This window comes from Brachionichthys hirsutus, unplaced genomic scaffold, assembly GCF_040956055.1.
Source record: "Brachionichthys hirsutus isolate HB-005 unplaced genomic scaffold, CSIRO-AGI_Bhir_v1 contig_330, whole genome shotgun sequence".
Classification (NCBI taxonomy): Eukaryota; Metazoa; Chordata; class Actinopteri; order Lophiiformes; family Brachionichthyidae; genus Brachionichthys; species Brachionichthys hirsutus.
Genome location: NW_027180340.1, coordinates 124266 through 196354, shown reverse-complemented (window position 1 = coordinate 196354; position 72089 = coordinate 124266). Strand labels below are relative to the sequence as shown.

The 72089-nt window shown below is 41.3% G+C and overlaps 3 protein-coding genes across 3 annotated transcripts in view; 2 read left to right on the top strand and 1 right to left on the bottom strand.

Moving 5' to 3' along the window:
* The window catches only part of LOC137913708 (mitochondrial basic amino acids transporter-like), a 5890-nt gene extending 3364 nt beyond the window's left edge, over nucleotides 1-2526 (top strand). The window contains exon 4 of the mRNA XM_068757340.1: nucleotides 601-2526. Coding sequence (XP_068613441.1) covers nucleotides 601-1365 — 765 coding nt within the window. The 3' untranslated portion in view covers nucleotides 1366-2526. The remainder of the gene's footprint in view (nucleotides 1-600) is intronic.
* A 3521-nt stretch (nucleotides 2527-6047) lies between these two features.
* LOC137913720 (vertnin-like) lies at nucleotides 6048-8230 on the top strand. Its single transcript, XM_068757352.1, has 2 exons — nucleotides 6048-6362; nucleotides 6479-8230. The coding sequence occupies exons 1-2, from the start codon at nucleotides 6051-6053 to the stop codon at nucleotides 8228-8230; spliced, it is 2064 nt and encodes a 687-aa protein (XP_068613453.1). The 5' UTR covers nucleotides 6048-6050.
* A 25842-nt stretch (nucleotides 8231-34072) lies between these two features.
* LOC137913718 (synapse differentiation-inducing gene protein 1-like) lies at nucleotides 34073-57645 on the bottom strand. The gene is made up of 3 exons (XM_068757350.1): nucleotides 57151-57645; nucleotides 42632-42769; nucleotides 34073-34231 (listed from the first exon to the last, which is right to left on the bottom strand). The coding sequence occupies exons 1-3, from the start codon at nucleotides 57643-57645 to the stop codon at nucleotides 34073-34075; spliced, it is 792 nt and encodes a 263-aa protein (XP_068613451.1).
* Nucleotides 57646-72089: the final 14444 nt, after the last annotated feature.

The following is a 72089-nucleotide window of genomic DNA, read 5'->3' as shown; positions in this document are numbered from 1 at the left end:
CCCTTTCGGGCCATAGGACTGCACGTGACGGCCCGCGACAGCCGCTTGCCGTAGCTATCTTTTATGAAGGCCACACAATCGGCGCTGTACAGAGATGGCCATTGTGGTCTATGAAGTCAGAGTTGCCTCATGACTTCGCTCTCGGTTGAATAAGGAACCTTCAGTTGTTGTAGTTGAGTTTTGTTTACACCTTTGCTGTAGTTTTTCCTCAATGAGTAGCATGGGATCATGTTCTGATGTGATGCCTTCACAGACTTCAGGTCAAAGCGATACTAAATGCAGACAATCAGACCGGTTTTCAATCATCAAATACCAGAACAACAAGTCAAGTTCAACCCGTAAAACTAAGATAAATATCTCAGCCCTATTGTTAACTAATCTCTGAGTTCCGCCACGTGTTGAAGTGAACTGTTGGGTGGGACAAAACACTATCACTGTGGCTGTGTGGAGTAATATAACCCTACAAGTAAAGCACTCTAGGCTTTTACCTGTTTTACTTGTAAGAATGAAAGTTGCTATATATAATTTTTAAGCTAAATTATTGTAGAGTGGGAAGTTAACTGACTTTGTCTCATGACATATCTCTGAACCTCCCCACAGCTACTGGGCTTGTATTCAGGCATTGGATCCCCGATGATGGGCCTTACATTCATCAATGCTTTAGTGTTCGGCGCGCAAGGAAACGCGATGCGACTGCTGGGAGGGGACACCCCCAAGAACCAGTTCCTTGCCGGCATGGCGGCAGGAACCATCCAGTGCGTCGTCTGCTGCCCCATGGAGCTGGTGAAGACCCGCATGCAACTGCTAGGCACGGAGAAGTCCTCGAGGAAGCTGTACAAGAACTCCTGGGACTGCTTGGCACACATCTACAAAGAAGAAGGCCTGAGGGGTATAAACAGAGGCATGGTGACCACGCTTTTGCGCGAAGCGCCAAGCTTTGGCATGTACTTCCTGGCATTCGATGTGCTGATGCGCAACCTCGGTTGTGAGCCAGGTGACAGCTACATGGTCCCCAAACTACTGTTCGCCGGGGGCATGGCTGGCATTGCCTCCTGGCTCTCTACGTATCCTGTGGATGTGATCAAGTCGAGGATGCAGGCCGACGGGGTGGGCGGAGTTCACCAGTACAGCGGCATTGCCGATTGCGTGCGACAGAGCATCAGGAAAGAGGGCTACATGGTGTTCACTAAAGGCCTCACCTCCACATTGGTTCGGGCCTTCCCCGTGAACGCAGCCACCTTTGCCACGGTCACGCTCGTCCTCATGTACGCCCGGGGATTCGAGGAACATTCTGAAGACTGCGAGGCGGCTCAGCAAAGCCGCCATGTACCGAGGCAACCGCGGGAAGAGTCTTCCAGCCTGTGACATCGCAGATGGCTTTGTTTGTCGGCCCGGGGCACTTTTACAAGAGCATAGGCAGATGAAAGCTACCTATAAAACCTCTTTTACCGTCAGACCAGTCATTCCCAAATGCGTCGGACAATAGCTGGTGCACTTAGCTTTCGTTTTAAAAAGGAATATTGTATATTATTTATGGCAATAATTTAACTTTCAACTGTAAAGGTGGAGACTTGTGAATGCGATGGTGTTCAGGATGTTGGAGACGGAGCTCTGAGGTCTGTGAAACTTTCAGACAATATCAATACAAAGCCGCAGTGTTAACGTACAGATGGAAATTTGTACCCGACATTGCAACAATTTGGTTTTATTGTGCGCTGACAAAAAGCATGTTTTAAATAAAGTGCAAAGAAATAAAAATGGATGCCTTAGCACGTACATCGCCTCTAAAATTCAAATTAAAGGTTACAAAAAGATTTCTTATTTACTGGCATTTGCAAATGCCTCTTGTTATGTACCACATACTGTAACATATCTGGACCGGGGGGGCTTCATTTTATTTTCTGAACTTACCATATCAGCTGATTGTGCTAGCATCTCTAACGAGTGGGTCTTGGCTGCGTTTCGCATGTGTGTGGCCGTTTATCACCTTGTTTAATCTGTATTTTGTTCTGACTGTTGAAATTCAACCCTGTAGAACAAGTTTCTGCTGTATGTGTCATCTTTTGTTGTCATTGGTACAGGAAGACCATTTAGAGAGTTTTAGAGAGGGAGAAGTCTCAGATGCACTAAGACCTTCACGGTGTCACACCTGTGGGTCACCTCAGGCGTTTAGACTGAGATGCGAAACATACTGTATTTAAAAATGTGAATGTTGCCTGTTAAATGGCCATAAGACATGCTATGTATGTAACTGTCTACTCTATGGACAGTACCTCTCCAGCTGATGTTAAACTTGCAACAAATACTTGCTGTATTAATGAGATTGTTTTAAAGTAGAAATGTAAATATTTGCATCTATTTTTCATTATAAACAACTTGTTTGGACCTCTATGCATTTTGACAGTCTCTCCCTGACCAGTTAGTTTGCTGTTACACTAAAGATTATATTTTTGCAACACAGTCGTGCATTGGCCTGAAATTGTCAATAATCATTTGTACATGTGAGCAAATAAAAATGAATTCAGCAGCAGTTTGGACTCCAAACTTCTACTGTGCGTGGAAAGAACATGTATTTGCTAAACTCAGAATGAATAGTAAACACAATTTACAAATGGCAAAAAAACCCAAATGTATTCATTATTCAGATTCAGAACAATTACACACAAAAATGAAGAAGCAGTTGGACGGTCTAAAACATCCTACATTTCTTCACTGAAGTTTTTAAAGACCACAGCGCCATCTGCTGGAAGGGAAATGGAACGTAATCTAGTCGCATGTGGAAGCAGTCAGACCAGTTTTCCACATCTGATGCGTGATACTGCCGTCAAACGCAGGAAGTGACATTACTGTTGTCCAAAATTGAGGTTGACAGGAGACCTTCAAATTTTACCACAACAGAACCTATAAGTATTCTCCAGTTTGATTAAAAAAAGAAGGAGGGGTCGCCGCAGCGAGTCATCCTTCTCCTCTTCACCCTGTCCTTTGCATCGTCCTCCCCAAAACCAGCCACTCTCATGTCCTCCCTCACTACGTCCATGTATCTTCTCCTGGGTCGACCTCTAGCCCTGTTCCCTGACAGTTCCATCCTCAGCATCCTTCTACAGATATAGTCCCTGTCTCTCCTGACATGACATGTCCAAACCATTGAAGTCTGTCCTCTCTGACCTTATCTCCAAAACTTCCATGTGTCAGATCTGACATTTCACCGTCTCATAAACTAGAAATATGCAGCACAGTTAATGAACATTCTGTGAAGCGTCCTCTTGTGGGATTAATTTACTGAACTGTCCACCACAATAGGACCCGGCATGCTGGCGACCCTTATAACATCACTATAGCACACGCACACGCACACGCACACGCACACGCACACACACATACACAACAGCAACATTTAATATCAAACAAGCAGCATCCTCTGGTGGCAGTGTTAGAATGTTGAAACCACCACCCTGTGAGTTTGTCTGTGGAAGTGTGCCGAGTTAAATTAAATACGTGTTCATGTCTTTTCTACCTGACCCTCAGCAGACACACAGTCACACCCGAACATATGCATATCCTCAGATACGCTCAGCCACAGCAGGTGAGAGACTGCCGGAGCCGGTCCCAGTGTTGCCCTATTTGCATTTTAAATGCTTGCAAGCCAACCCACTACTGTGTTCACAGTGCAGCACAGCACATCTAATCTACACACCTAAGGCGTGTGATTGGCTCCAGCCAACACTCTAAAAAGGGGGTTGAAGACATCGACAGCAAAATGTGACTGGAAATCAAGCCAGGAAGCCTTGCCACGGTCATTTATAGGCCTCTGTTTCGTATCATGTTAAATGGAAGGGAATAGGAGGATCCAATTTATTAGCATTTTCGTGAGATAGAAGTGAAGGTAATGTAAGAGAACAACATTCAAGTATAAATTGTAAATAAATAAAAAAAACACAAAAATCACCCGGCTCATAAGATCAGTGAGAGCGTATGTAAATAAGGAGGATACATTTTCGGACTCCCTCGGGGATCTGTTAGGAGGCATATTTAGGATGTTGATATTAACCTTGAAAGGAGAACGGATGTTTTTGCTGCAGCCTTTCAAAACAGGCCATGTAAATGCTGCAAATTCGAGGAAACGGTAAACTTGCATTTCAAAAAACTTCAACCAGGCGAGGAGTGAACAATTTGAAGCCTCTGTATTAAGAGAAGGAACTTAACGCCACACCTCTTAACAAGTGGGTGTCTACATTAACTCAGCTTGTGGTGTCAGAAATACAAATCAGTATGATGAATTGTGGAAATTCCTCTCCCCCCCCCCCCCACACACACACACACACTCACACACACGCTCATTGTCAGTGCGGCTGATAAGATTTGGGTCAAAGCCCTAACCCCGATGCACTCAGGCACCAGTTTGTCTGCAAAGCGCTTGGAGTGCACGGATCCACGAGGACCAAATGCTGCTGTCCCCTGATGTGTGAGAGTGTGGGTAAAAGACTGGGGCTACAGTAGAGGTGGTGGGGGTTGGGGACAGTGGCTGAGATTGTTGTGGGTGTGTGTGGAACAAAAGGCATTGATTACTGAAATCCTCCAAAAGGCAAAGAGGAGGTGTTAAGAGTGATACGGTGGAGAAACAGGCCGACCCTCCTCTACCATGTCCACACCCTGTCTGCACGTATCCACTCTAATCCACAAACAAGCTTCTGCCACTGTATCTGGAGCGCAGACTGAAGAAAAAGTACATTCCTCGTATGTAGAAAAAAATAAAAATAAAATGCATTTGCTCACTGCTGCAAATCTGTTTCTTACGTCTGTGCAGGTTCCGGGTTGAGGTAAATCACGAAGAGCAAAAACGAAGAATCAACGAGACTTCAAGTTTAGTTCAAGACCTTAAACTTAAACAGGTTGATTCTTCGTCTTTGCTCTTGGTGTTTTTTTTGAGCAGGCAACCCCCCCCCCCCCGCCATGGCTGACAATGGATGGATGGATACAAAAAAAAAAAAAAACATCATGCAAAATATATCAGTGGACATGAGAAAAGTTCATTTATGTTGCCAAAACAGTTTTAACTCATCAGGATCACTTTAACAAATAACCTTGAGAGTGAACTGTTGGCATTAAAATGTGTTTTAGATATAAAAGCAAATCAATGAATGACGTCATTGGCTAAGTGAAAAAGAAATAAAACCTGAAAGCACCGATACTGATCGAGTGAAGCTACAAGCCGTGTTCTAATGGACCATGACGCGTCGGCTTTTGTTAACACTTCACATTGAAATTGACCCTGGATGTACCATCCTGAAGGAGGCGGAGGAGGAGGAGGAGGAGGAGGGGGGAGGCGTCTGCCGACGCAGAGACAACAACGCGAATCGACCATTAACAATTTCCTGAAGGGAGGTGCTGCTTGTCGCTCCCCCAAATCACGCGTGGTCACTGGAGGACAAACTCTGGAAGCTCCACGCACACAATGGAGTGAAACTCCGGGGCAGCAGATCAACAGCATCAGCTGTGAAACCGACCCCGCGGACGCGCCGGTAGGAAAATGACGCGTTGCAATCTTTCCGTGAAATGTGTTGTTATTTATTTCATTTCATTTTTGTATCCGGATTTGCGTTTCGTGTTGTGTTTTAAGCGCAGATCGAAACTTAATTCGAACTGAGTTCAACGCCACAAGTTCAGGTAAAAGTCGGAACTGAAATGAAGCGTTGGAATCGTTTTAATTAAATTATATTTGTCGTGTTGAAATATTGTCTTTTGGTTAAACAGTGGTTTGTAGGAGAAAAGCATTACCAGGAAAACGGATGTTATTTTTATTTCTTTGCTTTGAACGAAAGTTATTTGTATTTAAATTGTGCCTTACTAAATTAAATTAGATTCTTCATTTTGCTGGAAGTAGATGCGTTTTATTGCAGGCTCCAGTTAAGAAGCAGCTGTTTGATTTTACACCGAATCCTCTATTGTTGACAAAGGCATGAAATGTAAAGAACTGCTGACTGGGAGTTCCCACTCCTTCATTACCTTGGCGCTGCGTCCTCCTTTGCCCCAGCTCTCATCAGATACCAGATATGATTCAGAGGAAGGAGGCTTTGCTGTCTGTCCTGGGGGAGCTCCAAGAGGCCACAGAGAGCTCTGGCCTGGAAGCTCTGACCAGAGCGGCCCGGGAGGTGCACCAGGTCCTCGCTCAGTTCCAGCTGCCAGTGACTCCCTGTCGCGATTTCCCTGAGTGGGCAGGTGTGGACGACGCCGCCCGCGGCCTCTACCCGATGGATGCACCCTTGGGCCTTCTGCCATTAAACTGCAAGGGGACGGGCAACCGACTGTTTGACGCTGTAAGCTTGCTGTTAGTGGGCGACACTGAGCTGAGCTTGGAGCTGCAGGTGAGCAGTGGTTCATTTTTAATGTTTTCCTTCAACCATCAATGCAGGCCTATCTTACTTCCTTTCACGTCGACTTCTTGATTGCAGTATTGATTGCTGCATATTGTTCTTTGCAGGTCAGGACAGTAGTGGACATGGTACTGTGGAAGCAATATTACCTTTCTGGGATGATTGATTCAAAAATGATGCTTCAGGCTGTGCGCTTCAGCCTCTGTGCTGAGGAGTCTGAGGACATGCTCAACCTACCGGTGACAGTCCTGGAGGCCATCTTTGATGCAGATGTCAAGGCCTCCTGCTTCCCTGGCTCCTATGCCAACATGTGGCATTTGTACGCCCTGGCGTCTGTATTGCAGTTCAACATTTACTCCATCTACCCCATGTTTAACCTGAAGATCCGACCTTATTTCAACCGTGTCATTCGTCCAAGAACCTGGCCTAATGACTTGGAGCGAATAACCATCCATGTCATGTGGTCAGGCGAGCTGCAGTCTGAGTCCTTGTTTAGACAAAAGCATTTTGTGGCCGTAGTCCAGGCAAGAGAAAACACAATTGGTAGCCCCGATGTTGAGGAGAGGGAGTTGCCAATCATCCCAGAGGAGCTGCTGAACCAGGAGTCGCAGTTGTCTTACCCGAGTCTGAAAGACAAGTACAACATCACCAAGAGGACCTTCTATCGCTGGAAGAGGCAGACGCAGGAGCGCTGCAAAAAGTCGGCAGCAAGGTACGAGGCAAAGTATTTCCTGCAAGCTTGCTACTTGGAGGGTAAGCTCATCCCTCTGCATCAGTTCAAGGAGTTTTTCCCGGAAATCTCGAGGTCATCTTACTACAACTGGAAACAGGAGCTTCTGAAAACTGGAGGAAACTTATCCAACTCATCAACAGGGGAGATAAGCCCCGGAGAGAGCACCGAACAGGAGAGCTGGTCGTCACCTGAAGCAAAGCAGGGCGAGCCCGACAACCACGACAGTGTAGCCAGCATGTTTGGCCTGCGGCTCAGAAAGCTGGAACTGGAGCGGGCCCAAAATGTCACCCAGATGAAGGAAGCTAAGCGCTGTCTGCAAAATTGCATTGCGATGAACGCCGCGCTTCCCTTTAGGGTCTTTAAAAGGAATTTCCCGGGGATATCGAGATCAACTTACTACAACTGGAGAAGAGAAGCCATGCTGTTTAACGGAGGTTACAAAGGCAGCACTGGCAGCAGCGAGGAGAGTTCAGATGCTGACAAAAGCCAAAGCCCTACAAGTCTGTCACCGATCACCAACCAGCCCATCCTGCCCAGAACAAAGATCTGGCGGCGAAGACACAGAAGCTTCACGGTGGCGTACATGAGTAAGAAGCAGCTCAGGGATGTCGCCAAGCAGCATGTGCAAAAGTCAAAATGGTCCCTGACAAAGTTCAAGCTCAAGTTCCCATCCATGTCCCCTTGTTTCTACTGGCTGTGGCGTAGCGCTGAAAACCGCAGAAAGAAGGCATTCAATCAGAGCGCATTGATCCGTCTTCCCGAGGGTCCAGAGAGAGCCGTGCCCGAAGCCAAGATCACCGAGCGGGTGATGGCGAGTCAGCAAGTGCATCCATTCGTTGAGATGCGTAACTCTCTAGAGAAGCCCCCCATGCCCACCTGTGATGCCCCACACTCGAAGCACACCGTCCAGGCTCAGGCACCCATAGAGGAGCAGACGTTTGCAATGGATGTTGTGGCTCTGGCCAATTTCAAGGCCAAAGCCAAACTGTTCCTGCAGCAACGCTTTGAGCAGAAGTCCTTCCCCACGTTTAAGGAGTTCAGGTCCTACTTCCCCTTCACACCACGCTCAACATACTACATGTGGAAGCGAGCTCTGTATCATGGGGTGTCACTGGTTCACGGGTAAATCTGCATGGCTTTAATCCTGTAAAAATGGGGGTTTTGTCTGGAAAAACTTCTTGGCCGTGAAAAACCTCAAAATGATGTGCGTCAGCTTCTGCGTTTTCTTTGTAACCTTACTACCTGCAACTTGTTGTCATGTTCTTAAAGACTACAAACTACACTGGTTTAGCATCTAAATGCAATGTGTCTTTCCTCTGCCTGCCCCCCCCCCCCCCCCCCCCACCCACTACCACCGCAGCTCATTCCTTCCTCCCAGACATTTGCACATGTGTGAAAAGAAACTAGCTGTGTTTAAACCTCGCATGTTGCCTGTAGGGCAACAGGCATTTCAAAGATGTTGATGGTGGCAGTTTTTTTTTTTAAAAGGCTGTTTTTCCACGCTTGTTTCTTTTGAACCTCTTTTTATGCTTTTACTGTACCTTAAATGTAATTTTTCTTTTTGTGATGATTCATGCCTGCCTGTATAGGCACACTTTTTCTTTTTATAAACCTTTTTGATTATTGAATGTAATGTCATCTTTTCATTTGATGCACACAGCTGAGAAAATACCTCTTTGGACTTTGAACATTTAACACACTTGATTTGCACTAATGTGGCACACACTGTTGTGTCATGTGCCTTTTGTTCAAGCTTGGATTTCCCAGCAAATCTGTTTCTAATGTTTACATGCTACATGAATATAGATAAGTATTTTTGGTGCAATTATTCCTTCAATCCAATTATCTCCAATAACTTTTAAAGTTCAATTTCTTATTTCATACAAAGTGTTTTACAGATCATGCACTGCATTATAGTCTTTCTGTAGGAACCAAAATCTCTGCTGTTTGGCTGTATATCAATAAACTGGACCGTCATGCACCTTTGGTTTTGTTCTTGCTTGAACAGTTCATCATATTGGACTCTACTGGGGCTGAATGTAATATCTGAGTTCTGCTCTAGTTCATGACAAAAGACATGTCGGGCCTTGTACGGTGAATTTATATCAATATATCACGTCGGTTGTATAAAAGACGAAACAAAATCATGAACCACGTTCAAATGTTTAAACCAGTCAGTCGGATCGAGCCAGTTAAAGACTGAAACTTCTGAACTTAACTATTGTGCTGATGCTAATTAAGGTGTATGTTGGGGGGGGGGGGATAAAGCACAGAGCTAGGGGGGAGGGGTAATTGTATGCATGGTGATAGAGATAAGGCCAAGAACAAGCAGGAGTTGGGAGGGGGGGGAGGCTTGTGGCAGAGAAAGATGGAGGTTTGACCCTCTTAATCATGACAGTGTTTTTTTTTTTACCTGGATTGTGTTTGTGTGTTTTCATGCGTATTAAATGGACAAAATATAAGAGTTGAGTATTTCTTATAGAATTCAATTAATGTCATCAATTGAACAAGTGGTATTTATCCCTACAGTGCTTGTTGGGCAAAAGATGAGTTGCACACTTTTCTAATCATTTTCTAATTCCAATGCAATCTTTTTTTTATATTCTCTGGGTTCCCATTTTTGAGTTAATCTTCCAATGTGCCCAAATGTACATGAAACGAGTTACTGGCAGATGTAATCATTCCTCCTGTCCTGTTTGTGAAGAGATTATTTCTAAAGAGATCTCATTGAAAGACGGGGGGGCACAAACATTTGGCACGTAAACTTGACAAAAATCAAAATGTTCTCTGGATTTGAGTGACAGAAGTCACACATTGTTAAACTTCTAACCTGGGTGACCACACATTGTTCTTTTTTTTTTGAGGGGGGGGGACGACCCCCTGCTGTGTTGTCAGACTGGCTCCATTCAAATGAGAGGCTGCAATTTGTCACACTGGCCTTAAGTCTTAAAGGTGACCTGGCAGCGTATCCGGCAGGTATACGGAGTAAAAAAATGATCAGTAAAACAAATACCTCACATTCCGTTGTTAAATCTAGAGCTATCTGGATATTTGACAGAAGGTTGACTTTTTCAAATTTTAAAAACATTTCTATTTTTAATCAGCAACCCAAACTCTAAAGGTGAATTAACTGTGCAAGAAAATTATTTGGCAAAGCCTTTGCTTCTTTACCTGAGGGTCTGTTTGGCATCTCCATCTTTATTCCTGTATGATAAGAGGAACCCTTCCTGGCACAGAGCTGCTCTGCATTGTTTATCTCAAAATAGCATGAAAAATAATGAGCCTTGGCAGGTTGGAGTGGAAGTCTTCAAGGATTTGCATTCTGCAGTTGGTTCAGAAAGACAACGCGATAAAGCAGAGAGGCATCCTGATGCCAAGTCTTCTCAGTAAACAAACAGCCCTGTGGGACCCAAGCCCAACGCGTTCTGTCAATTACCCTCTGATGGCTGCAGGGAGGAAGCTTCAACTTAGTGTGGACAAAGTGAAGAGGGCAAGGAGGAGAACAAGTAGCTTCCATTGAAAAGTTTGAAATTATTTGCAAACTCTTAATGATTGGAACTCAAAGATCTGGAAAAAATATCACATGTTCTCATATTTAGACAAATTCACATATTTCAGAATAACAATTATAGGATGCATCTTTAAAGACAGCCTGAAGTGTCCATATCCCATTTCATAAGATCATATGCAGACAGAGATATATTTGAAAGAGATAGTGTCCGCTAGGTGGCAGTAGTAAACCTTTATTAAACCTTTTTCTTGGCGTTTGGCTCACTTCAGAGGCACACCCTTTGGATTGGACGTAAAAATCAATGTGATGCTGTATGTCTCAGGGTGTGCAGTGCAGATTCCTCAAGTCATAGCTCCATTAACATAATCCAACACTGCAGCAGGATTGAAGACAGATATGAGTTCTACATGACAAATATTTGCATGGAAAATGTAGATGCATGTGCCTGATTGTTTTTTGGGGTTTTCTTTTTTTTTTCAAATCAAATTTATGAAAATCCTGAAAGGCCAAGTGTATCAAATACAATACTCTCGGCTTTAAAGGGTTAAACTCTTTCTCTTAACCTGTTCACTCTGCTGCACACTCTGGATTACTAGTTGTGTGAGATGCTTAATACTCCGGTTCCTGCACTGACAAGTAAAACAATCCCAGACTTGAGTGTCCTGTGTCAACTGTTTACTCTGTTTACAATCAATAACCCTGTGATGCCTTGTTGCTGATGAAAGTGTTGAAGAAAATGTGTGTGTGGTGTGTGTGTGCGTGCGTGCGCGCGCTTGTGCGTCTTTGTCAGTGCATTCACGGATTGTCAGGTATTAACACAAGTGCTTGTTACAGCTCTGACCCCAGATGCTTCCACGGCATCAGTTCACAAGTCGACAAATCAAGCTGAAGAGTAATCCGTGTTTACGCAATCCTTTATCTGTGTCATAAATCATACATTTCAATGAATTTTGGCTGTTGAGTGAAAGATGTTTTCTGATCTCTGTTTTCATGGTTACATACAGTGAAACAGATCAAACATTGTATTTGCTGCAGTTGCCCTCGGCCTCCTGCAGGGCTCAGTGTTGCTCCATTCTCCTGGGTGAAGGCAGGAGGCCAAATAACCCTGGACTGACAGAGTGAAGGGAAGTTACCCCACATATCACCTGCTAATGCCCTCTTTTGATTTCCGATGCTAATAAGACAGCCGTATTAGTATCCTCAACCCCAGCTAATGAACCTTGTCTAATGGCCGTGCGGCTCTATTGTGAGCTGGGTGGGTGTAAGCACAGCTGTTAGCTCAGTTAACAGCCAATGTCCGCTTCTGTGATTAAAAAAACTCTGTGACCATGAGCCATGAACTCATTTCAGCTCATGCTATTGTTTGCAGAATGAGAAGATGAGAGCTAATTGTGGGATTTTGTTTCAACCCACGAAAAGAGGAGTGACGTACTGGGAAATAATATGAAAAATGGGCTGGTAATTATAGCATGGGTAATATATGGCTGCCCGCATGAGTAACTCCCAGCAAACACTTGAAACGAGAGCCCTTGTATTTGCGATGGCAGAATTTTGAATAGCCAGTGTCTATATAATTTTAGACATTAATTTTACTTTCCCTGTGTTCTTTTAATGGAAAGTAGAGAACATGAAATAACCCTGAGTAATACATTTTCTTTTTCTTTTATGAAAGGTGAGAATAAGCCAGGTGAGGAGGAATCTAATTGTTCTGAGCAGTCCCTGTAGTTTCTCCTGCTCTTCACTGCCAGGCAGTAACAGTAAGTGCTGCTCTGAGCTCAGCCATTTCCACCAGAATGCAGTTAAATTATAGGTTTAGCCCTGACTGCACTAAAATCCAGTTGCAAAGTCATAGATGGTATGAGAGTCTTTCTACATTCACTATGATTGAAATTAATCAAGTGAGCTCAGGATTTTGAATTTCCGCAAGTATTTTAATCATACAGTGTTTCTAGCTTCAGACAGGTCATCCAGGGATTCTCATAATTAAAGGAAATGTCATAAAAAAATCAGATCTGAGATGTATACTCGGGGAAATAGATTAAATTGAGCTATAGCGAAGTACAGTAGTCAGCTTGAATGGATGGTTTCTTCTATATGGTCTGCATTATAGGGCTGATACCAATGAAGAAGCCATATTTGGAGCGAATATTTATTTCCAGTAAAATGAAAATATGGGTGTCAAAATTTCGAATAATACAAAATCCAACACTGAACTTTGTTTAATTGCCTTTAAGCATATGTTTATGAAACAGCTTTTTATATTTGCAAAATGTGAAGGTTTTTTTTTACATGCTGTCATGTGCTCAACTCAGTCCCTCTCTCCAACTGAATTATAGCTGTGTCACTTCCAATCAAGCCTGTAATATTTCACACAAAGGCAGAGGAGTCCCAAATCCCTCTGTCTGACTTGTATTTGTTCACCCACCCGCTCTAAAAGCAGAACCATTTGAAACCATTTGATTGTATCTGGAGACCTGGAGCGGATTGTTTTTTTTTTTTAAATCACCAAAGAAGAAGAAAGACTAACACTTGTTTTATGTAGTACAAGTAGATTTCACCCTTAGGAGGTCCTCTGAGCCTTCTGATGTATTAAAGATGTCCTTTTGGGATGAAGAGCTCCCCCCTGAGCAGATAGGATTTGGGCGGGTGTAAGCCGACAGTTTGACATATTAATAGATAAATTCAGAATTTCTGTCGTGAGGACATGCAGTGTGCTGCCGAGACAGACAATCAATGTAAGGCGAATTCATCACGGTTTGTAATAGGTGCAAAGAGGGTGACTATACGGAAGGAAATGATGATGTAGGAGGCTGATACAGACATGAGAGCTACCTTGGGCTTGCTGAGTCAGGATTAGTACGGAACTCAAATGGCTTGCACACATTGAGATTAAAATGAGATAATAGTTGCTTGAGTCAAAACATTTGTTTTTCTTTTCTAGTGTCAGATTCTCTTATTTTCATTTCGTATTTCAACTGTTAATCTCCCTTGGCACAAATGCTGATGCATAGTTTATATTCAGTATCATGTGTGAAGTATTCCTGTATTAATAATTGTAATGTTAGCAGTGTCGTGCTGGTTAGGCCCAGCTAACTGCTAGCCAGCTACACCTTATTGCTAACTGATGAAAACTATACCATCCATGCCATAGGTAAAGCAAGAGCTGAGGGGCAACCTCATCTCTGCATCATTATCAATCATTTTAATGACCCTTGTCACACAGGACGACTGAACACCATCGATATGATGCGACACCTCATCACCTCATATCATATCACTACGCCAATCTAACTGCAGGCTTGGGAGAATTACGCCATATTATGTAGGTCCTAATCAAAACTGAGTAGCAGAATACAAATTAATGAGGTTATCATTAGTTGAATAATTGAATGTCAACCTACAGAATCTCCTTTTTTAACTGAATATACCCATGCAACTGCAAAAAATATTCAAAACTTGAATATTTAGCAGGAGGTGCAGTTTCAAAAACCAAGTTATCACAGGAAGAAAAATAATCAACGCAACTTATGCATTTGCATAAAATGGATTGAGTAATGCCTTCGACTAACATTGCTGCATCTATATGTTACAAGAGTTGCCTTCTTCCACCCATACAACTAGAATTATAACTCAATATTTGAATTAAGAACAAATAAAAGGAGGGACACTCAAGTTCTTGTAAACAGAAGTATTGTCTTTGGTGCCGATGCCCTGGCAGGAAGTAGACAAACATGGGACGTCTTCCCCCCGAGCCTCGAGAGAGAGAGATCTATGCCATATAGGTGGATTTGGTTACAATTAAACAGATACCTGTCTCTCCATCTTTTTACAGTCTGTACTTAGGACTCGGTAGTCACCACATAAATAGGGTATCCAGCCCTCTTTAACGCTAGATGTAGCAGCATTCACCATTATGCTGTTTTACTGTTGCAGTGGTGAAACTTTCTCTCCAGCCTTCCACGGACGCAACCTTTCAAATTCATCTGCCTTACGTTTGAATCAGGTCCTCAGTGAGATGTGACATGTCTGCTGCTTGTATTTATAATTTATTTCCCTGAAAGTTTATCTTGTCTCGTTCTTCACGCGTTTAACTTAATAAAGCATCAACGTCTGGGAAGTGTGCCATGAAGTGCTCACAGGAGTTTCACAAACACGAAAGCAGGCTGGCTTTCTTTTATCCAGTTTGTTTTCTGTTCCATGACTATGCCTATAATGTCTTTGGCTACACAAAGAGAGTTGTCTTATTTGTGCAGCATAGCCACCACAGCGAGGAAGACCATAAGAATGGCTTTTGATGCACAAATACGAACGGGAAAGGCAATAATTACATTTGCTGTCAAATGAGTGTTAAAATAGATTCTTTCTCCGTTTAAAAATCTTATCTTCACAGCCTCTATACTACGAGATACAAAATCAATGTAAATTGAATCCTCCAAATAGGATGAGAAAACAGTCGAAGTTTCAGAGAGCATCAAAAGAGAAGTGGATCACTTGAATGGTCACGGAGTCTATTGTTAGATTTGGAGCTATTATACAGGCCGTCACAATGGATCCTCATGAGCAAAGCAAACCGCCAATTGAAGAACATGAAAAATAAGAAGGAGAATCCTTGCTTCATCTGTCTCACGGCAAAACATGAGGAAGAAAGGGGATTGAAAATGTTCCCATCTTTCTCCATTTAAATAGATGCTGTGCCAAATTGAAGAACTGGCTTAAAATGACAGGGACAGTTCCATTAACTTTAGTTGTAGGTCTGGATCAGGGACCTTTAGTTGCAAAGTAATTTTCCTTTCATAATGAAAGACGCTTTTAAGTTAGTGACTAACGATCTGCTTTAAACGAACAATTCCAGCATCATTACCCCTGGGCCCAATGCTAACATCTTTTAGCAATAAATGGGTTCAAAAAGGTTCATGGCTGTATAACAAGCTGCAACGGCTGGACTGTCAGTCCACATAGAGTGAGTTCTTTTTGCCGCTGACAATTTTATACAGTTATTCAAAATGTCTGATAATATTTTGGGAAGGATCCTACAAGGAGAGTCCTTTTTTTTTTGCTAAAGAGATAAATCCCTTTTTTAAGCAGAAAAAGCCACAGACTCCATTGAAGAAGTGTAGTTTAAAAGTGGAGCCAGAAAATTAAATCAAGAGTTCCTCTTTTGGACCAAAGATACATCCTTGTATCATCCCTCAAAGGCACATTTGCATATTGCTGAGCATCAGCAGTTTTCTCCCTCAAATATTTGTGTTTCTTCCGTTTTCCCTCCCAGCAGTGTTTCATGTCTGTCATTTCTCTGAGTATGTGTCTGTCCTGCAGCAGGAAGAGCCTAACATCCCTCCATCTCCTGCTCATGTCTGCCATCTTCTCATTAATAAGCATCATCCCTCCTCTCAGTATTTAGACATCGGATTCAATTCCAAGATTCATTGAATCACCCTTTTCCCATTGTGGGAACCAATTTGACTTTGCTTCCTGTTTTACCAGGTTTCTGTTTTTTATTTAATTTTTTTAAAACGTTGGTCTCTTGTGCTCCAGGTTGTGGGTGAGCATTCAGCTTCTTCATGCTTTCACCTTTGTCTGTTGGTTTGAAGCTGGTGGTATTCTGTCCAAGTCTTTCATATGGACCACCTCTTCCTGTGATGAATAATTTAGCTTGGACTTGTCTCAGCATCTGCCTGTCTTGTTCTCACTCTTTTTTGTTCCTCCCAGAAATTGTTTGATCCCCCCTCCACCGCCTTGATATTTAAGAGAGACATTAAAGATTAATGTTTTCATCCAATTCTTATTTAGAATTTTCTTCCCCAAATATTAGATATTTCTTTGATGAAAGTTTGGGCTCTATATGTCTCCGGGTTAAGCTGATATTTTTCAATTATAGCTCATGCCTAATTAATGTTAAGAGTTAGAAAAAGTAAGTTAATGCATGGAACATTGCCTCAATAGGTGACACTACTTGCTTATTTAAAGTTGCCTGGGTGCATTCACTTTCAGGAGGTGGAAACTTGGCGGGGCACAGAGGCAAATTGATCCAAGATTTGATTTGAAAGTCGTGTGTCGCTCAAGGGGATCAATTCAGTGTTGGCTTTTGAAGATATAGCAGCACTGTTTAGCATTCAAAGTGTGGCTCCCACTGACAGAACAGAAGAGTGGCGGTAAGATAACAGTTCATTTCACTGCCCCATTGGTAACACAAAAAATGCTGGAAAAAAGCACAGCAAAAAATGCCTGGGGCATCAATACATGCCCCAAACCCTGAACAAAAAGGATACCGTCTGTGCCTAATTGACAATCAATCTGCCAGCACACATAACAAATGTTGAAAATTTAAGATCTACATTTCCTTCATTCCTTACGCCTCTATTTGATTTTATTTGGATGCCTGAAGAACAAAAGTAAAATCAAAATGGACATTTAAACAGCCATGCCCTAAATAATATCCATGCCACTGCTTTGACCTAAACAAGTCATTATCTCGTGCCATAATATACTTTGTCAGCCTCTTAAATAGTAAATAGTAAAAGCTGTAAAAAAAAACAACTACTAAATTGACATTTGCCACATTTGACTCCATGAAGATAAGATATTTAAGAACTGCTAAAGCCGGATCCTTTGTCTCAGCAGTGAATGTGAATTTCAAATGTGAGGCTCAAAACACAACTTTGATTATATGAAATTGGAAACACACACACACAGACACACACACACACATTCTCCATTACCAGCACTAAAAGTATTGTGCCAGGTCTCTATCACGGCTCTCTGGATGTGGTCCAGCTTAGCCGAGTCAAACACCTGGAGAGGAGCGAGGGGCCCCAGAAGCGGGGCTTATGAGCAGCATGTCGCCCCTGGTCTAAAGCTGGGGCGGCATTGATGCTAATTGGTCTGGGGCAGCCCCGCAGCCCTCCACCTGTATAATCTGCTCTAATACCCTGACCACCTGCGGCTGTTTACTTTTCCATTTGCCTGATTTATTCTTCCACGGATTCATTGTGTTCATGAGGTGATGCACTTTGAAGCAAGTGAAGCAAAGTTTCATAATGGATTGATGTCAGGGCCAAAGCGGCTACATTATCTTTATGCTGAGAGTAAATGCCCTTAATATTTGTGTGAGAAACGAGTCACTCTTATCGAAAAACCTTAAAGAGCTAAATATTTACTTGAGGCCATTTTAACTGACAGTACTTAGAAATTTTAATGGATACGGGATGAGGACAATAGGTGAATATATATACATTCAATTTTTTTCCGTTTGGCTGAGAAAATTGACGGTTTTGAACGTAGCTTTCACATCCAAATGTTGTCTTACTGCTCTAGCAGCTACAAGAGCTAGGAGAACGATGTGAGGACGGAAATGAGCCAGATACTCTTTATTACTAAATGGGAAGTTTCCAACTTCGAGGTCCACTGTTATTGTGGTCAGTTCAACAGAGCAGGTAAATGGTAGCGACATGATGTGGCGAGAGCCATGTGTAATCGCATTTGAGCAACACAAAAACCTAATATCGGCCACACACTACTACACACTCCCCACTGAGTTTGTGTCGGTTCACTCTTGTGGCAGTTACTCTGATAAAAATGAGCTCACAGCTGAGTTGAAAGGATTAATCTCTGCAATAAGTCAAGGCGTATCTGTTGACACTAAATCCTGCTGAGTGGCCAAAAAGTTCATAATTGCATCGAGAACACTAAATGGTCTATTCCTAGCATTTCTGCTGTAAAAAAAAAGTCACATAGCTGTTTGCTTTTGACCAGCTGGAACACATGTAGGGCTTATTTTGAGAATTGAACCTGTCCTGAAAGAGTGAATGGAGAGTGGCTGGCGTAGAATTCTAATGCTGTCAAAAAGCTAAATCTTTATGACTCATATTGGTGGCGCAGTGGTAAGCGCTGTTGCCTCACAGCAAGAAGGTTCCGGGTTGATTCCTTTCTGCGCAGCGTTTGCATGACCCCCCCCATGTCCGCGTGGGATCTCTCCGGGTTCTTCATCTTCCTCCCACTCCCCAAAAACATGCAATTTAGGTGAATTGGACACACCAAATTGTCCTGCTAGTTTGTCTTTCATGTGGCCCCGCCGCAATGAGCTGGCGCCACAGCCGGGGTGCGCCCCGCCTCTCGGCCGTAGCCAACTGATATAGGCTTCAGCAGAACCGTGACCCACAAGGTGGATAAGCAGGTGTAGACGAGGCGATTGACATCATCTAATCCACAATAAAATGGATGGATGGCTATTGCTGCTTTCAGACATGATATTCTGCGTTTATCAGCCGATGCCTGAGCTGAGCATTATAGGTTTTGTATAATTTCACTCAAAAAAAGAAGCCCCCACCGCTTCCACACCTACGCAACTCTGTTTTCATCAAGCTTTCAAACCGCTGAAGGACGGACAGTGTGAGAAAAGCCTTGGAGGGAGAATAGCCTACTCTCTGGATGAAATGGGTTTCTCTCATCTTCATCAAAGCAGCAGTGGATGGCTGGAGTTCTGCAACAATTCAAATGGACCTGTTGTACTTAAGAAGCTTGCTAGCAAATGGAAATTCTGTGTATGCGGAAAGGGCTGGCCTTCTATTGCCATTTCGATATCTGCGGCAGTGTGTGAAGTGATTGTCTCATAGGTTGGATGATCAGAATCTACAGACATCAGATGAGCTCGTATAGGAATACAATGACATTTTCTTCGGTAACAAAAAACACAAAAACAAATGCTGGATAAATGCATGACTGTAGAAGAAGAATGACCTCATCTTTGCATAATGCTTTACAGAGAGTTGAGAAAAGTGCTCAGTATGTCACCAGGATGAACGTGGCCTTCTTCAACCTCTATACCCAGCGGTGCTTGAGGAAGGCCAGCAGGATTATCAGAGATGCCAATCACTCCTATCGCAAACTGTTCTGCCTCCTGCCATCCTGCAGATGGCAACGCAGCATCCAGTCCCACTGCCTGGCTGAAGGAAAGCTCCCTCTGATAGGCCAGAGCCAGGCCTCTTGAGCTGTCAGCATCTACTCGGCTACGGTTAAATATTACCGAAATCATACATGGGTGTGACCCAATGCATTTTATACTTTATTTATTTATTAGTATTTCATATAAATTCAGACAATGAATCACTTTGGAGACAATCCAAACCCTTTATTTCCAAACGTATCATTTTTGATACACATGGCCTTTCAGGATTTTGAGACTTCTACTGCAGAATCTTTTAAGATTTATGATTTTTATTTTTTGGACAAATTTGTCACAAGGTTCCATTAAGACCATATTTTCAAAAAATGAGTGTTCTGACGTTGTTGCTTCATGGTGCAGGCTTTAAAGGGTTAAGTGCTTGTAAAGAAGGAAACCTGGAGCCTTCATTCAACAAATGATTAGCTGTGAAAGTGGTCGAGAATGAATGCTGAAATGTCCCTGTGAATGCGCGGATGCGTCTCTGCATGGGGTTCTTATATCTTGTGAAGGAAATCACTCATTTAGAAATGGCAGCTCTCACTGCCTGCACGAGCCTCGCAGGTCCTCTCCATCTCCGAGGCCGCTGTGCTGATGGCGGATGTGCAGGTAGGAGCCCCACTGGGATCACGATGACCGGGATTCAATTATCATTTAATGACATTATAATTACATTTTTGTGTCAAAGTGTTCCAGTAATTGTCCCGGTGGCTTTCAAATATATTATATTATATTGCTGAAAGAGGGTTCGGAGGCGGGAGAGATGAGCTGAATAATCACAATGTGGAAGAAGATCGAGCTGAATGCAGAAACTTATTTACACCCTGTTCTCTTCATTTCCATTAGGATCAATGAGATTTAAAAGAAGTCCCTCAAAAATATAATTGTGGTGATTATCCAAGAACTCTCCGGTTAGCGCTGTCGCCTCACAGCAAGAAGGTACTGGATTGGAATCCAATCTGTTCGGAGTTTGCATGTTCTCCCCGTGTCTGAGTGGGGGTTTTCCGGTTTCCCCCCACCTCCAAAAACATACAATATATGTGAAATGGTTACTCCAAATCGTCCGTAGTGTGTGAGAGTGTGCGTGAGTGGTTGTCTGTCTATATGTGGCCCCGCAATGCGCTGGCGACACATCCGAGGTGTACCCCTCCTCTCACCCATAGCATGCTGAGATGGCAGACTCCGGTAGCCCTCGTGACCCGCAAAGCAGAACAGTGGAAAGGAAATGGATGGATGGATGCATCTCCAACTTGGGTTATGTAACCTAAATTATTCTCCAAAAATCAAGGCCACACATTGAGTGAGATGTTCTAACATTCTGATATAGCTTTTGTCATCAATTATTGTGCTATAACCGAATATGATGATTACATTTATTTATTGGCTCTCTTCGCTGACAAGTGCAGCATGAATGGCTTTTTGTTCTGGTACACATGATCTCCGTTATACATTTTGAGAGGTCTGTATGGATGGAGAGAGCGCTGACCTCTCAACTCGGGTCCTAAATCCTCCGCTGAGATTACTGGCTTTCAATAACAGACCAGCTGAGCCACAGTGGAAGATTGCACATAAATCTCTGCGAGAAAATAATAAAGGGATTGTTCCTTCCATCTCAAAGCTTTTCATCATAGCGCTGAAAAACTCCTACACAATCACACAGCTCCACTGGCACACACACATACTACAGAATCGAGCATCGCAATCGCACATGCACACAGACAAGCATGTAGTCGCATGAAATTGCTGCTCTGAGAAAAGCTGTTTGTTGAGCATTTAATAAGCCAAGAAAAAGAGGAACAACACATCCTTGTTGAGATTAGTTTGCTCAACTTCCTGAAAAGTTGTCATACTGTTCACACAAAAAGGGCTCCATCGGCGTCATGTCCTTGTCGCCGAGTGCTCCGATGAGAAGTGGCTCTGAAGATGAGCTGGTTACCAAAACACATCCTCACAAATGGCTGTAGGATCCTCCAACTGTGGGGACGATGTATGAATAGCCTGAGATCAACGTGCTGCTGAGTAGACAGCCATAACGCAGCTGTGCTGCAGAGCACAGACCGCCACGCATACTTAGACGCAAGCGAAGTCGGTCATTATGTGCCACCTGCAGCCGCATGGATCACACAGCACTGCAGCTGTACCCATCACACACACACTCCCATGTGTGCTGTTCACACGGGGCTGCTCTCTAACACAAACACAGACTTCTATGTAAATTGAGTTTGGCTATAGGCAGATAACCAGCAGCGAAATGTCATTGCTACTTTTTTTTCTTTGTTTGCATCTGATTCACTTTCAAAGCTTGAAAAGATGTAGTACATGTGAAAATTAAAATGTCAACTCGTATCCATATATTATTATTATTATTATTATTATTTTTATTTTGTTTAATGCATTTATTATCTTAACCAGTAAGATGAGCTTTTGTGATTGTCCATGTTTGTCCGCAAGATTTTTGCAAAGTTGAAACTAGTTTTTTATGAAAGTGTTTTCCGGTGTGAATAGTGTGACAAGGAATGCATTTTGAGCATGGACGAGTTTTTCCTTCTTTGACATTGTTTTTTTCGCCCCTCAACATTTAGTCAATATCATAAGAAATAACAGCGGCAGGCCAATTAGGCCCAGATATAAGCCATTTTCAGACAGGCATTGTGCAACAGTGCCAAAATGAATTCCCTTCTCTGTGTGTGACACAGACACACATTATTCCTTCCCAGCATAACCACCATTTCCATGCTTGTTTTTCAAAGAAGACTTCCTGTTGGTAACTCAGTGGTGAGCCTTCCTTAACATATTACTACAACATCACACTCGATGACAAAGAGGGAGGGGCTCTCAGTCGTGTTAATGGTTGTCTCAGCATTAGTATTCTATCGGCGTCAGGCTTGGTCCACTATCGACTCAGTTTTAATCACCATTAATTCCTAAGGTAAATATTTAACCTGCTAAAGGCTTCGCTACATTCAGCTGCTAGTCACTAACTGGTTTTTTTTTCTGCCATCTGCTGCTGTGTACAGAGGCTTTTTACAGTTTTTTGTTTTTTTCTCGGATTGTGTTTGGGTTTGTCACTACGAGCTACAGCTTTCATGTTTTACATCTCTCATTTGAGTCGTTGTTATTTTTAGCCACATATATTTGTGATGCTTTTCAATTTTTGTGATGCTACCCTCCTAATATGCATTGCAGAAAGGGTTTCAAACATACACCATGATATGAATAGACATGCAATCAAATAAAATAATTTCATTACAATATGAATGAATGTATTGATATATTCTGAAACACCTGTGTCGGGACGGATATGTTCTAATCCCACACATGCATTGATAAATATGTTAATATTTACAACATATGAATGTTTCCAACCATCAAAGGTTAGTTCTTTATTTTGTATGCCTGGATCTACTGGGATTATACGGAGTCAGCAGGGAGCGACAGACCTCCTTCCTGTGTGTCTGTCTGCTTGCCTGCTAATCCTCACACTTCCCATCCCTCCTTCCGAGTTAGAGATCAAGCAAATGAAATGAACACCCATCCCCAGTCGGTGGGACTTCGTTGGAAAGCAGGAGGCATTAATGCGACGCCCTTCAGCACTCCTCCCACACTTCAAGGCCGAGGAGAGAAACAGGGGTTAAAATGACAAGGCGGAACTCCCGCGGGCTGCTAGTCAAATGATTTGCAGAGAAAGCACTTCATGCTCGGCGGAACCATAAGGATATATTTCATCACCAAAGAAACACGTCAAAGTGCTTTTTACCCCAAAGAGGCTCCCTGCTGTTTCTTAAATAATAGAAGACTTCCACGAGGCATCCCAATCTGCGTCAAAATGAAACACGAAAGAATACAAAATGCAATTATTGTGAAAGATATAACATGGCAATGGAATTGCACACTTTAGTTCCCTTTTATCTGCAATCCATCTGGAAGAAATGCATCACTCCTGTCTGGGATGTTCACTGCAGCTGTTTATCTCTACCTGGGGTCCCACCCGGCTGCTTACCTGTTTGAAACGTGGAATCACCAGCCTGGGCTTTTTTTTAAAATTTTTACTTACTTAATAACCTTTACCAGGGAAATGGATGAGCCCGCCCCAACAAGTTCCCCTCACAGGTATTTAATAAACAGCAAACAATCAAACAAACTATTAGTGAGAGTCGCATCTGTTTCTTGACGACAAAGCACCATTGATGACTTCATCTACCCCATTTCTAGAATGACTGGTACAACACGGTGCAATATCTTAAAAAAATCAAAATAAGTTATTTTACATTCAAATGAGCGTGAGATGCTGCGGGGCTGTCGGTCATCACATATTGTAAGCAGCAAAAATGAAAGAACAGCCCTGTTAGACACAAACATATAATTATGCATAAGCAAAGCCTTTTGGGAAGTTTGTTCTGCTTTCTATCACTTTTCTGAGTGCCTGTCTGTCTTTTCCTAAAGGATTTATAGACCAAGACAAGGTTTGAATGAAAATAAGAAGAAAATGAAAGAGAGGACGAGAGAGGCAAATCTCATTCCTTCATCTATACCCGATTAATTTGTTCCAAGTTATCCATGAAAGTAATACACTGGTAAGGCCAGGAGAAACATAATCCAATTACTAGTGTTTCCTTGTAGCTCTGGGCGCCTATACACAAGCAGCTTTACCAGAAAACATTTCAGGCCTGTGGGGTCACTGGGGTGAGTCAGGTGTTGGAGGCTATTTGCAACTGCAGGCTTTACCTAGTAGCATACAGCATTTTTATTACCTAATCGAGTGTACAATTCTTGCCTCCGCCGAGGCGGGGCTTATGAAATCACTGGCATTGGTTTGTCTGTCTGTCTGTTAGCAACATAACTCAAAAAGTTACAGATGGATCTTGATGACATTTTCAGGAAATGTTGGGAATGTTACCAGGAACAGGTGATTTGGTGATGATCCAGAAGAGATCCTGGATTCTCGATTACTTTGAAATGTTTGTTAACATTGTATTCAATGGAGCTTCAAAATGTGTTCCTCCATATCTCGGTTGATTATTGACCGATGTTTATGAAATTTAACACAGTCATGTAGGGTGGAGATCTCTATCGCACCACTGAATTTCATCTGGATCGGGTCCGGATTGTGGATTTCTCAAAAAAAAAAATCTAATTCAATTACGAGGGGAATAAGCTGCTTGGCGGAGGTCTACGCCTACCGGGTGCTTTTCTAGTTTTCAAAATGTTTTCATCAGTGATGGGAGATGAGACCTGCAGTGAAAAAGCCATCAGCTATGCCCATCATTAATAAAGAAAACTTTGGGATGTGATCTGTGTCCCAAGAACTACAAGCAAAATTAATAATCAATATCTATTGCCACCATGCACAGGCTTTCTTTGACCTGGGATAAGCGTTTTTCTACAACCCTTACATCTGGATTCCTTTCCTGGATCTTTTAGCACCTGTGTCTCAGAGTCAAAGAAGTCTCATAGTATTTAATAAAACAGAAATACTGGAGATTTGTTAACATCCATTATGTCCAACCTCAAGAGTCAGAACACAGCGTGACCAGACATCTTTTAAAAAGCAGCGTGACCAGACATCTTTTAAAAAGCAGTCATTGTTACGCTTTCTTTTAAACAATCATAAACTGTTTCATTCTTCTCCTTTACTCATTTCAAAGCATCCAGTTTCTCTTCTTCCTGCACTGCGGGTGTCTGCGTTCTCCTGGGTGATGCGGACATTTGTCTACCATCTTTTTCAGGATACCTGAGGAGAAAGAAGACAAGCAGGATTTATTTGTTGCTGGAGTCGAGACGCTTCTCGACTCGGCCGTGTTCTCTGGGATATCAACAAAGCCTTCACGCAGACTTGCTTGGAATTGGATGGGGGGGGGGCTGTCACCGGGAAATAATTGACTGTCAATTAGGAACAGCGACAACAATGTGAGTCAGCGGGAGGGTAGTAAATCACCACCTGTCTGTCAGACGGCCTCTGCTTCATCCGCTCTCGTCTTCATTATCCTCGCTCTCTGCCTCGCTTTTCCTGTTTCAGATGACTTCTTCTGACGTATCCCGGCTTTTAACATTGTCGCTCGCTCGTACTGTCCCCCCCGGTATTTAGCATTTGTGCAACACTGTTTTGTTTCTCCTCGCAACCTTTCCGAGAAGTAGTCTCTCCGTTCGCTGTGTTGACGTGTCCCTGTTGAGAAGGTCTTCTTTGTCGCTCACATTTTGCTTTGGTTCACGGCCGAGCAGTCGCAGTAACATCCCCCCCCAGGTAGCACACACTGTGACACGTGGATGTTGTTAACCCCCTTTTTGTTGGATTGTGACGTCTGAGCGTGCTCGTGGCGCTTAAGTAGAATTTATCCTGGCAAGCGCTATTGAGTCTCTGGCTTTCGCGTTTTGTTGACAAGGACAAACACACTGCTGTGAGGCCGTCAACATGTTAGAGCTCTCCAAATAAACCAGTTTACTTGGTCCAGTAATAAATACATCCTGGATTATGTCTGTCAGACAAGTTTCATTAAAAGTAAGTTTGCTTTTGCACACACATGCTGACAAATTCCTCAATGTTGTGTGCTGTTGGAGTTCTCATTTGTTTAGGATGAAGCTCTGCTGCTAATCAAAGAGGCTCTTGTGCTAAAGTAATTAGTCAGGCTCATAATCTGGCTGCCGACGCCAGCTGGAAAAATTGTGCGTTAAGTGTCGCCTCATGCCAGCAATCGCTTATTACTTGAGCTATAAGATAGAACAACCACATCACTACCCGATTCAAAATTAAATGCCATCTACATTTAAAAAAGCATAACTTAATCATTTGTAAATTAACTGTTTTCCCACAATAGCTTTACATATCTGTCCATCTGTATTTTAGAGCATTCCACAACGTTCCTAAAGTTTCACCGCTGCTCTTCGAATTGCTTGAAAGATGTTGCAGATATTCAATTCAGACTAAGCACATACATTAAAAAAAAGGTATGTGACACTAAAATTAAATTGTATTCATTATTACATATACGTTTTGTATTCAAAATGAATTAGGTTTCTAAAAATTATCTGCCCCTTATTGTATCCTGTTCCAGGCAGAAATATTTTGAGCTGATTCCATCGCAATGTTAAATGCAATGAATGTCATGAAGAACTGAGATCTGGACCCACAATGCAGACAAAAGACGGAATGGCTTGTAGTAAAAAACAAAAGGGTTTATTAATTGAAAGTTGGAGTGGCTGGGTCTTGGGAGGTGTCCAGAGGTTATCCAGGCGAGTCGGCACAACGGAGTGAGGCTGGGTCAGGTGGAGTGGAGTGACGGTATTAAGAATGAGCCGTTCCCTTGCACTGAATCGAACCTTGCTGCAAATGTGAGGTAGAAATGGAGGACAGAGGCGTGACATTTTGATAATGTAGCCTCGTGTTCTGGAGCTCACAATGGGGAAAATGAAAAAGCAGCTACTTGCGGTAGCATTAAGCAGCTAACTCATAAAAAGATTTTTTTTAAATCAGCCGAAAATATATTCAGCTTCCCTTTAGGTACGTGACAATATCAGCCTTTATTTAATTGTAAAGGTAACTGGTTATTCTTTGGATTGTTAATCCGAGTTTTGCAAGACACTGCTCAAAGTATAAATTAGACATTGGCATTGTGATTGCGGTACGCTAGGCCAATGTTTAAATCACACAATGGCGTGGTGTTGTTCTGTAGTCGTGTTGTCATTGCGGCGCTGTAATGCGTTTCATTTGTAAAAAAGGGCTTATGTGGCATCAGTGACAATGTTCCTGAGGCGGCTTCACTGCTTGAAATATTGACAGTGGTGAGTGTCTGATGGGGGATTAGTGCTTTATCAACATTTCATATTGCCAATAGCTACATGCGACTTTAGTCCTCATTCAGTCTGCAGAGAGAAACTAGCGAAACTCCCGGCGATGCTGTTAACTCAGTCAAGCAGAAGCACGCTGAAGACGAGGATGGTCCAGGCGCCTTCCGTCTGAAATGCTGTCATCTTTAAGAAAACGTTAATGTCACAGTTGAAAGACTGGAATTAAAGGATGTGGAAAGATGTATCACTTGAGCATTTTACATGTCATCATTGTTACTTTACTATAGAAATGAGTCAGTCGAGCATGACGCTTGTCTCATTGGCTCACACCGACAGTGGCTTTTAATGACTACATGGCTACTGGTATGTGCAGATAAAGATAATTGACTCATTCTGACCTTGTTGGAGTCACATTCTTGCAGGCTCGGCATTCACAAGTCACTTTAACCCAATAGACATTCAACTGCTCTCGATTAGCATGCTCCAAATTGGCACCATACGAGCATAAAATCAATGGATGTCCATATTTCCCCTGCAGTCATTGCTCGAGGCAAACTGCTGGCTTTGATTTGCAGGAACTCTGCAAAGCCTCTGCTGGTGTGAAAGGTTTAAGAACTTAAACTGCTGTGCTTATTTCTTCTTGATATTTCATCTAATAAAATAGCTATTTAGTTTGTGCTACATTGGGGCTGGTGAATGAGTCAGTCACCAATCCTGGCATTAAAAACATTGATTTTGTGGACAGAAGAAGAAAGCCTAAATTCTAAAGCCATTTTTTTTATCACCATTGTAAGGAAAACAGACAAAAATGGGAGCTTTTGAAAGCAGTTCCTCGGGGCAAACATCTGTCAACAGGCGCCTGCAGCACGACTTTGAGCAAGTCGCTTTGAGCCGTTAATTTTATTACGTTTCATCCACATCCTGCTCCTCTTTGTCCAGGGGAACAGAGCTTTTGAATTTCTCAGATGGTTGGGGCTGTTTGGAAATTTTTAGGCAGTCAACCATGAATGCTCACAAATGCCAATATTGAGGGGAAAATAAATGAGTTTTCAGTTCTCTACAACACACACTGACGGGCTTTTGCCACTGGCAACAGATTTTAATGGCTGTGTGAGTTTCTTTCCCAGCGCTGTGTGGGCACTGCAGTGTCAGAATGGTAATCAGCTATATTTGAGCATACATAACAGACGATGTTTGAGTCTGTACTATTAAAGCCTGCATAGATGTATATTCAGCATTGATTTGAAAGCATTGCGTTTTGAGCTAGCAATCTCTATGATTATTAGTTCAAAGTACTTTGTAAAAAAGTGGTCAGAGGTTTCTTTTTTTAAGGCTCGTAAAGTAGAGTTTAAGCATTAGAATTGTTGAAGAGAATACACAGCCACAGTGGCAGCCGTTCATTATTATTATTATTATTAGCAGATAAGCAAATCTTTACAGGAGGTGTCTGACTGTCTTCCAAGGGCACCGGAAATCCCCCCAAAAATATAAAATACGAAAGCCTTTCCGCCTTGGCCTCCGTTTCCTTCTGATGAACCAACAAGTGCAGAAGCGAGATAAAAGCGGAATACTTTATAATGTGCTTTCATTCCATTTGAAAGGGTTTCCTGAAAACACACCGCCTATACTCTTTGTACGCGCAGTCATGGATGGGAGTTGGTTTTCCTCTGTTTGAGATATTCTCAGTCAGACCTTCATCATTCAACGGCCGGTATGCTGTCTGCATAAGGAAACAGTTTTCAAGGTAAAACACAGAGCACATTTTAATAAAAATGCAAATATACTTATGCTTCTTTGATTCAGAAATTGCCATACGTTTATTCCTTCACTGGAACTATGATAATAATAATTGTATTTGTCTTTGTAAGTTGCATCCCATTAAACAAAATTTTTCAATGGTTCTTTGTTTGTTTTCTATGAAAGGAAAAGAAAAAACTAGCAGAATCACAAGCCAGCCCAAATTTAATAGGTTAATTATGTAAAGATATTTGGGAAGTGATTTGCATTTCATTAGAATTTTAAATCTGAACTAAGACGGAGGATTGACCTCACTGGAGGAGGATACTCACTCACTAATTTTTGATTTTCCACAGCTTCCTCTTTCTTCAGCATGAAATTGTTACAGAGCATGCCTTAAAGGCTCTTTATCTCCTTACACAAAGCTAAAAAAATTAACCTCTGGATTACGAGTACAACCAGTCTTTGTGCAGACTTAAAAAAAAACCAATAAAGTTTCCAGCAAAATGGTTCTGTGACATCTGCAATAAATGTTTTATTCATTCATTGCTATTTCTCCTAGATTCATCGAGTTGCCATCTCTTCCTCTGTAGGATAAGAAACAAAGTGAATGTTTCCTGCAAAAGAAGTTGTTAAAATGAGCAGATTTAATCAGTGAGATTTTTTACAATCACACATAGAAAATGTAACTGAAGCTGTAAAACTCCACTGACTTCTTCTTGTGTCGGCAAGAGGAAGTTTCCAGGATATTAATAGCTACTTGTTTTTTTTTTTTTAGCTTCGAGATAGATTGTCATGACTCTGTCATGCATTATACATTCGTATATATATTTTTGGAACATTTCTTTTTTAAATTAACGTTAAATCTCTCTCGCACCAATCTGACAGAACATCAGAGGGTGAGCAAATGGTTTTCCTGCTGACTGTCTCTTTGCTCAGGCAAACGCATTGAAACACGACAGAATTATTTTGATCTACGGTGCTTATTAATTCAATATGCCTGTGAATATCTGTTGAGCATCTCCTGTTTATCCTGGTGGAAAAAGTGGAGCATGCCTGTTGCATTGTATTCGCCATCCCCTGTGACTGCAAGTAGCCTGTTTTTTTTTCTTTCTGTGCTGTAGTGTATTCAGTGAAAAAGACTTACCTCTGGTAATAAAAGCTCTTCCCCAGCTGGTAGACTTGTAATACCTCAGAATGACAGGAAGAATGAGGCTGTGTGAAGGGATTCTTATATCTATACAAGAGACATTTTGTTATTTCGCTGTCTGTCTGTCGAGGCTATGACTAAAAAAAGAAATTAATAACCGCCTGTCTTTATAAAGGGAGAAAAATAAAAGTTAACATTCAGGATTACAAATGAATGTAATTAATATTTTAAGCAGTTTTACATGACCAATTAACTGCTCATCAGTCTCAGATTTGCCATGATTGAAGGAAGCATGAAAACTGCAACCAAGGCAAAAACCTTTAAATGTTAAGCCAGAATAGATGAATGATTCAAACATAGAGTAGCTGTAGCTGAAAGAAATGCATTAAATATTTAACTAAGTAATATTCGCTATGATACTGTAGTTCAATAGCTATAAAGTTATATGGCTAAAAACTACATTGTAAAGTAGTTGCACTATTCACATCTACAAGAGACTGGAGTTAACATGTGATGATTGTTTCTGAACCCAGAGGTAAAACCTCCTGACACAGTTAACCGAAAGTAGGCTAGCCTGGATGAAACACAAAATGGGTTAGCTAATAATCATAATAATAATCATAATTATTAATGCTAGCTAATATTAAGTAGCAACAATTATAAGAAAAAACAAGTTGAAGCAGTCAGCATGTATTGAAGGAACGGTTAAGTAAAAAAAACGAAGTACAAAGAAAAAGAAAAGTAATTTAAAATTTTAAATCACTGGTTAAAAATGCATAATTTTGTGTAATTGGTTTTATTTTATTTAAAAAAGTGAGCATTTGAAACTATCAGCCTAAAATAAACAGCTGAAAGTGTTTATTCATTTCACAGTCCATTAGACATTAATTTGGTTGAATCAGAGAAGGAGGATTTGAGCTCAGATAGAGCTGCTGTAATATCATCGTCATGCCTACCTGAAAACACTGCTAAAATGTGATCTCTGCTCTGCCTGCGACTGTGAAAACACCTCTGAGTCCCTGTGACCTGCATCGCACCTGAGCTCCGCTCGGTGTTCGTGTCCAATAACCATGGCGATGACAGCACAAAGAAATGCTTTCTGTCCTGAACGCAGCAGCGACAAATTACCACAAGCTGATGCTCCACCTCTCTCTGGCAACACCAGCTACATGACCCCATGACTCAGGCTGTGCTTGCTTTTGCTTTAAGGACAATGTGAATTTCTCAACTGCTTTGCCCATTCCCTGGGTTGTTGAGTTTGTAGGATGCGACTCTGACTAAACCTGATATAAACAACAGCTGAGAAGAATCTTTAGCATTTCAGAAAGGCTATCCTTCCTCTCTGTTTTTATTTGTCATTACATTTTAACATTTCTTTATTTGTAATTTGTACATGTTGCCTTTACACAAAAATAAGGAAAAAAAAAAAGTCCCAGATCATAATAAAAAAAAAAACTCGCTATTTTCTTTAAATCGGCTTGAGAGCGTGACATGTGGGTGGTATCACCCTGGCATAGAGGAATGCATTCAGCAAATGTCTTTGTTGCTTGGATGTGTACATCACCTCATCACGATGAGAAGAAACATATCAACAGCATTGAAATCCACATACTGCTGTAACACATTGCACGATACCAGACTGCTGCAGAAGCCAGAAAAAGACACATCAGTTGAATGGTACGCTACAAAAACACAAAAGCATGTTCATCACTATCATCAAACAAATGCTCTCCAAGGGATGAAAGCAAACACAGAGTCTTTACAGATACAGTGATGACGACGTTGATGATGTACGCTCACATCATCATGTTGTGGAATCAGTAGCTCATTAATTACCTCTGGGACGTGTGTAAAGAAGGGGTCAGAGGTTATAAGGCCAAACAGACACAGCTTAATGACCAGCTATTCAGGGGATCAGGTAATCAATCGGATTAATCTCCCAACAAGCACTTTGAAATGATTGGAAATGTAAATTCTACTTACAAAGGGAGCAAAAAATAAACCTATTTTTTTGAGTGAAGCACAGCGGAAAATACGAGCGACGCTGCTCTTCATTAGCACAAGCGAAGCGACTCGAACGTTTGTTCTAAAAATGTTCGCTGAGCCAAGGATGTCTAAATGGATTGTTTACTTGCAGGGTTGGACACAACAACCAAAAGTGGCTTATTAGTGAAATGAATGTGGTTGCGCTATTTTAGGGCTATGCTCCAGAGAATGCACACCTCCTCAGAAAAAAAAGTTGTTACGGGGGGAGCTAATTGTGCGCCGTAAATGTCAGGTATGACTAATGTAGGACCCGTGCAGAGAAATGTGTTTCATGTCACCTTTTGGGGCTTTACCGCTTTAAATAGCGTCTACCTGTCTACCATAGAAAAATGATAACTGGTAATAAGCCCTTCATCCAAATAGAATCAGCGTTGCTGTCTCGTAAAGTGTGTGTCTTTCCAAATTCTGAAATGAAATTCTGCTGGAACAAATTGAAATATCTCAACGGTTTATCATCAAGTGTCCTGCTTTAATAGTTGGAGTCACTTAAGTGTGTAAAAAAATAAAAACCCATGTAAACCCAATCAATCATGCGTAGCAGTACGCCGCTGGCATCTCTAGTCATGCAAAGAATAAATGATCACAGCTAAAGTCAAAGCTGTCTGTCTACGTGCAGCCCTGAAGGAGAAGCGATGGCTGCATTTTAATGACATTATCAACCTGAATTATGACTTTTTCTTCTTTTTTTGCCCATTGTTGCCCATTTTTAAATCTGATGGTTAATTTAACAATGTTTTCCACATGCAGCGTTTTGTTTGTCTTTCGGGAGTCACTGCACGCAGATTCCCCCTGAATGTCTGACCATCTGTGCTTCTGTGCTTTACTTCAAAGGCCATTAAAGTGAGATAATTCAAGGCGCCTTGAGACAGCGAGGGACATAAAAAACAGGCAGACAGGAAAATAAAGAACATTTGCATGGACCTAAAGCAAGCCCCTATCTGGCATGAACAGATTTAGCAGATTTCAGGGCACGTCTTTGATGGGTGGACACCTGCTCCGAGATAAAACACAGGCCTCAGGCTCTATTCAGACTCTTACAATTCATGCCAATGCAAATTGTTCAATGAGAAAGAAATGTCCCGTGATCACGTCTGATCTGATCTTCTCAAAGCTTTATTCTCCGTTGTGTTTTGGTTGCTCTGTATTTTCTTTCTGACGTTTATCCAGCAATGAATGTCGCCTTCTGTTTGTGGTATTTGGAGTTGTTGAGGGAAGCTCCGTGGCCTTTTGAAAGACAGTCATGGGTGGCAAACTGCGATGACACGAGACGGGAAGAGACGCGGCTCCACAGAGAGAGACCCCAGTTTTAGCTACAGCTCGACTAACAACAAAATAAGGTTTGTTAAAGAGAATTTGTGTGTTGATTTCCAATCCTCCTTTGTCTCTGCTCTTTAATCAATTCTAATTCCAAGACATCATAATCTGAGTTGTTTCTTCTTAATGTTTCTGTCAGTAAATTAAAAATCTGGTCATGGAACAAAGAAGCCAGCAGGGGTTTCAGTAAAGATTGACGACCGGACTCCAACATGGAATGCATCCATTACTCAAACTCTCTTCGTATCGACAAAAAGAAAAGTCTCCGATTGCCTCTGTTCTCACCCTCCAGCTTGACCTCTCTCCAGTCACTCGGCTGACAGAGGGTCTGTTGGGAGAGAAAGCTGAAAAAGAAAAGAAGGTGGAGGCAGAAACTGTACATCCGGCCAATTTTGTTTTCTTCCAAAGTCTCCAGGAGAAATGCCATTCCCCAGAGGGAGCTGCTCTCCTCCTGGGCTCCCACGGAGCGGGTAGAGGGGAGCTACAGCTGCTATATGTGCCCTGGTTTAGAGAGGTAAGCAATGAGAGCCACCACTACCCCCACGTACACGCCAGTGCCTATAGTGATAGAGAGGGCAGCGAGGAATAACGCCCGTCGGGAAGCGACATTGGCCAGTGGGAAGTCACCTTTGTTCACGGCCTTGGTGGTCTGGAAAGGAGAGAAGAGGAAAGAAGAAGAAGAGAAGAAAGTCAGTCACATTTTGAGGAACCTCGAGAGAAAAAGTGGCCTATTTTTCAGAGCTATAATTGGAAAAGCTATTGTGTATTTTGAAAAAAAATCTAAATAAAAACAGAGTCGGAGGATGGTCCCATTGGCTGATTGACTCCACAAACCCAGCAGAGCTCAGCACGCATCGCACTGAGGAGTGAAAATGGAAGTGGGAACATGTCACGGTTGTGCTCGTATCAGCTGCTAGCGCTGCGTGATAAATGACACACAGACGGAGCAAATTAATCATAATTTAACATTCATTAAAAAAAAAGACACTGAACAAAGTGCTGCAATGATTGAATTATTATAAAACATCCTTCAAGACTCAAGAGAAGCAAAAATAAGATTTGATTTTATATAAATGTGACTTTCTATATACAGTTCACGGGAAAGCTGATTTTTCATGAGCCCGAATTCCTTTTGCAGTTCTTATGTGTAAACCTGCCACTTAGGTGAATTGGTGAATCGTCCGTAGGCATAACTGTGAGTTTGAGTGGCCCTGCGACTAATCCAGGGTGTACACTTCCTCTCTTCCGATGTCAGCTGGGATAGGTTCCAGCTGACACGACACAGTCAAGAAAATGAATGAATGAATCTCCATCAGCATCACCCAAATTCCTGGTATCTGAGGCTATAATGCACGTTTACAACCCACTGCTGTGTTAACCAGCCTGCCTAAAGTATGGCTGCCTTTGAACAATTTTCCACTCTGAGCAAATAAATACAGAATACGAAAGGAACTTTTGTTGCAACTGTTATATAAAAATGTAACAAAATTAAATGCACTACACTCAATCATATGTGCCGTCTTTCTTAATCAAAAGAAAGCGCAGCAGCATCTTGGTTCATTATATTTGTTGCGCTCTGCTGCGCGTCTCTCTTCTCTGAGGACTCTCTTTTAGTTCATCGGAAATGCCGAGCTACACCTGCGTGCACAACAGTAGAAGAATCACAAACATGCACTGCATAAAGACTCGCTTCATGCCTTATTTAATCATTGTATACACAAAATGTAGCGCAATACCTCGCATGCTTGACGCATTGGCCAGGGGGATTTCCTCGTTTTGAGGTAAAAGCATCAGCAGCTTATGAAGGAAAAGCAACGACACTGCACTGGTGAACAAATACCTTTTTAACTTCCACACTTTTTCAACAAATACCTTTTTTGGAGAATATATTAGGTATTTAATGGTCGATTTTTATTTAGTATTTTTATTTTTGTTTAATTGTTTGATAAAACTCTCTCTAATAAAACAAAAACTGCTCATTGGATTGGGCAGGTTTCAGCTAATTAAGAGACTATTAGCATTTTCCTGCTACAGACTGTCACTATTGTCTCGGCCTTGGACAATCTTGAACAGAATATGTAAATCATTTTCATCTTTGCAGCAAGTTCAGCTTTCTTTTAGAAAATGTTTGCAACCGAGTCAAACAAAGCTTCATTCTGCTCTTCCTCACCAACACCTTTGTGTGACTTTGTTGATATCCTACAGAGTTTTTACATTTTTAAAGCCAACATCTGAATTCTATTCCTGAATGTGATTCTGCAATTGACCTGAAACACATTCTACAAGCTTATGAAACATAGTAAATGACCTATAAAGCCATTTATAGCTCAATAAAGTTGAGGGGAACTGGTCTTATGATGCTGATACAGGCAGAGCTGCACAATAGGTTTTAAATCTGGTTGGTTGTTGCTTCTAAATTCTTCATTTAGATGCACCAACTAACAGGTGTGAACTATTCCCATTTTATCAGGTCCCATGCACTTGGATGATTATTTAAGATATAATTTAAATGTTTGTAAATAGGTTTAACGGTGCAGAGAAATGTCTTATTTGTTTAGATAAAATAAAGTGGTGCGGTGTTAGAATAAATAACCTAAATTAAACTCGAACAAGCCTGGCATTGTCAGGTCACAGACAGGAGAAAGGAATCCAGAAACACAACTTTAATGTTCCAGCACAGGTGGTCAGTCCAAACCAGCAGAAAAATCAAGATAGTGGCGTGCAAAATGGCAAGTTCCAGGAAACGGGCAGCGTTCACAAACCAGGTAATCAGACCAATCAGGCAGACAAATCCAGAGGAGCAGGCATACAGACAAAAATCCAGGAAACAAGCAGGGCAGGTACACACGAATTAGAATCAGGATCAGAGCAGAAGACTGAGGAGACTATAAATGCAGTGGTGCTGATGACGAGGTGAGCAGCAGGTGTGCAGAGCAGCACAGGTGATGTGGATGAGCTGATGACGGGTGTGGCAGGCAGTGGAACGAGAGTCGAGCAGGAGGCTCAGGCATGTTCAATTACATTTAATGAAAGACAGATAATAAGAAAATAGTAATATATGTTGTCCCTGTAATTCTTATTCACTACAACTTTAGTCAATGCATACATAAATGCATTCATGGAAAATATGAAACAGTTTTTGAGTTATGGTCCTAAAAGGAAACATAATTGGCAGACAGATGTATGCTAGTCCTTTATCTCCAACCTTACTTTGCTCTTGATGAGGATAAAAACACAATTATTTGTGGATCTGCTTTGTTTTAATGCAGAACTTGACTATCGCACTAACCCATCCAGAGGCATCAGCATCAGAAGAGCTGGGGAGGTTGAATAAGGTGACAGCTGTACTGCTGTGCATTAGTGATGATTGTGGGCAATTTAGGCTCTATGATGTGATTTAATCTCTTCATCATGAAACAGATCTGACAGCTAGCACTAAATCTGCATTGTAGAAGGTGCTGCCGAGAAATAGGAGCCGGCACAGACAGATGTCTGTTGATACAACTTCTGATGTCAGCGTCACGCTACACATTTTTTCACTTGTTTGCCCTGGTTCCCCCCCAATTATTCCAGTGTCACCATTACTTGGGTGCAAAGGTGCAGAACAGAATAGTTCCAGAATGTGGAATCCTGAAAAATGATCTCACTCATTGACTGTGAGAAAGACTTTATCATATGAATGAACTGCTCAGGATGCTCAGGGACGAGAGGTGGCTGTTTCGTTTATAGAGAGGTGAGTGAAGGTCAGGGCAGAAGCATGAAGACACACTCAGACAAAGCAGTAAAAGTGCAACGTTGACAGTGTTCAAACCCTGAATGGCTCTTAAATGGTTGCCTCCATTTCATTTGTTGTTGCAATATGTTTTGCTCTGTTTTATTCCAAATGCTGTCCCATGTTTATTGATCCATTTGCTTGTTACCAGTTGTGTGAACCTTTGAAGATCCTGGTGAATAACAGCTACACTTTATTGGAACAACGCTATATTCAAATTCATTGTGTTCACTAGTGTACAGCCAGGAATGTAGCGTGGGAGTGTGTGAAATGACTTTGATCAGTCCAGTGAATCGTTTCTGAAGATAATGAAGCTGACGAGGGATCATGTGAGTGAATGTGGAAAAGCTGGCATAAGAGAAGGCTTGGCTTCAAGCAGACAAGGTTACAATATAAAAGTGCTTCAGGATGTTTAACCTTCATCGCAGCGGAATGAAAAGGATGGCGTCTGACAGCAGCCATTACTTTTCCTCCACGAGAGGAGCCTGCTGGTTCAGGGAGCTGGGCCTCGGTTCCACACACCTTACTACTGTACTGTAGGACAGCATGCGGTAAATAGAGCATATATCCGGATGGTTCCTATGAATATTTAATATTTGCAACTGCCTGTTTATCCATAGATTACTCCTAGAATGATAATAAAGCATATTGTATTATTCAAAATTTCTCCCTATTTCCAAACAGCAGCTGCCAAAAAAAATGGGCACCCATCTAAACTCGGATATGTTCTCCTCATCACTGTTCAATTCAAGAGGTTAACATCTTTGAAAGACTATCTGCTGTGCTTAATGCATTTACAAATAGGAGAAGAATCACAGTTGCAGTGATGAAGTAGCTGCAGACATCTTTTGAAATTCAACAAATTGACATACACGACACACAAACACAACAATGATGGTGATGCGCCCAACGTTTAGGTAATAGTTCATTAAAGGGGATACATTTGAGAAAAACATGGCGGTTTGCAAGATGAAAGTGAAATTCAAAAGAGGAAGATAATTATCTCATCGCCATGGGGAGATCTTAATGAATAAAGTTGTAGCATTGATAACATCTTCAGCTTTACAGGATCATTGACTCTTGGATTTCCAGATTTTATCTAGACTCTTGGAGCCGAGATACATAAAACACTTCATTAAATTAACACCACGTATGTATGATGATGCCAGCCTAGAAGTTGCTGTTGAGATGATTTAAATTTTTCATTTTTTTATTAACTTGTTCATTAACTTAATTTCAAATGCAATTCAAGAATGTTTTTTCGATGATTTATTTTAATTTTTGGCATTTTTTCTTCACACTGAAACATATGCAATCTGAGCACAGGATTAAAAAATATTTTAAATTCAGTACAACCCTAATATAAAATAACATAGAAAAAATAGTGAGATTTTCATCACACAATCCAGGAATGGACAGGATATTTGATGGGGTTTTTTTTTTTGGTAAACTTTATTGACCTTTTCCAGAAAATGTGTTCACTGCATCGACCCATCCCTGAGGAGCAGCGGGCAGCCTTTATGGGATCTGGGGAGCAGGCTCGGGTTGAGCATGCTGCTCCAGGATACATCGGCATTTAGACTGGGAAAACTGGGGCTTGAATCCCCAGCCTTCTGATAAGTTAATAATACACTTAAAAACAGCAGTCGACTCAGTATTAACAGTTAGCTTTCCATCTCACAGCATCGTTGTCTAGTAATAATAAAAAGCCAACCCCCAATCAAGGAGCCTGCTGCAGATGCAGCCCGTCTCCCTGATGAACACCTCAAGCATGAATCAGATCGTAAAGTAAAAATGTCTGCCAAATTTGTTGATAATACAAAAATGGATATAATAAAATTGTAGAAATTACTCTTACTGCCAAACAAAACCTACACTTGGGACTTTTACACTGGGCACTGTGTTCTTCATAAGTATTTGCAATGGATCAATAAAATGAGAAGCAGGTGAGCATTAGAGAGACAGAAACACTCCACATGCAACCTCCTCGGGGGGTCAGTTGCATTCAGGGCTAAGTATGGAGGCTAAATAAGAGTCAAGTCTCCTTTGGAGGAAGTACAGTCTTACGTTTCCCAACAAGGTCTCTAGGAAAAGCAAAATCTCAAAGGTTCATCTCTACATACGTCATAAATAATTGAATCAAGCATGTTGTGACTTTTCCTAATGAGCTAAAGGACATCAAGACTCTATAATATCTCCACTACCTTGACAAAATGATTGAAACGTGGTGTCACGGAAATTAAGATAGCATCTCAGATGTCGCTGAATAGTTGGAGACTTTTAACACAAGGAACACTTTGAGAGTCGGCTCAGCGCCGAAACTCCGAAATATCTCCATTTCTCTCCCCCTCTCTGTCTCTCCCTCTCTTGACAGCCCCCATACAGGCAAATATGCAAATACACAAACTGTTTCGCAATAATTAGTTCATTCATTTTCATCTATTATGATTACTTGTGTGCTGTAAGACTTCAGGGGAGCCTTACATGCATAATCAGGAAAGGAATCAATGCAGTTTCTCAACTACACTGTTTCACAGATGTCTCAGGACTGAGAGAAACGTTTTTCACATCTCCCAGACAAAACAGTCAGCCTGTTAGTGGCCATCATTGAAACGCTTTCCAGTCAAACGCTCCAAGCTAATTCGCACCAGATTTTCATGGTGTTTTAGTCGTTATCTATTCGCCTTCCGGAGGTTGATACGGAATCCTGAAATTGGAAAGCACTATTTTTGCATTAAAACGCTGCACAGAAAATTGGACACCCATCAATTTCAAGCAGCAGATGAATTCACGTCGGTCTCTGTGAGTGTGTGGGTGTGTGTTAGCTGATGCCTTCACTCAGTCACTCACTTTGGTAGGCCATGCGGCAGCTGTCGCTGTTTGACTACGCATGACCTTCCAGTGGGACAAAACCTCTATCGATCTGCAGCCCACGGGCTCCATTACAGCCACTGCGTGTTTGGAAATGTCTTCAAAGTAAGTGACAAAGCTGATGTGCTGTCATTCCTAGACTTCTCTCCTCCACTCACTCTGCTGCCCTTGTGTAATCCCATAATCCGTGAACCCACTTTGCCTACAAAGGCAGAGAGCAATCATGAGAGAAGCAGTAAATGTTTAAAACTCATTAGATCGTCTACAGATAAGCACAATGCCGTAATGTTCCTGGCAGCTGAAAAAGCTGCTTGTATTTCCTTCTGTTAGTGCTAATTACATTTAATGTAATATAAAAAAAAAAGTACTTTAATAAGACTTAAATGCCCAGACAAGATGTAGCTTTAAAACACATTAAAACTAAACAAATACAGATACTTGAGACAAGACTAAGATTAAGGTTAAATTTAGATATCCATCCATCCATCCATTTTCTTGCCGCTTTTCCGCTTTGCGTGTCACGGGTGTCGCTGGAGTCTAGCCCAGCTTGATGAAGGTACATGGTCGCAAAAAAGAAGGGGACATGGGTGATACGAGCATCGTGAGTTTTCCTTTTGTGTCCGATGATGTGTTTAGAAGGATTTGCAGTTCTTGATATTATGTGTCCTACATGTGAATGAATGAATGAATATATTTATTAGATAGAATGTTAGAGTACAAGTACAGTCACACAGTAGCATGTATTACAGTACAAATAAAGTCAAACATCCTGTCTAAGAGGAGCATTTCAAAAAGCCCTTGCATGTTGACCAAAGGAGTCGTCTGATGTGTTTCAACTTTGTAGCTCCATCAGTGCAGACGCATGGAGCTTCACGTAGATTCAAGACCATGTTCGGCCTAGAACCTAAGCCCACAATATCCGCATGCCAACTCCTATGGAATAAATTGATTTGGATGCAGTGCTCCCTCAACTATATAATAAAAATGTAGCCCAGTGAAGTGGATTATTGAGCCATAAAATGAAGCTATCCCATACTCCCACCATATCTTTCTCCTGACAGATCTTGGACAACACCTTCTAAAGAAGGAAACTTGGCAGAAATGCCATCCATCACTAAGCAGAGCCATCACTTCCACATAATTACGCAGGAAGAATGAAATTAGCTTCTAACAAGATAATTCACCGACTGTCTTATCCTGCCTCGGCCTCCTCTCACCCACAGATAAGACAGCTGAATGTGGGTGCGTCCGATAAGTTATAGTGAAAGGCGGAATAATTTACTGAGAAAAGCTTGTCTGTTTTGTGTACGTGTTTATTTACGTGCTTTTGAACATGCACCTTGCATTTTTGCATGATGGCCTTCTAACAAGCTTCGTCTTTTCATGCTGTCGGTGTACAGAAAGGTGAAAGAATTTGGATTGCGGAAAGACGGGAAGCAATCACTTCACCCTTTGTTTGACTGACACGACACGATCCTCAGAGTTGCTTCCTACAGAATTGAAAGAGTGAAAGTGCAGTGAGAGTCCAATTTGCTGAAGTGTTCAGTGAAAAGGCAAACTTTCAAGAGCTTCACATTCCAGCTGTTTAATTCCAAGTTGCCAGATTGCTGTCTAAAGTCAATCGTCGGAAGCCTTGTCCTTATCTACAATCAATAATATTTGCTTCAAGATAAAATGTCTTTGGCAAGGCCATATTATTTGAGCCTTCCCTTCTTAAATGCACAATATGTAATCTGAAAGGCAGTAAGAGATTGAACACCCCACCTCTGGAGACAGGATCTCATGTTTCAACTGTTTTTTTTTTTATACACAAAGAGACTAAGCAAGAAGCTAAAAATAAAATCAAACAGCTTAAAATCTATTCAAGAGCATTTTGTTTTTTTGCACATTTTCCTTCCTTCTCACAAACGCTGCTCCCAAACTACAGCATGTCGGGTATCTCATCAACCTTTAACACGCCTGTAATTTGGTTCATCTTTCATCTTGAATCCACCACTAGATCAAAGGTCAATGCTCAGACATTGCCTTGAATGTGAGTCATGGACTGTTGCTAAAGGCAGATGTCAGCCTGTTTGCACAGTGTCAAGCAGTTTGGCCTCGAGTCACTAATGGATAGCTCAGTAAAAGCTAACCTTGTACTGGCAGTAAGAGTGTGTGATAGATGTTAGCATTTTGCTGTTGAGTGATACATCTTCAAACATTACCAAATGCACTTTCATCTCGTCGCCATAACATTATCTTATTCTGGATTAATTCCAGGAGCAGATTTAAAGCCAGGTGGAAAAGCTATCGCTTTTTTAAAGAAGTAGTTTTAGTGACACGATTGGTTGGAAAAAAAAAAGTTTCAGTCATCCACCAACAAGTTATAGCCTACCACTTTCTTCCTACATATTTGTTTGTGCTTACCCCCTGTGAGAAATAAAATGCTGCAATCCCCAGAGGCCAGAAACAGCAGAGCATGGAGAAGATGGCCAGGCCCAGGTGATCCCTCGGAGGGACGACTATGAAGTTGTCCTCGCTCTCGCTGTCACTGGAACAGTCCGTCTGCAAGGGGAATAGCAAATCCCGTTAAAACATGGGCATGGCTAGGATGAATAAATAAAGAAATAAACATCTGTACAAGCATATGACATTGACAATTTTAGTTTTTGCAAGGATTAAGTGAGGTCAATGCCAAAAGAGCCTTAGATATTTTTCAACTCACTCGCAGTTTAATTCATGAGGTTTAATCCAAAAATGTAATCAGTGTCAAATTATCTCGATAGCTTTTCCTCCCCGCTTCCAGGCATTGTGCAAAGTTATGCTAACTGGCTGCTGGGAAAAGCTTCATGCTAAGGGTACTTCTCATCTTCACAAGAACATGGATGAGCAGGTTTTCCAAAACCTTGAAAACACTACACAATACTTCTTATTGCCTCATCTTCATAGCCTGGCAATGGAAGTTTCAATATACTCTCCAGCCCTGATGTGCTTATAGACTCAAAGTATGTGCAGGGTCTTCTTTAGGGATAGGGCGCTTCTGGCAGGTTTCTCTACAAATGTGAGAGAAAAAGGTTTTCTGTTGTGCTACAATCAGGTGGAGGTGAGTTTCAAGTTGACTTGGCAAAGAAAGTATCTGCATTCATTGTAAAAAAAAGCCATTTATGTAATGGAAAAGAAATCAGACGAGCCACTGCATGCAGGATAATTTTCTTGCACGTAATGTCACTGCTCACATTCATGGACTTTTTGGGACGGCTCATTACTTTCTCATTAGTTCTAAGATATGCAGAGTTCTACATTTTGCCACCTAAACAACAGATGGCATAAAAAGAGATATGGTTGAGTGCATTTCATTTTCAGATGTGAAATACTTATGAGTGGAACACACCTCTTCCCTCAAGCTTCATGAAACTATTTCACGGTCCATGCAACATTCCTCACAGAGAGCAGAAACGCCTTTCAGAGGAAGAGACAAGAGACGCTCATACGTCAGCACCATGTTTAGGAGAGAGCGTTTCCCAGGGCTGATGCGCAGCAGGAACCATCGTTTTAAAGTTTGGCTTGTTATAAATACATGTGCGCATCAAAACAAAAGTCACCACACACATACTGGATATCTGTGCATCTCCCACAACAAAGAAAAAACTGAGAAGAGATTTGTTTTCCACAGTGGCCATGCTGTAATGAAAATAAATTAAGTTGCATCCGTCACGCATCATCCTGTTAAACGGATGATCCTGCACGAGGAGGGAACATGAAAAACAAATAAAAGAAACCAAGGCGAGCAAATTATTTTTATTTTCAGAAAAAAAAGAAGCTTAATGTTAATGTTGAATATTTCATTCTGGAGGAAAAATCAGGCAAAAAAAACATGTTCAGTGGTTGAGCTGCTCTCAAAAGTCAAATCATCATCTAAGCTGATGATCTAAAAAAAGAAAAGCCTTCCTTTCATTTTGACTGATCTGCTCCACTATATAATCCTTATATTGTATGTATTTTCTGTTGGGTTTAATCTCTTAATCTCTGCATGTGTTTTTGGGGGTGGACTGTTCTTTAAACCACTAAGATGAAACCGTTTTCCTCTCGACCACAGACCGATATCCACAGGTAGTAATAGACAGGATTTACAGCACAAAGCTGCAGCCTATCCTGATCTGTCAGACCAGGATGAGGATTGCCTACTGCCTTTATGCTGAGAGGGTTACTAGGTTGTCTATGTGCATCTAAACACAATAGAATAAATAAAGACACTTTTAAAAACCTGTAATATCGCTGTGTCTATGGTTTGTTTTTGTTTCAATGAGCAAGAGTGCGGTAGAGGGTTGTTTGCTTTGTATTAAAAATTTAAATTAGCGCAACGAGGTGAGTACTGGGAATGCATTTGCTTTGAGGAAACATTTTTCAATCCGTTTTAATAACATGCAGCTACGTGATTGATGAGGAGGATTAGTCGTCGGCAGGTTCATTAATGGTAGGGGAACCAAAAATGTTATCAACAATAGGTTGAAACAAGTATATTAAAGTCACTTCTTATGGATATGGTAAAGCTGTGAGCACAGGGGTGATCGATGCTCTTTCATTCTCTTCATAATGCAGTGCTGCTGGGGAAAAGGTTATAACACACACAAATAATGCAGCCAACACTTTGCACAATGTCGTTCTATCTTCATGGCCCTAAGCAAGCAATGAGGTGCAATCCATGCAGAGCCAGCTCTGCTCTGTGCCTTCGAGTACTCTGACAATATCTGCTCAGCCCTTTGGCTGCCTGGAGACTGAAAACACACATCAAGTAGGAGCGCTTCTTCTTCGTCATCAGGGAGGAGGAAGAGGGAACTCATTTGTCGGAGCCCAGAATGAGGCCGGCTGCAGTCGGGTAGCCAGAGAGTGTCATCGTACAATTATCTTCTCCTCTTTCACAAACCTGTACCACCCATGAATCCAAATAGCGTCCTGCACTGAGCTGCATTTGATTTAAAGTAAACAGAATTGTGTTTACCGATATTCTACCTGACTTTTAATGAGCAGGTGTGTGTGTGTGTGTGTGTGTGTGTGTGTGTTGTCGCCACCACTATTTTTGTAATAATTATGCATGCCGGCGCTGCTAGCTGTTCTCAGATATGTCTTGTAAATCCTGTCAACTTTAGGCAACAAGCTGACAGATAACGAAGAGCTAATGGATGGCTTCACCAGTCTGCCATGGCAGCATAACCAGAAGGAGAGCTTGTGTAATTTCTTTATTCCCAAACTGCCTCCACCACAACATACAGAAAATGGAGCTATGTCCACTATATTTCACCAGCAGCTCTCTGATCCCCCGGAATATTGTCTTTGTGTTTGTACATGTAAGTTTAATGTAACTGTCTCACAGATGACACACGCACATTTGCTTTTTATCCGTGCTGCTTAAATGTCTGCAAAATGAAATGAAGCACTTCATTTTTATTGTGTACTCTTCACCTTTTCTCTGCTCCTGTCATACATTTACTTTGAATAAAACAATACAAAATATGCGTGGGAAAACAAAGCTCTCTGTTCTTGATTACATTTTTGAATCGGTCACAGCTTCCTTTATGAGCCTTTGATATGCTTATGATTGCAAATTAATATTATAAGAGCTAGCATCTTACATCAGATGTCTTGAGTCTATAGGGACAAAGTCAATACATTATTTTCCATTAAGACATGATACAATCCAAATCAAACAGTGTATCTCAAAACATCTGGACACTCACAAAGTCAAAAGGTCGCATGCTGTGAAAAAAGAATCAGAGCAATGGAGGTTATTTCTTAAATGAATAAGAGTTGAACAAAAACACAACAAATGAAAAAGCCATTGATCACACTGAATGAAATTAAAGCACCCACATAAATGAAAGACGTCTTTTCAACCATTTTATAAAGCAAATGCCAGCATTTGTGATTACATCAATTAAAAGCGTGACTGTATGCCGCTACAGCAAGGCCTGGATGAAGGAAAAAACTACTTCACATCCAAAGGGAAATTACTTGGCAGAATGCATAACTAAAGTAAGTGAGCAAATGTGATTAAAGATGCAATTAGGATACTGCTCCCTCTTGAATTGATATGGGTACTGGTGTGATACCTGGGACTCAGTAGCAGAACTCAGACGTGCTTTTTTCACTACTTTCGTCTCTGTAACAACTAAAAAGTAATTTCAGCTATAAAAACGTATCTCCAAATTTGTTGCAACGCCAGCATTGCTTCAAAGGAGGAAGTCGGGGTAGCTGGAGTAGCTGCTCATGCTGGACATCTGGACTAAAATGTTCTGAAAATACCCATAATCATACTTGCACGAATGTTGTATGTACGTAGTAGTGCTCGTCTTTATTTTACTTTTAAGTACCGAGAACAATTTTACAAAATGCAATACACAATATCAAATTTCCAAAATATTTGCAATGCCAGAATACAATAACCTTCATGTGAATCTGCAAAAAAACAATGTATCATGTGATCTTATGAATGCTTTTGCATCAGTATTCTGCTTCCCTGAAGAAAAATGATATTTAAAGGGAGCAGACAGAATTGATTAGGATCAGATCCCTCTTAATAGTCCTCTCTCATTTAATTATATATCTATAAAACGTCCTCTCTGCCGAGGAGTCATCTGCAGGTTAAACGTCCTTCCTGTCTGTCATAGGGAGGACATGGAGTCACACTCTGCATGCTAATACAGCATCAGCACAACTTTCTGCATCCATGCTTTTTCATTTGTACCATGAAAACAAAAGAAAACAAAAAAATATTACTGACATAAAAAACATTTCAAATTGTCACTTGTCTCAAATTGCTCTCATATGGCTCCATATCGGAGCATCAGCGCATGACTGGTCAGTGGAGACGACAACTTCTGCTTACACACAACATGCAGGTGACTTGTGCAGCCAGCATTCAACTGCAGCACACAATCTGATGTGTGTGTGTGTGTGTGTGTGTGTGTGTACGTGGGTGAGTTGTCTGTTAGAGCGGTGCAGAGTGTATGATTTCACCGCATCTCAGACCGGAGTGACTTTTTTGCATCGTTTTTTAAAGAGGAAGATGAAGGAAGGTTGAGAAACGCTACATTGTTGTCTCGGGGGGGATTTTAATTAAGCATTATTATGCTACAGGGAGGGAAGCAAAAACAAGTTTTACAGCACAGTTAATGAGGTCCAGTGATTTACAAAGTGTCTGGGGTCAGCAGCCGTATGAGGTCCACCACACTCAGGAACGTCAGAGGGGATGCTCAGCCAGTGTGTGATCGCAATGATAAGAGTCTCGTCATAGTGGCATCCTCTCAAACATCTATTGCATCCGCTGTGTGGATGTACTACAGTTCCTGCTGGGACTTAATGAGCAATATATTTGTTGTTGTTTTTTTTTCCTTTTCATTACCCCAGTGGCCTCTTTGTTGACAGGTGTGCAAATTAGGATTGTGTAATGAGGCTACAACACGATAAGCTATGCTTAGTATTTGCATCGTGCTCAGTAAACAGGCTGAGATTCAAAACAAAGACTGCGTTGTGCAGCAGAGACAATGGTGATTAAACCAGACAAGATAACAATCCATTATTTTCCAATGAAACTAAATTTCCTTTTTTAGATTTCATGCAATTAAAGAAAGTGACTGGTGGCTTCACCGTGCCTGGAGTCCATTCTAACTTCCCATCCATTGAGTGTTTCTTATAAACGCATTACGGCTAAGAAATATAGGTTATTTGAAAGGTTTAACATTAATTATTAATATATTAACTCATAGATCAGGCAGAAACATGAAAAACAAAAACAAATATACAAATCACAAAATATTATGAATCATTAAGTATAGTTACAAAAATATAAATGATTCCCTCAATCAAATGACTCCTATTGCCTGGAGCGACTGAGTGCCTACAGAGATATAGACACAGCAGTATGGAGGAGCACAAAATCCGTCTGCATTAAATGAATGGAAGAACTACAACGAGAGAAACGCGACAGTAACAGAGCGCTGCAGATGCACACATTCGTGATGTTCTCTTTCCACATATCAAAAACTACGTCCAAGGAGTTTTATTACAGGATAACTCTCCATCAATTGCTGCTTGAGGGCAGTCGTTCATGTGAACCTTGAAGTTAGACTTTATTTGTTGATTATCATTAAGAGATCCAAAGTAACAAATGTTCCCCTCCTCTCGCTCGTACAGAGCTGGGATGGGCTCCAGCAACACCCGTGACCCGCAGGGCGGATAAAGCTGACATGAAAATGAATAAAAAACTTTATATTTGCATACGCACATGCCATTCATTCTGTACATACAGTATGTACTCACTCACAACAGCCAGTACATCGTAACAAGATTCCTTGTCGCTAAAAACATGACTTTTAAATAACGAGTACGCCGTTAAGTGAGGACCACCTGTACTTCGAGCCCCGGGATCCACGTGGATTCATGTAAAACGCTTTCACACATCACAGCAGTGACTTGGGTTCTGTCTGGAGTCGGTAATAATGGAAGCCTCTAAATTAGTGATGACCTGCTTTGGAAGCTCCTCACGTGCAGGTGAACCAAGGCTAATGACTCCATGCGTCTCTCCAGCTGTGCATGACCTCCACAGGCCTGCAGGACCAATCAGCACGGACATCCACTGCTACTCAGGTACGAGTAAACAAACATAATGTCTAATGAGAAAAAGCATTCTGGTTCCCTTTAAGTGTAAACCTAATAATGTAAAGATGCGTAGATTTACATTTCTACTTGCCACAAATGCCAATATGAAATTCCATCTACAATCAGGATTTCAATAATCTCCAGATGAAGAACTGTAAAAAAAAATAAAACTCATTACGTACAATTTGGGGGAATAATTGGAATTCATTTCCTTATGACAGCATGATGAAATTGTAAAATCGGCACTCTGCTTCATCTTGAGCATTCTCTTAATTATAGGGAGAAGATTTCCATTATTTCTCAAGCTGGTCAACCTCTGATAAATGTTCAGGGTCACTGCTTTGTGTGGATTAATGACTGAAATATGCGCACATGCATTCTTTCCATCAGATTTATAACTCTGCCTTTATGCCTGATTGTCTTATATGAATCCCAGTCACCTTTGAAACAGGTGAATTCACCCAAGTCTTGATTTCCAATCGATCACAACTGGACGGATAAATGCTGTTTGCTCATGGATGCTTGTGTTCACGCCACCAACTATTAGACCTCTAAATGAGAGACGGCACAATGCGCTTCATCAGTGAAGTCCTCCAACATCATTAACCGCTGTCATTACACACGCCCATTAGGAAAGCCTGCGACCATTTATTGCGTCTGGAAATCGTGTATGTTTCTGCTTTGCACAATAGGCCTCTGGCATTTACTGCGTGTTTTTCTTTTACTGGATGACTATCTAGTATTATGTTATTGATTACTACTACAACGCAAGCCAAGTGTTAATAAAGTTTAAACAGATTTTGCTGTTGAAGAATGAGCTCAAACAAATCAATTTACATTGGATTAGCACAGGCTGAACAATTAAACAAGACAGCATTTCCTAAACTGCCATTTTTCATTACACACTAAATAAATGTTCCACTCTGCCTAAGAATGCAGCTGAACTGGAGAGAAGCAGCAGGAATCTATTATTTAGCAGGCAATCGATTAGCTTGTGTCTATAGCTTTTTAATATATGACATGACAAGGCTGTATTACATATTCTGACCCACTAGAAATGTGACCAGCCAGACTAATGGATTGCCGCAGAGTGGATGTAAGGCTGGCGAGTCCCGAGAAATTGTAACCACCTAAAGATTATATTGTATATAAATCACAATAAGAGCCTTTCCTCCATTTAGCTTGTTTCTGAAGAAAATAATCGAAATCCATCTGACGCCAACAGACTGGTCAACACTTGACTGTTCCCAAAAGCATTGCTCCGATTTGTAACACTGACTCATCCCTGAAAGGCTGATATGACTCAAAACTGAAATCTGTCTCGCTTCTCACTTTTTCACATTTGCCATTCAGGCAATGATTAAATAAACACCAGTGAAATATGGCAGTGTGCTACTTTGCTTCTTTTTCAGGAACTTTATTAAAAAGAAAGAATTCATTTAATATCCGAATAGCTATATGACTATGCGCAGTATTCTGGAATATGAAGTGGTTGGATCTTTAGCCGCTCATTGAAACATTTATTTTGATGCAAAGTGTTGATGTGGCTGCAGTGGATAAAGTCAAAATAAGACAAATAAAAAAGACAAACTGACAATCTGCAGGGGTTGCTGGTTTCAAAGTCGAGACATCGCCGCAGCAGCACCTTCTTGCCACATTTAACCTGGCACGAGAATTAATTTGGGATTTGTGCCTCACCTACACAGAAATCCCTCTGTTTGTGTTCGGTGAGGTGTGCCCGGGGCGCGTTTACTTCTGTATAAATACATGCAATGCTGCCATAAAAGACTTGGCAGATAAGGTCTACCACTTCCAAGAAGATAGACGCATGGACAGGATATGCATGAGGGCTCTCCTTCCCTTGCCAAATAAGAGGAAGTACACAGATGATGCCAAGCACCTCGGGCCTCTGAAAAAACACTGGCAAAAAACTGTGATTCTACGGTAGAGTTGGCATTGCTGCCTTGGAGCTGCAGAAATGATGGGTCTGGAAAATAAAATGGGTTTTGCAGGGTCTCAGGGACCTGAATACATCCCTGAGTCCATGCGAGTGTTTGTGCAAAGTATGATGAGATTCTCTCCAGGCTTTCCTCAGATATTGTGTATATGAAGATGGGATCAATATAAAGTATAAGGTGTTATGGCCATATGCAACATAAAGTCACTGTGATCTTTGACCCCCAGTATCTAGTCACATCTGATTTTTTTTGAAGCCTTGTAACTAATCTAGAGAACAGAATGGACAGTCCTAAAATCATGCTATTCTCTAGCTATTTGTTGCAAATCACAGCAATGTTGATTCAGTACTACGTAATAGTCTGTCCTGGTGGCTGTACAGCTGGGACAGCAGCTTTTACATTGGTAAAGCACCAGAGTATCAACAAGCTGGCTGGATCTGTGTAATCTATTTACCTCTTGGCAGAATGGATGGATTTTAATGAAAGTTGGTGGGAGGGTTGGAAATTGCATTTTGGATCTGGATGAAGGTGCAGATTTAATGATGTTGTTTTTTTTTTTTTTACCTTTATTTAAAAATATTTTATATGGCTGCTTTAATTTAAATTTATGTCTGTTATGCAAATAAATGTGACTGATTTTGTTGAGACGTTGTGGATGTCTGTGGTAAAACCAAGGTCTCTGCAGCGCTGGGCTGAAAATGTTCGCTTTTGAATTTAGAGGATGTTATTCTCACCAATAAGTATAAAAATCCTTGAAAATATAAGTTTGGACAATAACAAGGCTTGAATGAATGCGGCATGTCTATTGTTCAAAGGATGAGGGTGATAATTGGGATTTCAAAGACAGCAAACCCCTTAATTTCTTCAAAGAACAGTGTCTATTTGTGCTTGAAAATTGTGTCTTGAAACATTTTCAGATTTTTAGGAATTAAATTGTATTCTATAACGTTAGAAATTCAACTTTTCTCAAACCATAATGCATCTCAAGACTCCTATAGCTTAGAAAAATGCATCAAACCATGGGATACTAAATGCCGTTAAGGAGCAGAGAGCAGCAAGCTTTAAAATCCACCAAAATGATCCGCTTACAGCTGACTTGAAATGATCCAAGAGATTGGCTTGCCGTTTACTGCTAAATGGAAAATGGGATAACTCAGAGAGATTTCACAAGAGTATATGACAGAGGCACATTTTGGGTGCCGGACCCTTCAAGATAGGAACAGAATGTGAGCACCGAACTGCTGCATGAGATTTAATGAAGACATAAGCGCTCATGTACCGTCAAATTCACTGGGAATGGTTAACCTCCTCCTATCAAACCTGGACAAATTTAAAATGCTTCAGAAAACAGCCAAAAGTACTCACTTTAACAGTAATCGCTATATTGATTTCACACAATACATGTGCTGGGAAAAAAAAGAATCAGATGAGCTGAGAGCAAATCATTTTGATTGAAATGCTGCATGGGGGCACGACTACCACATGCTCAAATTCTTATTTGAATATCAAATGCATTGATAAATGCTAATGTCATGCACTGGAGATGGTGAACCAGATGGGAGACAAATAGAAATGACGGCTCTTATTGCAGCACAAGGGCTCTTTATGCAGGGTGCAAATGCATGAAAATGTTCAAGGACTGCATGCATGGGGCCATGCAGACTACAGAGCATTTTCCTGAATGCAATCTGAAGCTGCAAAAGCATACATGATCCAACATTTGACAACAGTTGGAGTAGATTACGTCACATTTGTTTTATGGTCATTAAGAGAAATACATTTGAGGAATGGATTGCATTTTTGAGGAGATACAAGAGTGGAAGTGGATTCTAGATCACATTGCAAGTAAAGCCGTGTCACCATGGCGACATCATAGTCGTGTATGCCTTGGGTTTAATGATGCTAAAAATGATGATGCCCTCACACTGACACAAAACAGAATACACATATTGAATACATTGTCAAGGCCTGAATGCCCAAATCAGTGGCGTAATGTGCTCTTAAACAAAATATATATATAAGCACCAGAGACAAAAACATACTGCTGTAAGTCATTCACTTCGTAGGTGTATATACTAATATGAAATATACTACATAGAGCATACTTAGGGAAGTGAAAAAGGAAGAGTAAGTTTGTCTGACTGGTAAGGCTAAAGACTTGACCTCCGGCTCAGCTAATATTCAGTATCCTGAATCAACACCCAAACTTCCCAACGGCACCACATCTATCTGCCCATCTGTCACTCCGTTTTGCTGTTACTCTGGTTTACACGGACATAGTTGAAGTTATTCACTTGAGGCAGTGACTGCCAGGAGGAGCAATCAACCCACAACTCAACTTTGTCCTCTCCTGTTCAAGCTCCCAGTTCTTCATGGAAATTCAGTATATTCTACTGTTAGATGTAAGAACTTTGCTCAGGGTGTAAAGACAATATAGAATACAGAATCAAGTAGCAGGATTCGGGACAGAAACACAGTTTGCTTTCTTATTAACTCGCAGAGGACAGTCTATGTGTCTAAAAACATCCACTTAAAGCAGATATCTCTAATTATACTGCAGTGCTAATGTCGTCTGGACTATAAAGTTATCTGTCAGAACTGACAAACCAAACAGGAAAAAATATCATTCATTCATCCTTGTTTTCGCTAAGAATTCCTCATCACCCCTTTCTCTCCATGATCATTTATGCCGAGGAGCTACGAACATAATTTCGTTGCTGCTGCTGCTGTTAACATTTTTCTTATTCTGTTGTCAGACAACTGACTATTAAGTAAATCAGTAATTAATTCGTGGCTCGTAACCGCTTCCCATTATTTCGACACTGCAGCCCTGACAGCATCGATCAAATCAGCATTTCATGCCTGAGCAATCTACAGACAGCATAATAAAAACAGTTTGCAGCATTAGCATTGGCATTCAGGACTATGAATGATTGGCACGAATGTGAGAAGGCGCACAGTATCTCTGCATCTCTGCCCCGTGGCTTTTGGGGTGTGGATGGAAAGCCAAAATAGAGAGACTTTTTCCAATTGCAGCTTGCTGAGCATGGACACGATCTCAGCTGTCAGTGAGCAGTCAGAACAGCAGGGTGGTGAAGACAGACGGGGGTCCATTTGGCAGATCTCTACTGCTTTCTGTGTATATTTGTGAGGCCTCTAACATGTGTTCGGGCAGAGTGCTGTCAGAACGTCAGTGTCTCTTGTAAAGGGCACTTCAAGAGGGTGACTTTATTATCTTGAATCCCCTATCACTTATTTATAAGATGTTCTTCTTGCAACTGCTTACATCAAAATATAAAATGAAGGAGGGGGTGTTACTTTAAAATATATATACACAACCTTAAATCCAACCTTAAATTTAAGAGTAATCCAACAAGAAAAAGTGATATTTGGGCGAAAGGTTTGTTGTCCATGCTGAACTGAAGCGTAAACAGCCTGCCGTGTCTCATTTGCGTAATGTAATTTATATCTATTCATATCGATGAAATGTCTCTTCCATTTGCTGATCCTCTTCAAAGGTGTTCTTCAATTTACTTTTTACTACACCCTTTGAAAACTGGATAACTAATGCTCTAAATTGGGGGGAATATATATATTATTTTATTTTATTGCAGCATTTTCTCCATTTTTATTTTCTGAAATGAGTTCTAAAAACTCCAATATCTATAAGTTAATGGGAAAATAACATGAGCACACCCTGCGCCGCCTGGAGTTAATGACCTTTTATGAATTGGTGAGGATTTAAAGCATCTTATTTTACACTGTTTCCCTGGTTCTAACACCCAGTCAGACGTAGCAGTCATGCATAACAATTTGTACTTCTACAAAGCCTAAGAAATAGCCTCATGCAGCTGAAGCAACCTCTGACTGACGTTTTACCAATTAAGAAAAGTTTTCCAATCTAAAACAAACCACAGAAATTACTCAGCTGTCAGACACTGGCCCCGTTTCCATCTCATTTAGTTCAAAAGAGTCGATAAATACTTTTCAGATATGTGCATTATGGATTTAGAATGCCTTCATCATTCCACATCATAGGATTGAGATGATTATGGATCAGGCATCAAAAAAGACAAGATGAGTTTCTTGCAAAACACAACTTTTGGAGACACAAAACTCTTGTTCTTGCTGAAGTAGCAAACAACTTTAAAGGTGCAATCCTCCTGTTCATTTTGTGATACACCGACGTTAAAGCTAGCTGTGAAATGTTGTTTCTATTCTCCCTGGTTGATCTCCCTATCTGTCTTTTATGTTGACTCACATTCATGTTGGGAATTCTCTGTCTTCCTATTGTCAGTCATGCTTTGTGTCCTCTACGTACAGTATATGCTGTCATCGAACTGAAAGCACATTAATTCAGATTTTATTTAAGTGCTACTTAAATAAAACCCCTGCTGGAATACTGTATTCGAGGATGAGCTCCCTAAATTCTACATCCAGCTCGCTCGACCAAAGCTTTGTGACACCTGAAGAAATCCAGAGTTTTGATCTTACCAGGAAATTGCCTCAATATTAAGCTTTCATGTTCCATTCTTTTGTGACACACTTGTTCCAAACCTCCTCACTAACTCAGTCTTCATCCCCCAAGCCTCAGAAAGAAAGAAAAATATTTGAGAGTTTAACAGAACTGAAGGATCCGCATTTATGACTTTAGGTTTTTAGCATACAAATGATTTTTCTAAACTGCTACATGTCTACTGATATGGTACAGCTGTAATATATGTTAATATGTTAACACACACACACACGCACTCACATTAAACACAACATTGAAACCATTTCACGCTGTATTATTTTACACAGCTGTGATAGCATCTCTTAACCACACAGTTATGACAAACCCTATTTGGTCAACAACAACAACAGCAATGTATCCATTAGTTGTTGTTTTATTATTAATATTATTATTATGCATGCACGAGTATGCTGACAACACAAGAGACATTACGGCTTCTGCCAACAGTTGGCAGAAATGAGGCGATGAGCCCACTAAGGATTACAAAAGTAGTAGAGAACTCAATAAAGCTTCCTAATTGATTAATGTGGAAGGAAGTTAAGAATCCCAACACAAAACATTTATAACTTTGGCTTTATTTATTTTTAAACAAAACCCCAGATGACGATAGGACATTTAATGCTGTGAAATTCTACATTTTGTCCTTAAATTGTTCGGCACAATGCCTTAGAGAGAAAGTCCAAACTCCAGTAGATAAATAATGACTAATAAAACGGTTGGTTAAGATCAGCTGCTGTATCATTGGTCTACTGCCCAGGCATTATGTAATATGTGCTCCATCCTTTCCCCTTTCTATCTCTAAACTGGATGCTGGGCCTGATGATGCTTTTATTTTATTTTCCATTTGTGAATAGGAAAATATAAACAATACAGCAATGTGTTCACTTAAACTTTGAACTAGTAGTTCTAGTACACAGAAAGGAAAGTAATCTCTTTGGCATATGCACTTCAACTGCTTTCCTATCTCGGTCTTTGAGTGAAGTCACTGAACCATGTCCTTTTGCTTTTCTTCAGCTTGAATAACCATTTTCCTTTTGGTTTATTTAAAAAGTGAAATACGCTGCCTCTCTCCGCTGAGCGAGCGCTTCAGTCGTGTGTAACCCCGTCACGTTGCATTCCAGAGACTGCATGTTCATCACAGCAATCCAGGTTAATTCTAATAGACTCCGGGGCATTTGGAAGTCAGTTCATTAGCTCTTACAGGACACTGGTCAAACTCAACACTCTGTTCCGCCTGTCCAATCCCCTGAATCCTTTGGAGTGCTCTGAGCTTTGGGCTGTGATCAGTTGAGAACTAAAAAGCTGTAGCTAATGCTGTAATACTGGAGCACCTAATATCCCAGGGTGAGGCAGGCATGGGTGATTTATTATTATCTAATGAGGAATTTCAGAAGTGGGAATTGAGGCCAAGGTCAGTGGATCAAATGGGATTTGTGGTCAGTAAAATACCAGCGTGATCCCGGCATCACTTCCAGCATTTGATGACACAAGTGTCCAAACACCCCTGGGATACAGCAAACACTCTCACTCTCTCGCTCTCTCTCTCCTTCCACACAAGCACGGCACATGTATCCAGGCACGAGCTTTCCATTTCACTCCAGTTCCTCCCTGACCCAAAAACAAGAATCCACCTCACTTGCCTAAAAATCTCCTCTCCCTTCAGAGAGTTCTGAGCATCCTTCAAGCTTCATTGACACTTTTCACAACCACAAAACTCACATGGCACCAAATATACAAATACACAAAACAAAACTGGGCAATCATTGCTGAAAAACACAAAGTCGGGTCAAAGTCAAGCTTGTGTTGTTCCTTCTTACCTCATACTCCACATACTCTTCCTCCTCAACGTCATAGGAGACAGTTTGGATCTTGATGTGTTCTCCGTCTTCCAGCAGCTTCACTTGGGGATCCTCCGTGTTGGGGGTGTCCGCCCCCGTCATGTTGGATGCCTCTTTTGCCTTCTTCTCTGTGAAGGTGGTCTCGCAGCACTCGCTTTTGTATTCCTTGGCCTTGATGCTGCCGTTGTCCTCCTTGTACAGGATGAAGTTGGGCCTGTAGAAGGCTTCTACTGCCAGATGCAGCGAGGTGGCATCCAAAAGCTGCTGAGCTTTCACCTTGCCGTTGGAATTGTAGCAACCCCCACCCACTACATTATTCACCTTACCCCCTCCACCTCCCTCACCTCCTCCAGCAAAGTAATTCATAATGTTTTCTTGGTACTGGTTATTTGGGAAGTCGCCCCCATAACCGTTCACCGTGTGCTTGCTGTTTTTGTCCAACAGTGGGTTTTGGAGCTCACTCAGGTTCTCCATAGCAAAAAAAAACAAAAAAAATGATCCAGAGGTGACCGTGAAGCTTTTCAGTGATGCTTGCTTTTATAAGAAAATGGAAAACTGATTAAATAAGACGAGATGCGTTCCTCAGCGGTGCACGTTGATGTCATTCACATTCGGTTCAAGGGAATCTGCAAGAAGAAAACAAACAACAGAAGAAAAGAGAAGATTCAGTGTGAAATGTGGAATGACAATGCTGTCGGTAATCTAGCAGCAGGTAACAGTTTACCAAACACTTCAGATCAGATCAAAGTTCAGCAACAACCTTGACATCATCCTACTTGTCAACAGCGTCACCCTGCAGAATGTTCAGTTCTGTTACACACACACGCACGCCAATGACTGTTGCAATGTGATTTCTATATTGCTTATCCATGTTTTCGGTCTAATCAGCCTCACTTCCTCATTTGCATTAGTTGAGTCGTTGCACAGCAGGGAGCTGTAATCTTCACTATCTATCTACATTTAGGGCTGACACTTATCCTGAGTTAGTTTTACAATGGTTAAAAATTCAATTTCAAGGCCATTTATTAAAATAGAAAAATGGTAATATGATTAAAAAAAGAGGTTGAAACTGAGGATGAAAATCATGATCAATCATGATAAGCAGTTTGTTACGAAGGCTACGTTTGCAGCATTTCTAAACCATTGATTTACATTTTTAGACATTGTCTTGCTAATCTTTATAGATAGATAGATAGATAGATACTGTGTGTGCGTCCTTCGACTCAAAACGTCTATAAAAATGTACTAACTACTTGAATTTTAACCGATTTTCTGTCCAAGAAATATGCATTACCAATCGAGCTTTTGGAATTTCACAACTTGCAATGGATACATATAAATGTATACCAGCCATTCACAGCCATAGAAATACAAGCTCACAGTCTTCAGAACTCATTCACCACCAGCAAATCATTTTATTCATAATTCTAATGGCAGCTGCACAGCAGAATGCTAATATGTGGTTTGGGTATAACTTTCATTCAGAGAAGCCTGTGAACAAACATCAGTCCCTCACAGTTTAATAGTTCTCTGCGTCACCGTTTTCACCTGCGACCTTTGTTTGATTAATCGCTGTTTATTATAGAAAAGAGAAAGCAATTTATTTCACAGGATCCTGACCCCAATCATGCACACCTGGTTTTTTGAAATGTTTCTAAATGCTTAAAGGTATTTGCAATTGAAGACAACAAGATAATAGACGGTACAAAATAGCACTGTGGTGATGGGATATGGATAATAGCTTGTTGGCGTCCAGTTAAATATCTGTTTATTAACGTCCTCATCAACGAGTCGTGGATTTCCTTGATCCTTCGGTTAAATCAGATTCGTATTCAGCATGTAAAATGCATATCTTTATTTACGCTCCATGTGTTACACTCATACAGAGAGAACAGCCATCCACTATGCATGGCCTCCCACAAAGAGATTCAAGAGGTGGAAAAAATATAAATGACCTCTCCTTCTTATTTCCAGAATTACAACTTTTATACTTCATGTTATATAATACTGTGGAACTATACCCACCTTATCAGTCCTTCAACAGTGTCATCACAACTTGCCTTATAGTCCCTCTCACACGTTATGATGCAGTTACTTTAAATTTTCTAAATCTCTTTATTTTCCTCAACATAGCCTTTTGTTTACTGTACTTTTCATGTTTCTGCCCTATGAATAAAATAGAAGCCTCTCGCTCCCAGGCTTCCTGAGCCTCAGTAGCAACCGGACAGCCAACAAAGTTTTCATGGTTCCTCCCCCGTTGGACCTTCTACGCCTAAATGTGCCGACATTGTTGTTCCACATGAGTGCGGTCCACGTACAGCGCCGGGGGGTTCACGCACTCGAGTCAGTACTTACGAATTCTCATAAAAATCTAAAGATGAGCAGGTGCCGAGGTTTCTGTCTTCTTAGGACGCTGCTGCTGCTGCATCGCACTGTTGTTTTCCGGGGTAGGATGCTTTCTATCATCCATGTAGCTAAACTGTCCTTAAATATTGCCTCTGACCCCTGGATGGATTTGATAAATAACCAAAATATTAAATGCATTCATTTATTGGTTACAACTTGGTAACAATGAGAACTTTTACATAACCCCGACTTGTGTGCCGAGGTTTTAGAAATGTCAGGAAAAAAAGGTACACTTGAGCTCAAGAAGCCGCAAAAGCATTTTAACATCAATAAATCACCAACCGCATTAATACTGAAGTGCAGCTGCAATTAGCATAATCATGTGAGACAGTTTGCGAGAGAAAGAGCCATTTCCGCTGCTTCTGAAGCAGAGTTTTGATTTGATGGGGAATCTTGCAGCTCAGAGATAGTGCGTCGACAACACAAAACAGGATGTTGCTTTTCCACAGCAGCAGATGGTGGAGCCTCAGACAAATGTTCCCATTTCGCTTTTTTCCCCTTCACGATGGTTTTACCACCCTGCCAGTGTAAACAAACCGATGATGATGATGATGATGATGATGATGATGAGCTCATGGGATGTGTGTGGCTAAATCTGTTAGAGCATTCGCATTAATGTTTGGACGCTTTTGCCACCTCCAAAGGTTGGTGAAGGTCACAGGTACGAGCACTCATACTGTGGGAGGAGAATACTTTTGGAGCACCTGTGGTTTAAGAAACCAGGCGCAGAGGCTGTCATATGGATAACCATAATAAATATTCTCCCAAGTGCTTCCCCATCTCTGCCACTGTAACACTCATAGTCTGTTCAAACGCCACAAGCTGACAGCAGATTTATTTTCAAAGAAGTCTTTGGTGTTGTCAAACTTTCAAATACATTGTTGCTGGGTTGTAGGTGCAGCAGGCCCTTATTCAGTAATGGGAATTTAAGTGTGAATAAGCCATTTCAGCGCACATCTCTGAATCAGTGGAGATGAATGTCTTAGAAATAATAGCCACCCTGTGTGTTTGTGTTGTGTGCATGTACAACTGTGAATAAATAGGCGTATTTGTGAGTGTGTCTGTGTGGGTGTGTGAGTGTGAGTGGGTGGATGTGCTTGTGAGAGCAACAAAGAGACAGAGAGAGGACAGGAAAGAAAAAGAGAGATCATATGCAATTCTCACGGCTGAGTGCATTTGGGCTTGTTGGTAAGACCGAGGCGGCTGGGCGGTACAGGTGAAAGCAAATGAGGTACAGCAAACACCGTTGTGAGGGAAAAACATTCAGCACGACAGAGGTGGAGCAAGCACTGACCCTGTGTGCTGCAGTGGCGCCGTGTAGAGGAGCACACAGGTGTGTGACAAGGGGCTAACAGGTTAGTGGACAACCTGGAAGCAGCCAGACACTGCAGAGGAAGCGGCAGGCTGTGGCATTGCGAACATGCCAGCCTTGCTGATATGACCGTGCAGTTCAACCCCATTAGATTCCAGTCAGCACACTCTATTTCCCTGTGTCAGCCCAATGCCAATCAGCGCTGGACCTCTGACCCTGAAGTGGAGAGCGGGTTTCATCAGACAGGCGTCATGGCCGGTGTGGCGAGATGGAGCTGAATACCAATGTATCTTGTTTGTCAACCATTTCTTCCAACTAGTGTCTCCCACAGCTCTTCAACAACAACTTCATCTTCCTCTAATGTCATTGTGGAAGCAGTGGCTGGCACGCAATATGCATAATGGGGTACCACCGGGTAGTTATTGATGATCGCAGATCAGGATGATGCATGAGCTCTCCCAACACAAAATGCGAACCTGCATGGGAACATTTTTCAGTTAACCTGGCTCTGTGGCCTCAGCACTGACAGAATGAGCAACAGAATAGGGTGAAGTGACTTCAGCTCAAAACCATGCTGGCCGCTCCTTTCATCTCCATCAAACGAGGCGATGCAGAATGTCTTAATCCGCTTTAAATGAATATGAATCCTTCTCCTGCGTCTGTGGCCTTGATGATAGTTAGTCCCCTCTGTCAACATGTTTATCTGTGGGACCGATCAAACATCAAACCCTCCACTCGCCTGCTCTCTTCTCTGGACCCTTGTCCGCTTTCAGCCTCATATGTTCCTAATCTCCTCTTCCTAATCTCGTTGTATATCCACTACGCAATGACAATAAAGGCTTTCTATTCTATTCTATGTTGAAATAGTTCCATATGATGTTGGCTGTCAATAGCAGCCATTTACACTGGAGAGAGAGAGAGAGAGAGAGAGAGAGAGATTTTCAGGAGGACTGCAGTTCAATCAGCAGTCAGACCTGATCACCTGTTCCATTCCAACGCTTTCAGGCATTGAAATCCGAGTAAAAATGTGGGGATTTTTGTCTCCTTGGCTGAAACAGTTATCCCTGCTTTGCCTTAAACAGTGATATTTGACATATAAAAAAAACCCAAATGAGATCACACAGCATCATTAAATAACCTGAAGCAAACCCTTTTTGAGCTGTCAACGCTTTTATGGGTTTTCTTTGTTCAGAAACGCACTTACGCTGTGGACAAGCCGAGCCATACAGAAAAAAGGCACTATTGCTGCACAGAAGCCACTTGATGGCTTCACGTCTCTGTGAAACCCACAAAGACAAGGGGACAAGATTGATGCTCCAACAATGGCAGGTTGGAACTGTGAGGGATGCTGTGTCTCCAACATCCTCACTGACAACAGACACAGTGCGACACTTGCTGCTTTGTGACGCCGCCGCGCACACATGTGCGTAAATGTAAAATAAATAAATAAATAAATTGCGTAAAGAGAGTTTACTCGCGTCATTAGACATTTATGGTGTCATGTTTTACGCACTTGAAATAAAACATAGCGCGCACCGAAACAGAGGACAAAAGAAACCTTTAATAATGAATGAAGGATTCCTTACCACGGGGATCTGGACAATTTAGTTTGGAAGGTACAAACAGCGGCGGGTGTCCGGCTGCACAATATGACTGGGCTGCTGAAGGTGTCGCCCAGGAAAGAAGACATCTCTCAGACTTTGTCGTTTGAAGAAACCGTCAATCACTTCGGGAGAACAGGTCTCCGCTCGCAAAACACCGGCGACTTACTCTCCTCTGGAAATATGAAGGTTTCCCCTTCAAAGTAAACCGTTCACTTTGACTCCCGACTGGAATGTCGGAAACTTGAGAAAGAAACATAAGCGACGCTGCGCGGAGGTTCAGAGAAAGAAGCGGGGATGGAGAGAGAGAGAGGAGGAGGAGGAGAGCCGTCCGATACGCCGAGCGATGCGCGCACAGGGAGAAGACAGCGTCCACCCTCCCTTCATGCGCGCGTTTACGCTCGCTGACTCCACATCTTATGGAAAAAAAACAGGTTAATCTCTGAGAGCCGTTCCTGGAGTAAATTACAAAGACTTCCCAAAACACATGACACCTTATTTAAATCGCGTGTTATAAATAAAAATAAAAAATAAACTTCTGCAGGAGCAATTTGGAAGCAAACCCGCATGCAGGCTATAAATATGTCCCACAAGTGTGTGAAAGCAAACACCACGTAGGTGCCAAAGTGAACAGTGTGAGGATCGGAGGCTGGACTGTCATCTCTCATGAGTTTCTATCAGGGCAAAAAAAGCAGTATAATAATAATACTATTATTATATAATAGCAGCCAGTATAATTTCTGAGTCGACTGGCTATTGTGAGCCAGCTGATTAGGTTAGGGCAAACCAGTGACAATAATGTTAGATAAAGCACTGGCCTAATATTTGTGTGGCACTCAAAGTATAATCACGTTAAGTTTCTTCAGTTTTCAAATAGACCTGACAGACCATGCAGAATAATGGATGGCAGACTTTACAGGCCCTGAAAAGCTATTTCATTCTCCATGACGATAAATATTCTGCCAAGTAAAAGATAATAAAAGATAACAAAATCCAGTTTGACCCAGCAGTGCAAGGGAAGGGCCAGTAGCGACATGATATGTGTACTGAAGAACAAAAAACTATGTACTGGAGAATAAAAATAAGATATATAAGAGCAAATGGAATGCAAATTAGTGTCAACAGTCATTTGATGAGTGCGTATAGACGTGCAACGCTCTTATAAGAACACTTGTGCAATGTTCAGAGCGCTATTTACAACAGCTTTGTTGACTATGCTTGGCAGATTTCTGTATTTGTGTTTCATGTCTGATGCTGCACACTATGATTGCTTATATTGGAAAGCACACGCCAGTCAGCTTGGATAAAGTACACCAACACAGTCTTAATACATATTTGCTGATTTTCAAGTGTTCGATTACAAAAGAAATGTAATCAATAATGATTTATTTTACAAACATTTACTTTGGTTGTTATTTAATTGGTCCTAAATATTAAATTCATGAAATAAACCCTCAAAATTGAAGTTATGAAGCCAACTGGAGACCCGAAGCATTTCTGTGTTTGGATGATTTCTCCTGTTCCCTTCAGATCCTGCAGTCCAAAAACTTGCATCGTAGGTGAGATGAGCTCCATCCCTCAAAAGGTTTTCTAGTATAAACAATCATTATTTTCAGATAAATGCAAATGATGCCAAAACAAACTATACAAAATAAGTGAAATGTGGTTATTGGATAGACAAATATCTATATTGTAAACCGTTGATCTTACACCACAGGAAAATAAATGTTAATCAGACAAATAAATATTATATGTGCTCATATTTACATTTTTGTGCACAAGGTGCTTTTAATTTTGTCCAAATAAGTCAAGAAATTATTACCCAACAGCTGGAAGATAATAAAGTTCCGCCGATACCTCCAAAGGAATTCAGGCTGTCAGGGAATTCTAATAATGCTGTATGGAAATGAGGATTGCAGCAGTACAGCTGCATGGTTCCTGCTGTTATATGCTCCATTAATGTAACGTCATTAATACTGGTGCAGTCGTACCGATGTTTTTATACTGGATACAGGTGGGAGATTTGAAGACAGGCCAGACATCCCTGTAACATTTTGATTTAATGCAAATTTCTTGGTTTTGTAACAATCTTGAACGCTAATGCATACAGAAATAGAAATGCTTTCCAACTGGTAAATAGGTGTGTATTATATTTCCTGTCATTATTTAAAGTTCAGGACAGACTTTGAAGGGTTAAAGCCTCGTTCAAGTAGCTCATTTAAGCGAATGAACTTCAAAGGCATCAGGTCTGAAATCCCATATCATTATCTGAGCTCTAAATCGTCTTTAGCAGCACATAAGTGCAGTCCTGACCACAATCTTGTCAGTTTGATCTTTCAAGAAAAAAGCTTCTACGTTCGCAGCAAGGGATTTACGGTATTGACAATTCTTTCCTTTCATGTACAATATATTGTCCGTTTGGCATTTAAGCATGTGCATCACAGAGGAGGGAAAAAAGGTCACCAAAATACCCAGAAAGTGTGAGCATCGGAAAAAGTCCTGTAGCTGCATTGATCATTGCTGAGGATGACCAGAGAAGGAACAGCGGAGGGGATGGATAAAAGAGGGCACGCGCAAAGGGGGGTGACTCTGACAAGCTGTGTAATAGAGTATTTTCAAACACTGATCACACCTTCATTCCAACATTTTACCGAAACCACACTCTTTCCTTTCCCTGCAGCGCTTTTTTTATTTCACATTCTTGCTCTGTCTCTTTTTATATTCTCATCTATAGTCTTCCGTTTCCCCCCAAAGTCACAAAGTCTAAACTCTAAAGGTGCGATCACATGAGACAAGTAGTTCCAGCTCCACAGGTCAGCTGTACTGAGGCTCCTCATCAGAAATCCATCAATAAAACACATTCTCCCTTTATTTCCTGAAGCGACTTTGACCACTGAACCGCTGTCTCGCTGAAGACTTTCTACATTTCCTGCTCTGCTTGTTTGAGTCGGTCATTCGGCTTGCTAAAACACTCACGGGCTTGCCTTGCGTTACAGATGGGCTGCGAGATTTAATTTGTTGGTGTTGGGATGACTCCCGTTTCCTTTGCCACAGAACATTAGTGCTGCAAATGAAGATCCCTCGGCGCAGCAGCTCACGGGTCTGTTTTAAGTCAGGAGACAGGCTCATTCGGATAATACCGGGCCTGACGTGCCCTTGTTCTCATCCTTTGCTTTCTTTGTTACTTTTCTGTCATGGATTCCATCTGTCACCCGCAGAGACCTTTTCTAAAGAAAGTATAGAAGGTAGCGGGCTCATCACCCTGCTCCGTTTTGAGAGAGAAGACAGGCTCATTGAGATAATGGCCGATACATGCGGTGAATTCTTTAAGATTTGAGGCACCGTTGTCTTCCCCTCCCTTTTTGGTCGCTTTTTCTCTCATAGTTTCATCCATCACCTGCAGAGAGCTTCGCCCAAATAAGTATAAAAGATAGAGGGCTTGTCTGCAGTGTTATGTTCAGAGTTATAACAGCTAGAGTCCCTCTTACCTTTTAGTAGACACATACAGGGGGGAGCTGAATGGAATACAAATGAGCACCAGTGTGAAAGTAAAGTTCTATACAGCTCAGTGGGATGGAAGCTGAAAGGTAATACCAGTATACAAAAACAGTCATTACAATGGATATACAGTGACAAACTGTATATCTACCCACACATGCAAAGAAATCAAACCTTAAAATGGATTTACTGAGAAACATTTTGACATAATTGTACCCACTGTATGTTGTGTTTACATAGTAGCTCTGGTGGAGAGGGCTTCAAGGCATATGGCCTCTCAATGGGGGGGTGTCTGAGGCTGAAGCAGTCCCATTGGTCATCATTTATAGGTGAGCAGTGGAAGAGATGCAGTGACGCTCAGGGCTGATGTTAGACCCCTGCTGTGCCACGGTACCTGCAATTGGTCCTGGACTCTCTGCAGCACAGCTCTTCTGAGTCCCTCAAGTGCAGGAGCGTAAAGCAGCTCATGCATTTGGAGGCACCCAGAGAACGATGGTTTCAATAACACTTGTCCGTCTTTCCTCGTGTTCGTGCTAGTGTTTCTTTACTTTGCCTTTTAGTTTTTGATTCCTGTTTTTTTTTGATGAGCTGATTTGGATTTTGGACCGCCGTTGCATCAAACCTACTCACTGGATTTGTCTCTGCCTATTGATGTCTTTGGAGAACTATATACCCATGCAGAAAAAAAATACACTGCCTCCAACCCCAACCCTACACCAGAATGCACCTTTACCATCTCAGCCTCGTACCTGCAGGTGGGAACTCTTCTCTGATCTGCTGCATGGCTGTAAAAGGTTTTATTTTTTTGGTTTAACCTCCAGCCAGAGTCAAACTAGCAATTTTGAGTTTCAGGTTTCGAGCTAAGATTACTGCCTGCAAATATGCAGCTGGCTGTAGCTGCATATTTGTTGGAAAGAAGCAAGAGTGAGATCTGTCTTGTGACTCAACAATAAAGCGATTAGACACAGTACAAAAGAAGCAGCAATTACAATATCAATTTATAATGTAGAACAAATGTAATGTCTCTGTGAATTAGCCACGCTGCAATAAAAGCAATGCATTTTCAAATAATGTGAATAATGATGGAGGGGGGGGGGGGGTTCCATTCTTTTGAAAATAATGGTACTTTCCTCCAGAATATATGTAGAACCTTCAGGCTAGAGCGGTTTCTCCTGCTAATAGCTACAAGGTGGGTGGAGCCAGACTAACTTTTGTTTCCTGTGTTTAATGTGGCTAGTGGAAAAAAAACTGAAGCTATTTTTGCAGCATCCTGAAGATGTACAAAAATATATGTTTTGTGGGGCACATATCCTGTTCAGTTCGACGCTGAAGGTAAGATCAGTAGGTAAGCTCATCAGTCATGCATACTCAACGGCAGCACAGTCTGCATAGCATTGCTGCAGCTTTTAAAGGAATCCCAGGCATTGAAGAAAGACATGCCATCAACAAACCATTGTCATTCCTTTGAACTGAGAAGACAGAGAAAGCCAGTCTTGATTTAACTGTGTTCTCTATCCACTGTGAGTCTGTGTTGATGGAAATCGCTTGCCTTGTAATTTGAATTAGAGTCCCACTCAATCTTTGATGCTGTTCCAGCTTTGTTTATCCATTTGTGGTTTTTTTTTTTACAAAGAGAATAAGAGTGGATCTCAATGGCTTTTCAAAGCTTTGTGCTTGTTGTACTAAAGGAAATAGAGAATCAAAAAGGTCTGGGGGGGGGGGGGGATTAAGCTACATAATTTCTCTCTCACCCACCCCCATGTCAGTGATGTCATACATGAATAGTTTCTACGCTCATGAGCACCCTCCTTACAGTGGTTGGCCTTTTTATGATAAGATCAATTCACATCAAGCCTCTCTTTTTAATAGTTTGTCTGTCCCTTGTGGAGATTGACATTTTGCCCACTTGCTGCCTTTAGAAGCCGTGTAGTGGCATTTCATTCCTCATCAAAGATACATTTGGTGCATTAGAAGACGAAAACCATCTCCTGTGTTATGACTCAAGTGCAGCATCACAGCATTCAGCACTCATCCTCATAAAAGAGCATGGAAGACTCACTTGTGTATTTGGAAAGTAATTGTTAATTTGTATTGTTAACAGCTAATTACTAGTTGCCTGTGTGACCATGGATTGCCCCTAACGATCGCTAACTGTTAATTGCTGTTTTCATATGGCATGTTCATTTTCCCTTCTAAAAGTGCCCCCATGTGGACAAGATAGTTCATCTATTATATCTATTATTAGCTCATAGAGTTGTATAAAAAGAACAAAAAAGGGACACAGATGGGAGATGACAGGAAAAACACAGTTTGTGCTGATTTAGCTCAACCATAACTTCTGTCATAGTAGAATAATATAAATTCAGCTTCAAATTTGCCCAAAAATGCAAAATTGAGCTGATAAAGAGACCAGTAAAGAGATACATTGATGCATACACAGATAGGCCATGCCGTAGGTACATGTAGACAGAAACAGGTAAGCCCATTTTGCCCCTTCAGCAAGCGAAGTACGGTATTCAGTTTCAGATGTCTCTTTCAAAACTCTGCAGATCACAGAATTCTGCTACAAAGTTGACTCGCGTTCATTCAGGCATAGAGATAGAGATCAATCCTTAAATGCAAAGTCACTCGTCAGAGCAGAGTGAACACGGTTTAGTCAGTTCAGGTGTGCATCATAATCTTTCATTCTGTGGTTTTCAAATGAATACTTTTCAAGAACTGAAGTAGAAGAGAGAATTAAGTAATTTATTGAATCGTTCCGGCACAATGACGTGTGTGACACGCTCAACAGGTTTTCGGTGTTGTGACGGAAGGCTGCTGCCATTGAGCTGCTGAGGAAGACGAATGTAGAGCTGAGTTTTGGCATCAAGTAAATCCCTTTAATGACTGTTTAAAAGGAACGTATGATGGTGATGGTCTGCAGGTGAGGCCAAAGCATCGATCAAAGTCTGTAAACTTGTCCTCTAGAGCGATGAACTGATTGCTCTTCTAAAATCATCGAGCCTGAAGGGCATTTTGACAGCATGTTGGATTCCATCAAGGTAATATGACATCACTTTGGGGACTGTATTCAATTCCTCATCACTGCCAACTCTCTCTCTCTCTCTCAATACTTGTTTCAGCCAAGATAACCCCTAAAGACTAATTTGCAATCACGCAAGACACCCACAAGTGAATATTAGGCAACAATCGGAGCCAGTAATGGTTTTAAAAGGATCTCACCAACAATAACAAACTGTGACCAATTAGAAATCTTAATTATGTAAATTGAATCTTATATTCCTGATGTAGTTATCCAGCTCGGTTGGATATACATTTTGTTTTATTAATTTATATAATTTATTCATATGTGATTTACAAATTTGGTACAGAATCTATCCTCGGCAGAAAAAAATAAGTGGTAAATATTGACCTTGACTACTTTCAGGGGGAAATAATGTTTCTTCAGGGTGTGAGAGGGAACGTGTACGAAACGAAATGCAACTCAGACCCACACAGTTTGGCATTACTCAGATAGCATGCTATGGTATCATGAGATACTATTTCCTGTCAGAATACCAGGCCTAATTCTAGCACGCCTCAGCGCTTAGCCAAGCCTCCTGTGGGCATCTGTGGATGTCCGTTGACTTGATCCTGGAAATGTGATTGCCAACTGTTTAATGGCAGCCTGTGTACCTCTGATTGGCCACATGAATGAACAGCATGTGAGTTTTACCCGGTTAGCAGAGAATACAGCCCGTTGTAATCAGTAGAAGAGTGCTTTCCAAATGCCAGTCAAAGGACACTGTTGATCTTTCATGCAGCTCACAGTGGAAATCATCAAGACAAACTTTTAGATACTATCTCATCTACTCAGTGGGAGATGCTGGAGCATACGGTCTGCTGTGATCACACAATTATTCAAATCTGGGAGGTGTAAGGTTCATAAAGCGACTTAAGATATTATGAAAATGAATATATTTATTAGATAGAATGTTAGAGTACAAGTACTGTCAAATATCCTGTCTAAGAGGAGCATTTAAAAAAAAAACCTTGCGGTCTTGTTTCCGTTGAAAGTCCTTAGTACTAGCAAGTAAATCAGAGCGACACTAATAAGATGAGAACTCCCACCAATGAGAGACGGATGACAGTGATTACTGAAGCACTTTATCTACATAAGAGCTGCATTATTCATTAATTAATTGATCTTAAATAAATAAATAATTAATATTTAAGCTCTGCAGCAGGTAACGTAAAGCGATGTTATTTGTGCAGAGAGGCGCTGCTGGAGTCACCTTCATTGTGGGCAGACATCTTAAGGAATGTTAAATGAGTTAGAATACAGAGAATCCGCAGGAGGAATATTCACAGCTGAGTGCTGAAGGAAGCACGAGAATCTGATCACCAGTCAAGGTACAACACACGCTCACACGCTCACACACACACACACACACCTACACACATGTAGGTTATTTAGCACAGAGTCTGTCACAGTATCTGAACTGGTAGTCCTCTGGTCTCTACCTGAAAATGGTTCCATCAGGGAGATCTTTTATTTATTAATAGAAGATTCATGTCTTAAAAAGAAAAGAAAAGAAAATACATATATTTCTTACAAATTACAATATTCAATAAATGTCTGGAATTGGAATTATTTATGAGTGCAACACTGCTTATTATAATTCTAATGATGTTGAATATATTAAAACTATTACAGCTATTAGTTCTCCATCTTTTTTCCACTGTTGCCTTCATTTATAGTGACTTTTTAAATAATTTAACTGCTCTCTGTGAAAACCACTTTGATATGTATCATTGAGCATATAATCCTTATTTTTTATTAAATATGGGAATGTACAGCGGCACTTTCACTTCTCTTCAATTGACTAGAATTTTGCGATCCATAAAGCGGCCACAGTTACACCGGCACGTACTCAAAAGTGCCCAAAATCAAATAGGACATGGACATGTGTTTCTTGTTAGTGTCCCAATTAAATTAAATGTCTCACCTCTCTGCTGAAATCTAAAGGCAGAAATGGATGGAGCAATAACTCCCCCCTCACTCTGCAGAGAGGGAGAGATGACACCCTCTAGCTACTGAGATTATGACTGAATAACTCAGCCAGAGGCTTAGTTTGGAAATAAAACTTAGCTTGGAGTCACTGACTATGCTGTGCTCAGAGAATCCAGCTGTCATGGCCTTTTCTCTGTAAATTCAATTAAAATGTCTTCTGTTGGTCCGTGCATAGCAGTGTGTTGTATATTTTCAGAGACGGAGGGTTCGTGTGAGCGGGTGGGAAGGTTAGATATCTAAATAAATAACTCCTTCTTATAAAACAACTTGTCTGACGTTCCTCTGAGAAATGAAACAGCGGGCAAAGAAGGTGAATAAAAGGTTAATTTACTTTTCACTGTATGCTGGATTTTTCTTTGGTAAGGTGTAGTCAGGGTGGATATAATTCCATTATAATATGCTTGAACTTCAATACAATAAGAGAAGGCGTCTGTCTGTTGGGTACAAATCCAAGTCACAGGTATTTTGTTTTTATATTATGTTCGGGTCAGTGGACAGAAAACAAAAGCCCAAAGCTCTCTCAGTAAATATCATTAATCTGACATTTCTCCCAGATGAAGATTGATTAATGCAGCTGCCAAACCATTTTTCCTGTCACACAGGGACTTATTTGTCTGTGTTGTTTGTTTTTGTTTTTCCTGTCAGAGCTTACACGTTTTCTAGAAAGACTTTATGTCGGCGTCGATTTTTCCATCTCAGAAATGTCATTTTGCTGTCATAATATTTGGAGGGTATATAGACTGTGAAAAATGGACCTAATATTTACTTGGTGTTGAAATAAATCTTGAGTCATAATCTCAGCTCACTGCAATGAATCGAGTTCATCTTGGGGTGGGGCAGCAGCGGCACTCACACGGCAAACACGAGTCTTCAGTGAGCTGAATAGTTTCTGACTTTACGAAGTCTCGGCATTAGAGTGAAAGGAAATTCTCTCTATGCTCAAGAGTAGACTGAAGACTTTCATTTTTAACCAAGCCGATAGTTAATCCTTATCAATGGGCCAAGACTGCTGGCAGGATCTCCTATGACACACTGAGCTCCTCCCTCC

Bases quoted from the DNA above. Each gene is read 5' to 3' on its own strand.
- LOC137913720 (XM_068757352.1), top strand. From the start codon at position 6,051: ATGATTCAGAGGAAGGAGGCTTTGCTGTCTGTCCTGGGGGAGCTCCAA. The intron at 6,363-6,478 runs GTGAGCAGTGGT...TGTTCTTTGCAG, and splicing joins AGCTGAGCTTGGAGCTGCAG to GTCAGGACAGTAGTGGACAT.
- LOC137913718 (XM_068757350.1), bottom strand. From the start codon at position 57,645: ATGGAGAACCTGAGTGAGCTCCAAAACCCACTGTTGGACAAAAACAGC. The intron at 42,770-57,150 runs GTAAGAAGGAAC...TTCCCCTTGCAG, and splicing joins AAGAGTATGTGGAGTATGAG to ACGGACTGTTCCAGTGACAG. The intron at 34,232-42,631 runs GTAAGCACAAAC...TCTCCTTTCCAG, and splicing joins CATTTTATTTCTCACAGGGG to ACCACCAAGGCCGTGAACAA.